This window comes from Coptis chinensis, chromosome 8, assembly GCF_015680905.1.
Source record: "Coptis chinensis isolate HL-2020 chromosome 8, ASM1568090v1, whole genome shotgun sequence".
Lineage (NCBI taxonomy): Eukaryota > Viridiplantae > Streptophyta > Magnoliopsida > Ranunculales > Ranunculaceae > Coptis > Coptis chinensis.
In genome coordinates, this window is record NC_141463.1 from 17,538,052 (window position 1) to 17,598,395 (window position 60,344).

General features: G+C 35.8%; 3 protein-coding genes, 1 long non-coding RNA gene and 1 pseudogene across 7 annotated transcripts; 3 read left to right on the plus strand and 2 right to left on the minus strand.

The window, feature by feature from the left end:
• Positions 1 to 21,070: 21,070 nt before the first annotated feature.
• Positions 21,071 to 27,369, plus strand: CPN60BETA4 (TCP-1/cpn60 chaperonin family protein). Of its 3 annotated transcripts, none has more exons than XM_086578189.1 (14): positions 21,071 to 21,319; positions 21,408 to 21,533; positions 22,120 to 22,257; positions 22,527 to 22,622; positions 22,945 to 23,187; positions 23,276 to 23,510; positions 23,866 to 24,035; positions 24,823 to 24,900; positions 24,982 to 25,053; positions 25,133 to 25,237; positions 25,600 to 25,692; positions 25,806 to 25,898; positions 26,470 to 26,593; positions 26,782 to 27,369. In XM_086578189.1, exons 1-14 carry the CDS (start codon positions 21,155 to 21,157, stop codon positions 26,802 to 26,804), a joined length of 1,761 nt encoding a protein of 586 aa, XP_086434315.1. In that variant the 5' UTR covers positions 21,071 to 21,154; the 3' UTR covers positions 26,805 to 27,369. The 3 variants fall into 3 exon arrangements, with proteins under 3 accessions (XP_086434315.1, XP_086434316.1, XP_086434317.1); XM_086578190.1 differs by having other exon boundaries at positions 24,826 to 24,900; XM_086578191.1 differs by lacking the exon at positions 22,527 to 22,622 and having other exon boundaries at positions 21,080 to 21,319.
• A 1,653-nt stretch (positions 27,370 to 29,022) lies between these two features.
• Positions 29,023 to 30,848, plus strand: LOC147480266 (uncharacterized). Its single transcript, XR_015204588.1, has 2 exons — positions 29,023 to 29,505; positions 30,560 to 30,848. It is a non-coding gene; the product is annotated as an uncharacterized LOC147480266 (long non-coding RNA).
• A 1,832-nt stretch (positions 30,849 to 32,680) lies between these two features.
• On the plus strand, positions 32,681 to 34,586 carry TAFII21 (TATA binding protein associated factor 21kDa subunit). The gene is made up of 3 exons (XM_086575775.1): positions 32,681 to 32,817; positions 33,002 to 33,276; positions 33,976 to 34,586. Exons 2-3 carry the CDS (start codon positions 33,010 to 33,012, stop codon positions 34,246 to 34,248), a joined length of 540 nt encoding a protein of 179 aa, XP_086431901.1. The 5' UTR covers positions 32,681 to 32,817; positions 33,002 to 33,009; the 3' UTR covers positions 34,249 to 34,586.
• Positions 34,587 to 35,206: 620 nt separating this feature from the next.
• On the minus strand, positions 35,207 to 48,140 carry SPPA (signal peptide peptidase). Its single transcript, XM_086575774.1, has 13 exons — positions 47,604 to 48,140; positions 46,858 to 47,041; positions 45,946 to 46,083; positions 43,911 to 44,081; positions 43,726 to 43,829; positions 42,377 to 42,444; positions 41,203 to 41,369; positions 40,160 to 40,229; positions 38,493 to 38,647; positions 38,255 to 38,360; positions 36,473 to 36,560; positions 36,175 to 36,318; positions 35,207 to 35,797 (listed from the first exon to the last, which is right to left on the minus strand). Exons 1-13 carry the CDS (start codon positions 48,018 to 48,020, stop codon positions 35,567 to 35,569), a joined length of 2,043 nt encoding a protein of 680 aa, XP_086431900.1. The 5' UTR covers positions 48,021 to 48,140; the 3' UTR covers positions 35,207 to 35,566.
• Positions 48,141 to 50,081: 1,941 nt separating this feature from the next.
• On the minus strand, positions 50,082 to 52,818 carry LOC147480269 (uncharacterized; annotated as a pseudogene). The gene is made up of 4 exons (XR_015205166.1): positions 52,474 to 52,818; positions 51,617 to 52,037; positions 51,413 to 51,547; positions 50,082 to 50,631 (listed from the first exon to the last, which is right to left on the minus strand). The product of XR_015205166.1 is annotated as an uncharacterized LOC147480269 (transcript).
• Between the last annotated feature and the right edge of the window lie 7,526 nt (positions 52,819 to 60,344).

A 60,344-nucleotide genomic window follows, 5' to 3' on the forward strand; every position in this document is an offset into this window, starting at 1 on the left:
TTAGGGATGCGTGTAGGGTTAGTGTTGGTAGGAATTTTGTAATGATGGGGAGTGGTTGTAGTAGTTCGTATATTGCAGTAATGGGTTGTGTGAATATGGCTCTGGTAATGATTGCATCTGGATAATAGATGATGTCACTAGATGGAACATTCCGTGTGAGGGTGCGCGAGCTGAGTTACTCTGGAGCGATCTCATAGGACGAACATCTTAGATCGGGTGTGCGAGCTAAAGATGTGAGTCGCTCTGAAGCGAGCTAAGCAGACCACTTGTATATGGTGAGCTGCTATGCAACAAGCTCGGAGGACGAGGACATGAGGTCGGTGCGGTATTTCTGTTTATGCTGGACACGTGTCTGATATTCCTGGATGAGAATATTACTCCCTCACACCCAACAAAGGACAAAGAGAACTTGTATGCAACATTTTAGGTCACAAGATCATTTATTAATCAAATCTTATATCCAATATTGTTGGTTTCTATTGAAAAGAATATATAAGTTGCAAACCAGTGTAGATCAGTTTTTTAGCATCAAAATTTATGCATGATATACCACAATATCCATGATATTATCTAATTGTTTTAGCTATATTGAAGTGTAAATTGTGCTGAATCTTTTCTGATTAGTACTTTGTTATATTATTTAGTATAATTATTTGTACACAGGTGTAAATGTTATATTTGGTTTTACCCTACAGATTCAAGAAAGGGAGGGAGATGATGTGTAAATATGGTATTGACTGAGTTCGTATGGACAAACTGCCTAATTATCAAGTTCTCTCTCCAGGGGAGGGAACTTTAATCAGGTCAGACGTAGTTCCTGTCCATTTTATATAGAAAACCTTTGCGGTCCTTCCTCTTCTTTAGCGTCAGGTCAGATCCTGGTCTTCAGGTCATGATGGCGAGTTATGGCAATTGATGAGGTGCGCGACCAAAGTTGTGGCCTTGAATGCATCAGTAAAAGCGTACATTACTAGCCGTTATGGAACGGGGTGAGCGAGCACTATGGAGGTCGCTCCAGGATGAGGTCGTCCATTCGACTCAAGTCACTTTGATGTGAGGTCATGGGGTAAGTGTATAAGGTCATTAGGTAAAGTGAGTTTGCTGGTTGTCTGTGAAGCAATTTGTCATGAGTTCGTCGGGGGAATGTAAAGGTGTCTTCTGATGATGTCAGCTCGTGATGGAGAGACAGTTTGGTTTGCTATGAAACGAGATGTTATGAGGGGGGGAGTGCTCTCTTGATGGGTTGTGCTGGACACATGTATAATATACATTAGTTGTGTATATTAGCCCCTCACATAGCCCCCTCTCATTAGTTTGTTCCTATTCATTGGGGCGAGCTTATGAGAGTTTAAGTTCACACGTGGGAAGCATATAAGGTAATGACTATACATCCTTTACTTGTGAGTGATTCGGACTCTGATTCGGACTTTGTCATGGGGAATGAGGTGGCTGAAGTTGTTTTGAATGAACCGAGAGGTGTGTTTCTTTCAACTCGGATGAGGACTAGTGGTAGCCTTGGGGACAGTCCGAATGCAGGAAATAATTTGACACTGCGTTCTATTAGCAAGCGTCCTGTGGGTGAAAATGATCGGGAACGTCTTCTACACCCAGAAGGCTCTTTCTTTGATTTGGAGGAGGTGATTATGGCAGTTTGACTGCCAAATTTGAAAAAGAAGGTTGGTGATGTTGCTGATAATGTGGGGACTGTAGGAACTTGTGATGGGAAGGTGGCGATAGATGGTCCATCTCTCTCTAAAACTATTGACCTTAGTGAGTTTGACTTGGATGTTTTTGAAGAAAAAATATGACGATTTGGCTGCAGAGAAGTTCAGATTGGCTTCGGAAAATAGCGATCTGGTACGTCAGCTCAATATGGAGCGAGCTAAGTTGGTAAAAGTTAAAGATTTTGCAAAAAGATGCAAGTCGGCAGCAAAGTTGACTAAAAATCTTTATGAGACTTCGTTTAGTGAGGCAGAAGGTGGTAAGTATGTACTTTCTGTGATCTTATAAGTATAGTTCTGTAGCTTGTAGTTTTGTGATGGAACGCGCCTAGCTTTAGATCTTCCTATGTATGAGTGAGCAATCTTTAGGGTCGGTGACTCTTAAGTAGACTAAGTGGCCATTCCATTGTTGGGTTGCTCCTAGCTTTAGATCGTCCTGCAAATGAGTGACCAATCTATAGGTTGGGTGGCGCTTCAATAGACTGAGTGGAAGTTCCAAACAGTAGTTTCTCCTGGACGAGGTCATCCACCCGACTTGAGTTACTTTGGAGTGAGCTCGTGGGGAGAGTACGTGATGAGCTGCTCCTGACTTCAGATCGTCCTGCGTATGAGTGACCGATCTATAGGTTGGGTGGCGCTTCAGTAGACTGAGTGGCCATTCCATCGTTAGGTTGCTCCTAGCTTCTGCTTTCCATTGGTATGATACCATGATCCTGAACTGGTCCTAGAAATATAGGTCCCCAGCTTGCGAGACTATTTACCCGGCTGGATTCACTTTGGAGTGAGCTTGTGAGGTAAGTTCATGTTGAGTTGCTCCTAGCTTCTGCTCTCCATTGGTATGATACCACGATAGATCGATCCTGAACTGGTCCTAGAAATATAGGTCCCCCCAGCTGGCGAGACTATTTACCCGGCTGGAGTCACTTTGGAGTGAGCTTGTGAGGTAAGTTCATGTTGAGTTGCTCCTAGCTTCCGCTCTCCATTGGTATGATACCATGATAGCTCGATCCTGAACTGGTCCTAGAAATATAGGTCCCCAGCTGGCGAGACTATTTACCCGGCTAGAGTCACTTTGGAGTGAGTTCGTGAGGTAAGTTCATGTTGAGTTGCTCCTTGCTTCCTCTCTCCACTGGTATGATACCATGATAGCTCGATCTTGAACTTGTCCTAGAAATATTGGTCCCCAACTGGCGAGACTATTTCCCAGGCTAGAGTCACTTTGGAGTGAGCTCATGAGGTAAGCACGTGTGGAATTGATCCTGAAAAAGAAATGCGACCTTGCACGTTACTGTTAATACAGACTAATGGTAGAAGATCCATCCGGATTGGTGGGGTGTTTCTATTGGTGCATTTGTTTATTGGCGAAGCCCCTAGTGTATGTTTTGCGCTGTGCGACTATGATTACGCGTTGATCTTGGTGTGGGCATATGACTGGTATCGATCTGCTCTGAGTATGTGAGATCGTGGGCTGTTTGTGGCCAGGACGTACTTGAGCGCACTGCTGGTTGATTAGTACGCTTGGTACTATGTGGTTTGGTGACGTCTCTCTTGAGTAAGAGTGAGTTTTGAGTTAGTTACTGTGTTTTTCGTATGGACGGAGTTTCTTGGGTGCATCATCCTGGTGTAATGTTCGTCTCCCTTGTTATGGGGGAGTCAAAGTGTGACTTCGTGGTTATCGTAGTTCGTTAGTCGTTCTTATGTGTGTGTGGAAGCGAACTGGTTTGACATTGTGAACTAGGTATTTTTCTATACTGAATTGTAAGTACGGAGCAAAACATGTTCCATGAAAGAGGGATAACTTTATTGATGAATAGAGAGGTAAGACATTGACGAAATAAAGAAAACATGTTGAATTGACCTTTGAGAAAGCATAGATACTCCTTTGCTCAAATGATGGTGGTACTTTACGGACTGTATATACCATGCTGGATTAGGTGATGTGCGTTGCCATACATCGTTGTTGTGGTAAGCGACCTAACTGTAGATTGGTGAATCTGGACGATATGGGTGAATCCATTTGTGAACTGGGAGTGTGGAATGGGGGGAGTCATGTTCTATTCTGGTCTTGACTGTTGGGACGCATGTTTGAGTAAAAACCCTAGTAGTTCGACCTTTCTTTTGTTTTTGTGGTTCACCACGATTGGCATACTGGTGGATGTAGTCCCTTTGTTCTGGACCTCTGCTAGATTGTTGCAGTTCGTTGTCAACGAATTCCTTCAAGAGACCTTTGTTGATCAGGTATTGTATGTAATTTCTCAAGCACTTACACTTTTTGGTGTGATGGGAGTAAACTTGGTGGAATTGACAGAACAGCTGACCGGTGATGTTTGGTATTGGTTTGATATCCGGTTTGAAAAATGGAGTGTTTCTGATGCGGTTGAAAATGTGGCTTAACGATCTGGAGAGTTTTACGGATTGAGTTGTGCCATGGGGGGTAACCAGTTCGATTTGTGGAATCGCTAGGTACTCATATAGGTAACCTTTATCGAGAAGGTCTTGAATGTGGTGTTTCAAGTGCTGACATTCATTGGTGTGGTGGTTGCAAAGTTGGTGATAATGGCAGAAGCGATTGCCTAGTTTCTTGGGGAGCTTGTCTGCTCTCAGGAGGAGGGGTTGAAAAAATGGAATGTGTTTGATTTCCTCAAGGATTTCTTCCATTGGTTTGGATAACGAGTAGAACTGTCAGCTCCCTCATCGTGTTCTTTTCTTCTGGTGGTTTGAAGTTGCTTCAGGCTTGGGTATTGCGTTCCTCGTGCTATATTTGTTGTCATGGCTGTGATGGTTCTCTGGTTCATATGGAACTGGAATGTGTACGGGCTCTTTTTGTGGTTGTCTTTGGTTCGGTCTTACGAAATAATCTTAATTTGGGAGTGGTTTGTCGGTGTTGAGGTCGTTGATGCCAGATGCAGGGCGCCCGGTTAGGAGTGAAATTCTCCTCAGGGTTTGGTTGTCTTCTTCTAAGTTTGAGATTGCTTGTTGCATTATACTCACAGCAGAGACAAGTTGCTTGACTGAATCCATGAGGATTTCCATGCTTCGTGGGCCTGAGAAAAATGACTTGATCGTGTTGTTTTCTCTAGGAAATCAATCCCCACAGACGGCGCCAATGTAATGGTTATATTTGGTTTTACCCTACAGATTCAAGAAATGAAGGGAGATGATGTGTAAATATGGTATTAACCGAGTTCGTATGGATGAACTACCTACGTATCAAGTTCTCTCTCCGAGGGAGGGGACTTTAATCAGGTCAGACGTAGTTCCTGTCCCCTTTATATAGAAAACCTTGGCGGTCCTTCCTCTTCTTTAGCGTCAGGTCAGATCCTGGTCTTCAGGTCATGATGACTAGTTATGGCGATTGATGAGGTGCGCGACTGAAGCTGCGGCCTTGAATGCATCAGTAAAAGCGTAAGTTACTAGTCATTATGGAACGGTGTGAGCGAGCACTATGGAGGTCGCTCTAGGACGAGGTCGTCCATTCGACTCGAGTCACTTTGAAGTGAGGTCGTGGGGTAAGTGTATAAGGTCATTAGGTGAAGTGAGTTTGCTGGTTCTTTGTGAAGCGATTTGTCATGAGTTCGTCGATGGAATGTAAAGTTGTCTTCTGATGGTGTCAGCTCGTGACGGAGAGACAGTTTGGTTTGCTATGAAGCGAGATGTTATGAGGGGGGGAGTGCTCTCTTGATGAGTTGTGCTGGACACGTGTATAATATACATTGGTTGTGTATATTAGCCCCTCATAATAGGCATATATCTTTGGTGCACTGATGGAACTAATATACCCAATAACATGTGTTTCCTTATTGTTTCTTCAAGCATTAATGAGATAGGTAGCTGAAAGAGTGTTGATAAATGTAAAACTATTAGTTTTACCGATGCATAAGCTACGAACTCAACGCGAGTAAAACTAAAGCTAAACTGGTGTGTTTGCTATATTATCAAAGTTTTCTACTCTCGATGTTATTGCAAGATAGTTGGAGTAGGAAGTTCGTTCCACTCCTAGTTCCTTAGAATTAACGTTTTAACTACGATTCTCAGTCTCTCAAAGTCAATGAGAGTAACACAGAAATTATACTACGATGGAAATTATACTAACAAGATATGACAATTTGACTACGGAATACTAAACTGATACTATGATAAGGAATTAGGGGGAATTGATTCCACCTTAACTCGACTTAATTTACTAACGAAGAACTATCGTAATCCATATCAATTTGGTCTTCCTAATCCCTAATTGTTCATGGCACTCTCTACCAACTAAAAACTAGTATGTGAAACAATCAACCCCATTCTCATGGTGAATTGATTGTTTTCTAGAATGGAATGGAAAATCACAACTATTCTACGCTAACAAAAATCAAGTTTCATCAAGGCTTCTTCAACCCCCTCTAATGGAGGGTTTAGCCTAGAATCATTATGCTATCATTTTTATATGAATTTAAGCAAGACATGATATAAAGATTATAGATTTACAATATTTATCTAATCAGGAATTCAAAACTAAATTAACAACTAAGAAATGATTAACAACTACTAACTGAATTTAGATCTAAATAATTTAATAACCCAAACTAAAATTATGAATAACTAACTACTTTTATTAATCTAATGAAGAAATATCAAATGATTCAATAACTAAATTAAAACAAAGTAATAAAACTAATTAAAAATCGATTCTAAAACTAGATCTAAGAATAATAAATAACTAACTTTATTGATCTAATGAATTTAACCATAACTAATTCAAAACTAAACTTAAAACAAGGTAATCTAACTAATTTAATGGAGTCTAACAATTATTTTGTTAATCGAGATCTATCTTTGCTTCCTACCCTAGCTACCATTGTTAAGAGCCAAGCTTCCTTTTGTTATATGGAGGAAACCATATCCAAAAATCGTGCATGGGCCTGGAGCCATGTTTTGGGCCGAAAAATCGGGCCCAAAACCCAATTTCTTCAGTCCAAAAAGGGCTCTTCAACTGGATTTGGCTTCAACATATTTTTTCATCCACTTCTGGTCCTCTGATTGGGTCACGCCTTGAACCACTAGAAAGCTCTTTCCAAGCCGGTCGTTTTGGCATAAGGTATGCCTAATTCCGAGGTCTGAGTCAAAAGATATGGCCTTCGGAAGTTCTGCTGACTTTTCTGTGTTGTTTCTGCCCGCGTTGACTTTGACTTTTTAGCTTTGACCGGGCCTTAAAAAGGCTTTTTCTCCTTGAATCGTGGTCTTTATTCACAGAACTCCTTAGCAACCAACCCTTGCTCCTTTATCTCGCAAAAGGGGCGCATTTCTGCACATAATTGATTTCAATGGCTGAAATACAAAAAAGCACGTAATCAGCATTAACTCTTATTTATTACTAGCATAATCGGTCTAAAAGTATTATTGTTAAGGGGTTAAAACTACAGTTTTGAACTCTTATGAAGTGTTATGAATAGTGACAATTTAATTATTGTTTAAAGAAAGACCACTTCTTACGGTAAGTAAGCTAACCCTATCAAATCCAAGTACATATTTTCTACCTAGAACTATGCAATGTGTGTTGGGATAGTTCATAGTTGAAAGGAGCTCGGATTCTCTATCTCTTGGTAACTAATATGTCTGCACACTTTTCTTTTTTTCTTTTGTTCTTTGGTTATTTTCAAAGATTGTTTACCAAGTCATCCAAGCGACACGGTATTATCATAGAGTCAGTGGTTCTTGCTTTCTTTTGTTGCCATTTTATTTTAAGATAGTAGCAATATATGTTTTACTTATTCCTATATCCTTCTTATTTTCAGTTATTTCAATTTTGTTTTGCGCAGCACCACATTACAAGGAAAATGATCTAACATCAGCTCATTGCACCTGTTTGAGGCAAAAATAACCTATCTACACGCGGGTAACTTCCTTTTAACTTACTATATAGTAGTAAATAATTTTATATTTTCATTTCTTTGCCTTCTACTACCTTCATGGAATTGAAAAGGGGGAAAGACCCATAGCATGTAACCTGCATGACTTGCAAGAATTACACGAAACTACTTTCTATTCCGCTCTCTGTTTTTCCAGATTTTGTTTTTGCTTGGTGAAAGTGATATTTATCTTGGCCTAAAATATCTTACTTTGCTTATGTATGTGTTGTCTCTTCCTTACGCTTTGTTCTATTGTTGTTTGGACAGACAGATAGAAAGTCCTCCATATAATAATTCAATTACCAGCTTAAGTAAGTGACTCATTTAGTCAAATAGTTACTCAATTTTTTTTGTAGGCTCTGACTTGCTTTTTCTTTGGCTGTGATGTTCTGTTCACGTTGAGATTGTTTGTCTTAGTCTTTTTTTTTGCCACAAACTCTAAAGATTCTTTTCTGGCATGAAAGAAATGTAACTTACGCCACCATGACTAATATGCTTTTCATCAGACTATCTGAATGCAAAGTTAGACGAATGTGTGACAATGCATATATTTTACCTTCCATTAATCTCATTGAAAAAGTGAGTGAATTTGGATACTCGCTTCATTGTAGTGGAAGAAATGACTTTGGCATTGATACATTTAATAAAAGTTGATTCATTCTTAACTAATATGAAAACTCATGTTGCTGTCACTGACATGGTTTACATGGTATTTGAGATACACATGGAATGGCTATACAAATCTATGGATTGGTAATGTCCCCTATATAGGGAAAAAAACGCAATATCGGAACGTTATGATGAAACCTTTTGGGATTGTTTTTGTTTCTCGCAATGGTTATTACAAGGCAATGGTTGAATTCCAAGTTGTATTCAACTGAGCCTTCGCAGTGTATTTTCTCAAGGTTTGGTTGAGTAAGCTCTTGGAGATTGCATTGTAGATTTGAAATTGATGTCAGGGGCAGCAGATTATCTAGGAGGGATTGTAATTTTTTTTTGAGTCATCCACTAGATTATAATTTGAATGTAATAGTGGAGGAAGACGCTTTTAGAAAATTGTACAACCGAGTTTAGTTCTAACTAGATTTTGGACCCGGGCATACGCCCGGGATCTATTAAATATTTTGTGTGCTGAAAAGGCTTTATAAAATGTCACACACAAATTTTCGAATCAGAATATATTTTTATTGAAAATAAACCGAAATACGTTAATGATCAGCAATTATGGTGTATAAGTACTTGGGAACTAAGGGATCAAATTGAGATAGCCTCGCTATTCACTTTGTGGTTTAGGATATTAATCCATAATTTTCAAATAGAATTATCTTAAACTCGGTCTAGCTTGTATAATAGTTTTCTTAGATTTATGGTGATTTAGTAGCAAATTTTCGAATCAGAATATATTTTTATTGAAAATAAACTAAAATACGTTAATGAGCAACGATTATGGTGCATAAGTACTTGGAAACTAAGGGATCAAATTGAGATAGCCTCTTCACTTTGTGGTTTAGGATATTAATCCGTAATTTTCAAATAGAATTATCTTAAACTTGATCTAGCTTATATAATAGTTTTCTTAGATTTATGGTGATTTAGCGGCAAATTTTTGAATCAGAATATATTTTTATTGAAAATAAATCAAAATACGTTAATGAGCAGCGATTATGGTGCATAAGTAGTTGGAAACTAAATGATCAAATTGAGATAGCCTCTTCACTTTGTGGTTTAGCATATTAATCTGTAATTTTCAAATTGAATTATCTTAAACTCGGTCTAGCTTGTATAATAGTTTTATTATATTTATGGTGATTTAGCGGTAAATCATCACTGCTCGGCTTACGTACTAATGTGTGCAAATCACTAAAACAAATTGATTGTTTCCATATCCTCAAAGAATATATTACTCCCACTTGAAAAGATTTATCACATGTACGTGTCCTACAAATGGGTGTCGTTATATTAAATAATTCTAAAAAATATTAGCAACTATGCATAGCTATGAGATATGAAAATTATATTAATTACTCATTTAAATTTCTTGCACCACTCTCTATAAAAATGAAGCATTAAACCTTGATAAAACTCATTGACTTCTTTTTATTGTTAGGTTTAACAATAGAAGTTTGATTGAAGTTTTGTGAGAATGCCCAATGTAGCGAAGATAATATTGATGCTACTTGAATAGCAAGGCATTCCCAATCACAATAAAAGAATTATGATAAACACTACTTAAAATGCAAAACTATATTTGTCGAGATATTTATTCTCCCTACATATAATACAAATATGTTTTAGGGTTATTAGTTCAATGCATTTGCATCAAGTTTCTGATTTTCCATTAATTATTCTTTGAGGTTAGTTCAATGCAATTGCATCCAATTTTCGATTTTATGTTAATTGTTCTTTTATGTTAGTTCAATGCATTTGCATCAAATTTCTGATTTCCCGTTAATTATTTTTTTAGGTTAGTTTAATACAGTTACATCAAATTTATAATTTCCCGTTAATTATTCATTTAGGTTAGTTCAGTGCAGTTTCATCCATTTTTCAATGTTTTGTTAATTAGTCTTTGAGATTAGTTCGTTGCATTTGGATCCAGATTTTGATTTCCCATTAATAACTCTTTAAGGTTAGTTCAATACATCTGCATCTAGTTTCTGATTATTTATGCTTTGAGGTTAGTTCGATGCAATTATATCCGGTTTCTGATTCCCCGTTAATTATTCTTTGAGATTATTTCAATGCATTTGCATTTAGTTTCCGATTTCCCACCAATTATTCTATGAGGTTAGTTCAATGCAGTTGCATTTGGTTTTTGATTTTCTGTTAATTATTTTTTGAGTTTAGTTCAATGCATTTGCATCCAGTTTTCGGTTTCCCATTAATTATTATCTGAGGTTTGTTTGATGTATTTGCATACCGTTTCCGATTTCCAGTTAAATATTTTTCAAGGATTTGCATCCAATTTCTAATTTCCCATTAGTTATTATGTTACGTTAGTTTAATGCAATTGCATCCAGTTTCTGATTTCTAGTTAATTACTTTTTGAGTTTAGTTTATTGCATTTGCATAAAGTTTTTGATTTCCCGTTAATTACTCTTTGAGCTCAGTTATGTATTTGAATCCAATTTCCGATTTCCTTTTAATTATCCAATGTGGTGTGTAATACCAACTTCTACTGATCCATCTGTAGTGTCCTTGCAAACATGACATAAAAAGTAAATTATGCTTGATTTACTATGTGGGATCATCGAAGATTATCCAGTTCTCGATTTCCCATTAATTATTCTTTAAATTATGCATGACTCACTATGTGGAATCTTCTAAGATTATCTACGAACGGGTGTTGTTATATTAATTATTCTGAAAAATATTTGCAAATATGTATAACTATTATATATTAATATTATATTGATCACTCAACCAAATTTCTTATAACGTGAAAACCTCACTCTCTATTAAAAAAAAAGAACTCACCTTTGATAAAACCCTTCAACTTCATTTTGTTGTTTAATAAAAGAAGTTTGATTGAAGTTTTGTGAGATTGCCTAATAAGGTGAAGTTCATATATATTGAAGCTACTTGAATTGCAAGGAGTTCCCAATCATACGGAAAGAGATAAGATAAACATCATTTTAAATGCAAAACTATATTTATCGAGACATTCCCACAGCATATAACCCAACTATGTTTTGAGGTTAATTCAATGCATTTGCATCTAGTTTCTGATTTTCCGCTATTTATATTTTGAGGTTAGTTCAATGCAGTTGCATCCAATTTCCAATTCCCATTATTTATTTTTTGAGATCAATTTAATGCAGTTGCATCCAATTTCTGATTTCTCGTTAATTATTCTTTTAGGATAATTCAATACATTTGCATCCAATTTCCAATTTCCTGTTAATTGTTCTTTGAGGTCAGTTCAATGCATTTGCATCCAGTTTCTGATTTCCCATTAATTATTCTGTGCGATTAGTTTAATGCATTTGCATCCAGTTTCCAATTTCCAATTTCTCGTTTATTATTTGATAAAGTTGCATTTGCATCTAGTTTCTGATTTCCCGTTAATTATTGTTTGAGGTTAGTTCAATGAATTTGCATCCAGTTTCCGATTTCCCGTTAATTATTTCTTGAGGTTCAATGAATTTGCATCCAATTTCTAATTTCCCATTAATTATTTCTTGAGGTTAGTTAAATGCATTTGCATCCAATTTATTTTTTGAGATTAGTTCAGTACAGTTGCATCCGGTTTCAGATTTTTGTTTTCCTGTTAATTATTTTTTAAGATTAATTCCACGCATTTGCATCATGTTTCCAATTTATAATTAATTTTTATTTGAGGTTAGTTCAATGCAGTTGCATCCAGTTTCCGATATTCCGTTAATTTAATCTTTGAGGGTTAGCTCAATGCATTTGCATCTAGTTTTCGATTTTCCGACAATTATTTTTTTATGTTAGTTTGATGTATTTGCATCCAAGTTTTGATTTTTCATTAATTATTCTTTGAGGTTAGTTTAATGCAGTTGTATCCATATTCCAATTTTCTATTAATTACTTTTTAAGATTAGTTTAATGCTTGCATTTGCATCCAGTTTCCGATTTCCCATTAAATATTATTTGAGGTTAGTTCGATGCATTTGCATCCAGTTTTCGGTTCCCCATTAATTGTTTTTTGACGTTAGTTTAATTCAGTATTATATATTTTTTAAAATATTTGTCATTATTGCTTTGCCGTTATTTTTTTTTTTTCACTTTCTATTATATATTTTGTGATGTTTTTTTTGTATAATTGTTTTTAACTATGTTTTGAGGCCGTGTTAAGGATATATTCGAAATAAGTCAGTGTTTTATCATAGACACTAAATTGTATGATTTGTAATAGGGAATTAGTTTCTACAAATCACCTATTTTTTATTAGCAATTTTTTTTTTATTTGATCAAATATATAATAATTGGAACACTGAAAGTGTTTGATTCGTAATAGGGAATTACCTTTTACAAATCACCTATTTTTTAGCAATTTGTTTTATTTGATCAAATATATAAGAATTAGAAATACACTCAAACTCTCCAAATATAAGAATTAGAAATACACTCAAACTCTTCAAAGATGTTCCATGTACGTGGGATTGTAGGCTATTAGAAAAGACTATCTTTCATATTAGAGTGTCACGTAGGAGAGAAAAAAAAAACTAACTCTCATATTAGAGTGCCACATAGGAGAGAGAAAATCCTCCATTAGAGGTCTCTGCTTTGGTATATATACTAGATTTTGGACCCGGGCATACGCCCAGGATCTATTAAACATTTTGTGTGGTAAAAAGGCTTTACAAAATATCTCACACAAATTTTCAAATCAGAATATATTTTTATTGAAAATAAACCAAAATACGTTAATGAGCAGCGATTATGGTGCATAAGTACTCGAAAACTAAAGGATCAAATTGAGATAGCCTCTTCACTTTATGGTTTAGGATATTAATCCGTAATTTTCAAATGGAATTATCTTAAACTCGATCTAGCTTGTATAATAGTTTTCTTATATTTATGGTGATTTAGTCGTAAATCATCACTACTCAGCTTATGTACTAATGTGTACAAATTACTAAAATATCTATCAAATCACTAAAACAAATTGATTGTTTCCATATCCTCAAAGAATACACTACTCCCACTTGAAAAGATTTATCACATGAACGTGTTCTACGATGAATTGATGAATACAAAAAAAAAATCTCTTTCAAGAAAATGCGTTCACCTACTTAGAATACTCCCCCAAGTATTTTCTCTTTTTCTTGGTGATTGTTTGTATGCATGGAAAATATACTTATTCAATTCCAACATGAATAACAAAAAAGATCATGTCGTTCTATGTCTTTCGTCAATGTGAACATGTCAATGTGTTAACGTAAGATTGGGTGGGTAAAATGAGTAATGGCCATTAATTTTCAGATTTGAACAATCTAATAATCAAATGGATGGAAGAAGAGTGTGCCTTTCAAATAACATTCCCTTTCCAAACTTGAAGCTTCTAACACACACCTTGAACTTACAATAAAATGCTCAAATATTCCATCTTATTCCACTTTTTTCCTTATTTCTTATAGTAGATTTATCTATTCTCAATGTTTCTGCAAGCACATTGTAAAACAAAGTTCGGATGAAGAAATAGTACCACAAAGTTCTTCCAATATTGCACTAATGTTGAAAGGGTTAAGTTTGATGGTATCAATAAAGTACCACAAAAATAAGTATACCAATAATTCACACAAACACTTTTCACTCTTTTGGACCAAAGAATTATCATCTATCAATTATCAATATAACACTCGTAAAAAAAAATTAAGCTTCGATATATTTTACTCTAAAATTATTAAAATTCCTAAACCAAAAAATGTTTAGGTGGCTTTATTTGCAACCAAAGTTTGTTGCATATCGAATAAAAGTTGTTGAGCTATTGCAAGTTCAACTATAGTTCCATTGCTTTGAAATGCTCATCACAATGCAAATTCAATAATAGCTTTCATATGTAATGCCAAAAGTAGTCATATAGGACAGCATATTATTATACAACTTGGCAAGATCCTACTCCATGATGATATGGACATTCTATAAGCATCTACACCCATTTATGAAGTTAGAGAGGTGAAACATACTTGGCAGGATCCTACTCCATGATATGGACATTCTATAAGCATCCTGACCCATATCTTTTAGCACTATCACATCTTCCTGCACTCAGAATGAGCACAAATTTTGAAAATTTATTTTTAGCACTATCCCATCTTCTTGTACTAAGGAAAAAAAGAACAAAATTTAGGAAACCAAAGATAGCCGCCTCAATCAGTTAATTTAATCCTCGCTCCTGAATAAAGGGATTTCACTCAGCGTATCTTGTATTTGTTATAAGAGTCAGTTCCAATTTCTGTTCCAGGAGCTGAAATATAATGTAAGAAGGTTGTATATACTCAGTTCAAAGAAAGCCAATGTATTGTTTATAAATGAAATTAGTTAAGTACATATATTTAAGGTTTTGCTTACCATTTGGGCCCTAAAAGAAACCGTCTCAAGTGCTAAATACAATTTTGCTTTTGAGTTCATTTGTGTTTCCTGATGATATCCGAATACAAAATTTAGATTGTTATAGTCAGCTCTTATTGTGATGGAAAAAACTCTATGGATTCACATGTAAACGTACTCTATTGCTCTATATACATTGAATAGAAAAAACAATATCACATGCATTACATCTACCTGTCTTCCAAATATGACTATTGGTGATCGTCCGATCCTTTCATAGTGTTCTTAAACCAATAGAAGCATAATTCTCTACATTAATGAGAAAGAACTTGGGAGAGTTTGCACCTTGGCATTTGATCTCGTGTTGACTTTGGCATTTTTTGAATCGAGTGTTCGAGTGTATGTATGTGAGAGTTTGTATTTGGATGATTATTAGATATATCATTAGATTGTCTAAAGAAACAATGCCATACAAAGAAGCATAAATCAAATGTGCAAATAAAAGCACCCCTTCATAATAAGCCGGTGTTCTTTTTACAAGTCTAGACTTTCATTATGTATTATCATATTGTAGCTTGCATGTGTTTGAAAATCAAAATGAGATCCAAGAAAAAAAATGAAAAGGAAGAAAAGTGCATATGTTAAAAATATGAGAGTGCGTGGTGGGTATTCGGGCACTTACTCAGGAAGTATATTGGTCTACTTCTTAAGAATTAAGTTAATAACCAACAACAAATACAAATTCCAGGTATATGAAAGGGTTATGCGAATAACATTTTGAGTGTTCTAATTCGGTATATCTCACATAATCCTTTTACACTTATTTTATTATCATATGGAAGCTGATTTTACACTCTATAATAAGTTATATACTGAAGAATATGTAGTGTTTTTGAGGTCGCGTTAAGGATATATTCGAAATAAGTTGGTGCTTTATCATAGACACTAAAAGTGTGATTTGTATAGGGAATTAGCTTCTACAAATCACCTATTTTTTTAGTAATTTTTTTTATTTGATGAAATATATAAAAATTGGAACACTAAAAGTGTTTGATTCGTAATAGGAAATTACCTTCTACAAATCATCTATTTTTTAGCAATTTTTTATATTTGATCAAATATATAAAAATTAGAAATACACTCAAACTTTCCAAATATAAGAATTAGAAATACACTCAAACTCTCCAAAGAGGTTCCATGTACGTGGGATTGTAAGCTATTAGAAAAGACTATATTTCATATTAGAGTGCCACATAGAAGAGAGAAAATGTTATTTCTCATATTAGAGTGCCACATAGAAAAGCGGAAAATCTCTTTTAGAGGTCTCTGCTTTAGTATATAGACAAGGTTTTTGACCCAGCCATATGGCCGGGCTCTTTTGGAAATTTTCCTTGGGAGTGTTTTCTTAAATTTAGTGGTCAAAGTCGTAAACTTAAAAGTTGTAAGCTTCACATTAAGTTCCTCATTCTCGATTGCGCACTTAAATATCATATTTAACAAAAGCTTGATGTCAAAATTGATAACATTCAAGTTAATTTTTAACTAATTTATCTCACCATTAGAAAAACTTCATAAAACTTATAAGCTCTAATTTTCTTGATGTATCATTGTTTTTAAATCGGCTACAAAATTTCGATGATAGTCCTTGATTCATCATAAAACAAACACTTTCTTATAAGACACTAAAATTGTAGGTATAGATAGATGGGTTGATGATTAGTTATGCATGCATATACAGTGCATGTAAGTTCCACTAAAGACTTTGTAGCTGAATTTTCGCATAGGAATACAAGACAAACCAAGTTTTTGCTCAGCATTACACTAGTCTCATTAATGAAAATCATCGACACAATTTCTTTTGCAGTCTTTAAGTTTGCGGATCATAATTTATAGCATCAATATCGACTCCACCATTCCATGAAGCTCAAGTTCCATTAATGATTTTGTTACCATTCAATCTGTTGGGCATCGCATAGCCAAATACCTATACAAAACACCTGCAACAAACTATATCATTCGATGTGGACGTGAAACAACAACAAATCTGTACTGTCTCAAAATCTGGTAGTGTCATTGGTTCTAGCCTAGACTTCATCTAGTGCTTTTGGTTATGTTTGCACTTATCCTTTCATAGTTTTATCAACATTCAGGGTATGTGAAACAACACTTTTGATTCACTGAATTGCTTCAAGAATTGGTTTAATAAGGAAATTAAAGAGATAAAGGGCTTCAATAGTTGAATTCGTATTAATTACTTACAATTCAAGTAGAGAGTATTATCGGTGATTGAATCCTGTATATATCCAAGTTGGTGGTAGCATGTGACTGACAGAACAATTAACTACAATAACAACAAATCCACTAACTACGATAAATGATAAATGATAGCTTCATTGGTTGTAGTTATATCCAACATCCTAAATTTGATCGATATAGTCAGTGTTATACCATTTTCCAAATTTTGTATCAACTACTATATTGTGTAGGTTGGTTATGCAAAATACCAATGTTAGCAATGACATAAAATCGCAGGCTACGTAAACCGAATAAGGTGAACTTCTAACCACTTGGCCCTTGGCACGCACCTTGAGAATAACTCTTCATCAGAGTCTAAACTCTCCAAATTTCATTTAGCGGGATATCAGGAGGGATGTGGAATAGAGATTTCTTCATTATACTGTGTCGTGATCACACAGGGAAAATGGGTGGATTAGACATGAAAAAATACTTAACCACCACAAAACAACTTAAAAAAACTACCCTACCCTAAGTTTGCATAACAAAGTTAATAGTTTTAAATCTATACCTTCAATTAAACACTAATAATGAATAAACAAATATATATAAGGTAATATACTCAGCTACAGTATGAGATTACAGGTCTTATTATTACACTCACTGGGAATGAAGGACCAAAGGAAGCGAATCCCAATTAGGTTATTGCATTGGATAGTACTGGCAGTAACACATTGTCTCAATCATGTAATAGGTGCAACTATATGACCAACATAAGTGTGTTTCGCAACTTGACTCAAATTATTAACTTGGTTAGGTAACATAAGTGTTTGTGCACTTAGCCCCTACCTGATCCAGGAGAAAAAATAAAATAAAAATCCTTATTTGATGCTACTTGCAAACCCATTACATTTGCAAACCTCACATGCGCCACAGGTAATACAAAACCTTCTCTCTAATCCCCCTAATCATAATTCTTCTAACTTAAACAAAAGGCCTTCCCAAGTGGTTTCAACTTCAGCATCACCAAAATAACTTTAACAAATAAAGAGAGAAAATAGCCCAAAGATTCCCTGCATACTTCATTATTATTTCAATTCTTTATGGTTGTATTGTTCCCCATCTCTCTATTCCTTTATTATTTCTTCACCACCTTAAGTCTTGATTTCTTGCCCAACCCAAAAAAAAAAAAAAAAAGCTAAAAAAAATGGTGAAAAGAGTACCCACAAAAACCCAACATCAACCCAGCCACCACCCCAAACCTTAAACGGCACAACTAACATAACAACAACAACCCATCTTTCCCAGCTACAAAAGCTCAGCTATATCGTGCGTCACGCCACCTTACCGCCCACAATTAAAACCACAAATAGTATTGGACTTCGAAACTTCACTCCAAAAAACTCTCAAAATTACACAATTCAATATCACTACACCAAAAGGCTCATCATCTCCAATTCTTAATTCTAAGAAGTTGGTTTTTACATAGAATCTGCTATTGTTGCGTCCATGTATTCTAAGGGTGTTGATGTTGGGGAGTTTACACTGTGTACTTCTAAATAGCGTTGTCAAAAATTTGATCATTTCTTTACATTTATAATGTATATCTATTGTTTATCATGCTGCTTTACCCACCTGCACCCTCTATGGAGAACCTACTCATGGGTCCGTAGAAACCCTGTTATAAGGGAATTGTTATCTTCAACCCGAGCTCATAAATAGCTTTTTTCACAGTCTCAATGCAACCTTAACTGAAATGTTAGGACCAAGTTTTAGGCATCAAGCCAACCCGATCGAAATAAATTCCTAAAAAAGATAATATGGAGCTTCTTATTCTTTGAAATGAGGAAAAGTATTCTTCATTGAGCACATGCCTAAAAGTGAAAATTCTTGAATGAAATGCAATCTCATATTACTATATTTGAATAACCCAATGGTGAATTTCCAACTTTTTGGTAAATAGAAGTTATTCAATTCTTGATGGTATCAACAAATGGAAGTAGTGAAGAATGTGTTAAACTGAGGTATATTAACAATTTGGCGCAACTTGACTTCTAAGAAGTACTTTATGACAAAAGTATGTCAGAAGTGAAGGAGAGGCTATTGGTGATACATGTGTTGGCTAATTTTCGATATACATTGAAATAAGTACTTTCATCTAGAAATTCTTACCAACTAAAATTTTAAATCCACACTGACATTTGTTAAATTCTAGTAAAGGAAATTAGGATAGCAAAAACCGCGTAGGAATAAATCTTAACAATTTATATATAAATAGAAATAACAAACGACATAATAAGATATTTAAATTAACGTACAAACATAGTAAAGCGAAAATAAACATGATCTTACCTTTGTTCCAAACTTCTCTAATTCTCGGTGGTTCGCTCTAATATACAAACAACAAAAGAAATTATTTATTGATTCTCAATGCATCTCACCCCAGCCCGTTGAGGTATTATTTCGATCGCCCGGAGAGAGATGGTCTTCACAAAGAACAAAGTGACCCAGAGATTCTCTCAGTGTCTTTTTGAGAAAGGGTGGTAAAGAAATGTCGAAGGGATTAATTGAGTTTTATTCGAGATTTGAGAGAGGGTATGTGAAGCCTTTTAATTGAGTTTATATTAAAATGCAACCTATTATTCATTGGACAGTTAAAATCATTGCAGAATGATGCTTAAATGGCAACGGTCCATCCGTAAGCAATTCAACAATTGAACCCAACAAAAAAAAAAAACTCCTTGCATGAACAAAGACCCTACTAATAGTTCACACAAAATAATACATAGTTTCTCGCAGACAATTTGGCACAACTTGACTTCTAAGAAGTACTTTACGACAAAAGTGTCAGAAGCAAATCTAAAGAGAAAAGCAAGCAGAATTGAGTTCCCAAGTTAATTGAGTTCAACTGTGTATCTCAATGTCTTCTTAGAATAAATTGTTCAACAATCAAGTATAGCTATCAGACTTTAGTAAGTAGATTAGAAGTTTGCGGTCACATCAGTATACATTATCAAGTGCTAATTAAAGGATGGTACTAAATGGCTCGAACACATGAAAAATGCACAACGCACATCATATTTACCTGTCATAATATAACTCAATCCTGCAGGTTTGGATGTATCAGCCTCTTCAGCAATCTGATCCGATCAAGAGTTTTTTGTCTTGGACGGGCCATGCCCAACAGTCCAACCTAAGAAAAAAAACAATTCCAAAGCCAGAAAAAAATCACATTACGCTCATTCAGTTGCATATGCAACAAAAATCGTCTCAATAGTTTCAACAATCATATTGATTGATCAATAAATAAAACTATAATAAAAACTCATCAAACTTGTAGCTTGACAACACTTGTTTTATGTGAATCAAATTGACCAGTTGTGTGTCAGTATAAAATAGGCCCGTTGAGGTATAGCTCATTAGAGTTGTTCTATTTCGCTGGGAGAGAGATCGTCTTCATAATAAATAGAGTAACCTGGAGATTCTATCGGTGTTCCTGAGAAGTTTTAGTCTTTTAGAAGAAGTGTGAAGGGTTTAATTAAGTTTTATTTGAGAGAGGGCCGCCCGAAAGAAACAAACCGGCCCATCCACGTGGCTTCACTCTCTCTTGGGCCCAAAAGAAACAAACTCATCCACATGGTTTTACTCTCTATTGGGAGAGTGCCACCTAGGAGAGAGACTGTCCACGTAGGATGTACTCTACTTTAATATAGAGAGATGTGATAGTAGATACAGGTGAGGGTCTGCCTAACCCTAAGTAAGCCTAACCCTAAGCTTACTTTGGGGGAAAAAACAGTGGATATGAATTGCATGTTGAGTGGTCATTAGTTTGAGTGGATTGATGCCTTGTAAGCCCAGGATAATCACATATATATAGTCACTACGTACAGCGAGTTATTCTTCCAATGTCATACGTTTAAGCAAAGAACACTTTTATATACCATTAACTATAAAGGTATTAGGCTATTAGTACTTCTATCTAAAATTGTGAATTTGATACTAGAGATTGGCATCATACATTACATATTGTTGTTGGCAAATTGTAGAAAAGGATACGACAAAAAGGCTTCTCTATCTAAAGTTGTAATCTGCCGACACAGTCATCAGATATATTCCGATATGTCAGGAGTTCAATGTCGAGATTTTAAACTTTGAGTGGGGTAATAAAATCAGTACCGCTTAAAACTTCATTTTTCTCTTATCCAACTCAAAACTTCAAGTCAAAGAAAAAACCACCTTAGAAATCTACACGATAGTCTAACTTAGAAACAGCACTAAGTAAGTATGCCTTGTACATGTTTTCCAACACGAACATCTATGTCTGCATGTTCTAATCTTACACTCACCACTTTAACTAGAAGAAAACATTTATTATCTACTTTGAACACTAAAGCTGTGGCTAAAGAGCTTCACTTCAACCATGATGGTTCAGCTATAAGGAAGCTACAGGTTATAATAATAAGTGATGGGTGTACATTGTTTTTATCATTTTGTGGATATATGAGTTTTTATAAACTGTACGTTGAAATGCATGCAGGCTGGTGTAGATATGGTGGCAGAGTTGGTTGGAGTGACTCTGGGTCCAAAGGGAAGGAATGTGGTTTTGCAGAACAAGTATGGTCCTCCAAAGATTGTTAATGATGGTGAAACTGTCCTTAAGGAGGTAAACCAGAGATGCCCATGTTCCATTTATTTAATTTTTGTCAATTGTTTACTGTTATTTTGTTATCAGTTTTGTTCATTTAAGATTTTAATTTATTACCTCTAATGGATATCGTTTGGTATTAATGCATTTCATTTGTTATTCAAATTTGTATGAAATGAAAAGTTCATTTTAATGTTCTCATTTGTAATAGGACTAACGTATTGATTTTCGGTCGATAATGATACTTAAGTATGTTTCTTTACTAGTGGAGGCTATTCCTCAAAACCCTATATTTGGTTTATTTCGAAATTGTTTTGCTTCTTATAAGATGGAACATTTTTCACCTCAAAGAAATTGGAGTACTCTTTTATTTTTTTGAACTTGGTGGTAGGAGTTGGAATCTGCAATACCTCCATTTCTTTTATTTCGAAATTGGAGGTACTCCTGTCATTAGGGATCTTTTATAATTTGTGGTATTGGGTGGCTGTTTTAGGAAAAGCATTAAGAAAAGAAAAAGGATAGATCTTTTGATGTGTCCTTTTATGTTTTAATGGATTAATCATTTCTTCACCTAATATGTAATTCTTAATTTTTACATGTTTAGATTGAATTGGAGGATCCCCTTGAGAATGTTGGTGTAAAACTGGTGAGGCAAGCTGGTGCAAAAACTAATGATCTTGCCGGTGATGGTTCTACTACTTCTATTATCCTGGCTCAAGGTTTAATCTCTGAGGGCTTGAAGGTACGTACTGAAAGTTTATTAACCTCCCTGGCACCCTTCTTTAATAAACACAAAACTGCTTTTATCTTCTTTTCTTGTTTTAAATTTTGAGGCGTACTTTGTGCGCATTTCACATTTTTACCCTTTGTAAAGCTTGCATAATTTAGAAAAAGTGAAGAATTGCCACTCAACTGAAAACATTATCAGTTTAAGTAATAATGTATTCAAAATGCACGTAGTCTTCTGCTCGCTATTTTGTTTACATATTAAGTGTATTTTATTTTTCTTAGGTCATTGCAGCAGGCATGAACCCTGTTCAAATTTCACGTGGAATAGGGAAGACTGCAGAGGCCCTTGTTTCTGAACTGAAAACAATGTCCAGAGCGGTACTTTCCAGAGTGAAGCATCTTTATCTTCATGGCTCCACTTTGATCATGGAGTCGGTGTAGTTAGACAGATGCCTACCTTCAGCAAGGGAATTTAATATCATAGTCCAATTAATGCCAGCCAGAGGATGAAGTACTGGCATCGGAACATGTATCCCTCGTTCCAATAATCAACATGTTATTCCCAAATTTATTCAGTTTAGAAAAATAAGAACATAAAAGAGATGACAACAATTACAAAGTATCATTTAGCTCTATAATTTTTCATGCTAGCTTTATATATTATAGCTTTATAATTCTTCAACCTTTTTGTGTGCTGAAGGTTGAAGATCATGAGCTTGCTGATGTTGCTGCCGTTAGTGCGGGGAACGACTATGTAGTAGGAAACATGATTGCAGATGCTCTTTGTCAAGTAGGTAGGGAAGGTGTGGTCACAATAGAGAAAGGGAAATCTACAGAGAATAGCATGCAGGTTGTAGAAGGAATGCAGTTTGATCGTGGATACTTGTCCCATTATTTCATTACTGATAGAAAAAAGATGTTAGTTGAGTACCACAGCTGCAAGGTATAATTCCAACTACTGTGTTTATAGATATGGCGACTTTGGTCCTATGGAGTAATTACCAGTCACACGATTGTTTTTCTGTTTGCAGATACTTTTGGTTGACAAAAAGGTAATCCACCCGAAAGATTTCTTCAGAATACTGGATAATGCGGTGAAGGAGAAGTATCCAGTTGTGATCATTGCAGAAGACATAGAGAAGGATGCTCTCACTCCACTAATTAGGAACAAACTCAGGGGAGCGCTGAAGGCAGTTGCTATAAAAGCTCCAGCATTTGGAGAGAGAAAGAGCCATTACTTAGATGACATTGCTATCTTGACAGGAGGTAATGGAATTGTTGGTCAGAGAAAGATATCATAGTGTCTTCAGAAGTTGAATGAGAAATACATCACTCACCAATTTCCGTACTATAAAAAAAATTCCATTAATTATGATTTGGCAAATGCAACGGAGCTAATCTTATAAGGGGTATCACCATGCTACCCCTCTAAATTACAAAACGTTTATGGTTGTATACTTGTATGACTTGTTAAACTTTAAAATAAAAACAGAAAATTTAGTCTCGAAATCCCTTGTTTTGATGAGGTCTAGCTCAGGGCTTTCCCTTGAGGAGTGTGTCCTTAGTGTTCCTCTTATAATGTAGGAAAGTCCTGTAATTGAATTCTGTGCTTGTATTTCAGCTACGGTAGTCAGAGATGAGATGGGCTTAAACCTAGAAAAGGTCGGAAAGGAGGTGTTAGGCACTGCGACAAAAGTGGTGATAACGAAGTATTCAACATTGATAGTTACAGATGGCAGCACCCAACAAGCTGTAAACAAAAGGGTTGCTCAGATACGAAATCTTGTTGAGGTATGCTGTTACAGATCTTTCTCCTGGACAATGTTATAACCTAGCATGCAGTTAAGATAGTTATATAGTCTTAGCAAGGAATTTATATAGTTAGAGAAATCAAAGAAGAAGAAAAAGATGGAAAAAAGAAGAAGAAGAAGAAATTATATGCGAGGTCACTTCATATATGAGGGCACAAACAATTATTCCGGGGTATCTTGTGTTTTGAAGTCATATGTAGTAGATTCTCTCAGTGGTCTGTTTGATACATAATGTGAACGTAGACTGTAGTTTGCTACTTTGCTGTCTTTTGTGTGTGAGATCATACTTTAGTTCCTTATGTTTTGTGAGCTCCGCCGAATTGTATCTGGGATGCGCATTTCAAGGAATTAAAGAAAACATGAGAACCTCTTATACCCTTAACACTTACCCCACAAGTTTCAATTAGTGTTGACATGGTAACATGCCACCCTCAAGCACCTATAGAACCCCGATGCCAATCCTTGCACAAATTTTCTTAAGAGATTTTCACTGGAGATACTTGATTTCATTGAAATCAGTTCAAATTATTACGTAGACATGCGTTCTGAGAAACATCTGTTGGAGGTAGTGTTCAATTCAGATCTTTGTGTTATGCATTCCTAACTAGCCAAAGTGACCTACTTAATTCTAGGGTCATACTTTTAGAATTTTGTTGCAATATTTCTGAGCTTTAATATACAGGACATTTTCTCTGACGTTTGGAATTAATGAGTGTATGACTAGTCTTGTAATGTGTAGTTATAATGCTGATGGGACTTATATGCAGAAGTCAGACGAAAACTTCCAAAAGAAAATTCTGAATGAAAGAGTTGCTAGGCTGAGTGGTGGAATTGCTATTCTTCAGGTATTTTATGATGAAAGGATATCTGCTTGTAAGGCATACGATGCCCTTCAGTGCTTTATTATATTGTCAACTGACTGGCAGGTTGGAGCACAAACAGAAGTTGAATTGAAGGATAAGCAACTGAGGATTGAAGATGCTCTGAATGCGACTAAGGTCGTATGTCGCTCTTCTCAATTCATTTTGTTAAATGGCATTGCTAATACATAGATTTGATACATATTTTCTTTTTCAGGCAGCTATTGAGGAAGGTGTTGTGGTTGGTGGCGGCTGTAGTCTGTTGAGGCTATCTCTGAAGGTGGATAGTATCAAGGAATGTTTGGAGAATGAAGAGCAGAAGGCAAATCTCCCTTTTCTCTTCCATTTTTTGTATCAGTCTCTTCTGCACTATACCACGAGACAAGAATATCTGAGTGCATGAATTTTCTATCAATCCTAAATTCCTAACCAATATTCTCTTCTTCTAATGCCAATACCGAAGTTTGGTTAGAGGCATAATATACATTTTTCCTCTTCTTAATGGATCAGCGTGCTGAGTTAAAAACTATCCCTAAACAGAACTGTTTCCATACTTCCTTCCATATAGAGAATGCTCCTTTGGTTGCTTCCCCCGTTTTCCCTTGGTTTTTAAGCCATTATATCACTCATATTGGTAATTATTATTTTTAGATTTATTATATTTCTACTCTTCACTAACTGCAGATTGGTGCTGATATCTTTAAAAGGGCTTTGACATACCCTTCAAGACTTATAGCTAAAAATGCAGGTGTAAATGGAAGTGTTGTCATAGAGAAGGTAGCTTCCACGAGGACATGTATCTTGTAACTTTACAGTTCCGAAACTAAAAATAGTTATCCTTTTCGTCATGGTTTAGTTGACCATTGGAACGTCTGGTTTCCATTTTTCAGGTTCTGTCTAATGACGACGTGAATTATGGATATAATGCTGCAAAAGACTGTTACGAGGATTTAATGGCTGCTGGAATAATGGATCCATCGAAGGTAACATCGTGGAATAAGTTGATGATGTATAACTATTGTATATTGAGTTATTGACTATTGTATATTGTTACTATTATAGATAAAGACTGGAAGGTATACAGGATAACGATATTTGTGACTGAGGAAATGCTACATCGACATCTCCATCCAGTCATGTGATAAATGTTCAGACTACAGAGATATTAGTATTACACGCATATCTTCAAAACTCATTAGTTTTTGAAATAGATAGTGAAATGGAATACATGGAAGATGTATAAAGTAGCATATTAATGATCACTAACATGCATAAGGTAATCTGGTCTCTTGAAATAGTGAAAACATTCTTGATAGTGTATACTTTCATCAGAGTCAAGTTGGTCCAAATAACTTAGGCCTCTACCCTCACCACACGGTCTACACATTAGGACAATGCAATGGAGTTGTGCAGATATATAAACATTAGGTCTTACGTTTCTATCTACAAAGAAAATAACTGGTCACCTGACGTGTGTTAACACCAGAGGTTCAGTTTCTGTTAAGCTGAAATTCAAATTGTCTATGTACTCATGCTTCTTTTAATTTGGTTTAGGTGGTCAGATGTTGTGTAGAGCATGCTGCTTCAGTTGCAAAGACTTTTCTCATGTCTGATTTGGTAGTTGTTGATGTTAAGGACAGTGAGCCTACTCCTATGAGAAAGTCAATGCAAAGTTCGGGTATTCACTGTCACTTGAATATGCATTTGCATTCTCTCATTTCATTGAACACAAGGATCACGATTGATATTTGCATTTTTTTTTATAGTAGTAACAAAGAACAGGAAAAGCAGCATGCCCACACACACACACTCATGAAGAACACTTATTTTCTATCAGTTGTTAAAAATCAAATGACTTTGATATAGGTGTTGGGCCTATTGGTTTCTAGTTACCTGGAATGAGTTAGATGGTTCAAACTCTCATTTCATCACCGCTTCCAAGCTCAAAAGACTTTCACATGCAGCAAAAGAGGACATCGAGTGTGTTATTGGGATAGTTACAGATCGCTTACATCTCATTAGACGGATGGTCCTATTATGTAAAAAGGAATTTCATTCTTCTAATATGTGCAGTAACTTCAATGAAAATTAGTGGAGAGAGTAAGCTGCTTGATAAGGTGTGAGGCAAAGCTTTGGGTCCCAATTTTGAGTAGGTAAGCAGAGGAAAGCTGCAAAGCAAGCTCAGTTTTGCAATATAGTAGGAATACTTCTTGTATTAAGGCAAAATGTACAGTTGATGTATCATTGTAATTGTTTCTGCTTTTTATTCTGCACTCAGTTGCTATCCTATCAGCTGACATTGTGTATGTATGTCCATGTGTGAACAGTAATGGCAATCAAAGTGTCCTGATGTTAGATTAGTAATGTCTTGCTTTTATGTAGCTTCTATTGTTTCAGCACGAACTTCAAAATTTTAAGACTATGAATCTCATACATTGTTTTCTTGTTTCTCTATTGTATGGTTACTGCTAACTGATAGAACCAGACTACCGGTTATCCAGAAGTTTGTAAATTTTCTACCGTTATGTTTCTTCAACTGTTGTTGCTAGATATTCGTTTAAGACTAGCTAATCTGCCCGTCCTATGGCCGGGCTTAGTATCTTCATTTTTTTTCTCCATTTAGTATAAATGAAAAATAAACCCAAAAACCATAGGTAAAAGCCTTTTTTCCTTAGTAGATATGAAAATTAAATATTGTAACAACCATCAAGTGTAATCATTCAATTTAAACGGAAATGGGAAAGAGATATGTGAACTTTGTTGAAAAATGTGATTAACATAATTTTGGGAAAGAGATAATGTGAACTTTGTTGAAAAAATAGTAGAATCATGCGTGAGTTTTGTTTTTTTTTTCTCGAAATATTTGAAAAGACCAAAAAGTATTTTAAGAAATTACAAAGTACACCAATACTAAAGTTATTTTGGTAATTACTGAATTAATTATTTAGAAGGCGAGTAATTATTTTCTAAATAGGGACTTTTTAAAAAAATATGCTTAAGAATTCTGTCGTTGATCCATTAATTCCATATCCATATCTATTAACTAATTCATATCCATATCCATATCCAATAACGGTAATTTGATTTTTAATGCCTACATATTAGACTTTAGCTAGATGCTAATTCCTTATTAGCATACTCTGATTAAACTGTTGGGTTTTTCTTCTTCTTCTCATTGAGCTCCAAAGCATAGTGCCTTAAGTGACGGCATGCATCATTCTCATATTCAATTACTATAGCTCCCAGAGACCCTTCCGTTGTTGAGATTGTCGACCAACCACTGGAGAGTCTTGAATAGCTGACCACCTCCATGCTGCACAACCAATATCATGATCCATTAACTAATCCATATCCATATCTATTAACTAATCCATATCTATTAACCAATCCATTGTTTTTTAGATTTTTTTTTTTCATCCTATGCGTACATTTGAAATAATGAAATAATGCGTAGCTTTGTTTTTGTTTTAACAAATTCAATGTTAAATTTGGTAAATTCAGGGTTAGTTTGGTAAGAAGGCTAATTATATATTCTAAATAGGGACTTTTTTTAAAAATATGCTGACGTGGCTTACTGTGAGCATATTGGGAGAAACGGATATTAATGTAGGTAGGATACCATGCATGCTGGTTTCATTTACCAACTTGTCCGGTGGTCTTCTAAATAGAATGCTAAAACTAAGGCTAGTATAGCAAATTCAATAGCACAGAAAATGCCGGGACTGGGTTGATTTCAGAATACTGAAATCCTTCTTTGAGTTCTTTCTACCTTAATAAAATTCACAAAAAGAGCACCCATCATGATTTTCAGAACTGTACGTTACAGTCCTTGGTCCAAGGAGATAAGATAACTGGTAGCAATTCATAATATAGGTTGCAGTCACTTACAACGAGGAGATAAAGTAATAATTTACAAGACCTTGAATTGAGGACAAATCTGTTTGGGAGGAAAAAGAGTGTGGACGCAACTTGCATTTTACCGGAGTTACTAGTCGGGCTGGGCTTGGCATGGTGAGACCTACACAGTACTAAATCATGGAATGTTGGAGCTCAAAATCATCAGAACTGCAAATTTTTGATAAAATTTCATCCAATTGATGAGATTTAACGAGACACGATCAGACCCCTGGAAGTTAACAGATAGATAGATTGAAGTTAACAGGCCCATATCATTTTCTTATGGGCCCAATAAAAAAAAAAGCACAAGCCCATGAAGAAAATAACAGTAACTGTCAAGTTAGTTAAACTGAGAGAGAGAGAGAAGACAAAAGACATGACAGTGTCACAATGCATTCGTGGACATTTGTTACAAAGCCAAGACAAAGATTCCCACCTCTCTTCTTTATATATTTGTAGCTCGAATCTCAATTCCCACTTCTCAAAGACATGTGAAGAGAAGAAGAAGAAGAAGAGAAAAGAGATGTTGGGTCTTTTTCTTTCCAGTGTATGATAGACATGTTGGTCGCTGGGATTTCTTTGGTGATTGGGTTGGGTTTTTTTGCATTTGTTGCTTCAATTCTATGTTCTGCTGCTTTCTTGTTCAATGCCAAGGATGGTTCTTGAACAACTGTAACAGAATTCACACAGAAGGTATATGATCACTTTAATTCAAAATTGGTTTTGTTGAATTCGACAAATAAATTGAATATTGTCAAATTATTTCTTTGATATTTTAGTATTGTCAATTTTGATGGCTTGAATTCTTGTTTTAATATATGAGCTTGTAATTGGTGATTTGTTGTATAGGGTACCTAGAAGTTAATGTTGTTGCAAACTAATGAATTTGGGAACTTTAGGACTTGTTCTTTTTAGTCCAGAATGGATTATAAAACGTTTTTCTGTAGCCAATTGGATGGAGAATAGGTAAATGTTACCGCTAGTATATAGCATAGTAGTTTCCCCTTAAATCATTTTCTAGCTTTTGGATACTAGCTGGGGACAAATGGACTGTCAGAATGATTATGTGTCATCTGAATATATGATATGAGGTTGATGTAGGGAAATGAAAGTTTTCGTTGAATCATTCAGTAATTAATAAATTCCAATAAACTAGAAAATATATTTATACATACTTGGTTAATTTCCTCATTTTCCCATAGAAGTTTAGAAATTATGTGTTTTTGTTTGGTTGAGACCGAAGGCCTTAATTAAGTGCACAACTAGAAATTAAGTAAAATGAGTTTCTTTTTTCCCATATCAAAACTTGATAATGTAGGTGCATTAGTAACAACAGATTTGTTCAACTTCATAAGCCGCAGACAAAGAAAATTAGTGGCCTGGTTAGCTTTTGTGTTTACATTCTAATTTTGAAGAAAAGAGTATAAACTGTGAAGATTAAAACTAGTGGCCTCATTGGCTTACTTATTGGCAACTAATCACGCCTTCTGCAGATCTAAAAATCTGTTTCCATTGGCACTCGAGTAGACTAGCTAGTAATTACGCCATAAGAAAAAAGAATACTGAGATTGATCTAAGCCGATAGCTGTTGTAATAGTTACGCTACTTTTGTCAGTAGTAGAGAATTAGTTAATTAAGCGTTTCAAAGCTCACAAACAGGTTCTTCACTCTTTTTCGTGCTTTTCTACTGTCTTAAGTCTTTGTCACTCTAATATTGTTGACATTCTTGTTTGTTTCTGTTTCACAGGAAAGGTTTGCAGCAGTAATATCATCTTACACATGAGCGCTCTTTTTGAATTAGTATTTGAGGTTAATCGGTTTCGCTGAAGAGCATGGGCAGGCTTCTCTTGGTACTTCAATCAAGTCTCCAAGTATGATACCTGGTTGCGGAAACTACGTCCGAATTTTGATCCAGTTATAGTATGACAATGGGTTGTTCTACTGTCATCTACTCATCTAAAATGTAGCTCAATTTTGTTAATTTTTATCCATGTATCCAAGTTTTTGTAAAACTGAATGAAATTGAAGTTCCAACATTGAGGATTTTTGCGACAGAAAGTAAACGACTAAACACCATCATAACACATATCTAAATAACAAGACTTCTACGAGTGAAATAATCACAGTTCCATTAGGAGAAGTGAACCTTTTCTTTTACATAGATTCTCGACAAAATTTCTAGAGCCAAATGTGCTTAAGTTTTGCCTTGGTGGAGTCACAATGGTGTTTGTGTTCCCTATTTTCTTCCACCTAAACCCTGTCCAGCGAACTTATTTCCGTGCTTCTGTACTGGGCTTAGGATTGGTTGCTGTGGCAAGAAATTAGCCACATCCTATACTACAACTTGAAAAACAGTCCAGATCTCGGTTAGGGAAATATTCAAGTTCACTGATTTTGGATTTTGGTTCTCTACACAAACTTGAACTGAATAATTCTGTTTTAGGCTAAGTCCAATGGTGCGGCAAAACACCAAATATCACGGAAATTCTGATCCAATGGTGCGTCAAAACGCTAACCCACCAATGCTATCGGTTAAAGTTTACCTATTTATAGCGCCAGTTTTAACGAGATAGCGTCAAGTCTACACATCAGTATGAGTGGCGGGTAAAGAAAATCTAAGCTACACGCCACACTGTGTGGCGGCTAGATTTTTTTTTTTTTCAATTTTTTCCCACACGCCTTTGACAATGGCAGGTAGAGAGTCAAAAAAAAAATCCTGTAGGCATAGTTACTAGTGGCTGTGAGAAAAACCATCACATGTGGAAATGCTAACCCGCTAACTCTATATACTATACTATTGAGGCGCATGATGATAGCATATAATATAATAACATGCTGCATGATGGCTACACTGAGAGGCCATTTGTTTTTGTCTCTTATAAGACCTTGAGGTCTTATAACCTCTTATAAGATGTGGCCCAGTGATTTTGGACATTTTTTTTGTTTGTTTTTTGCCTCTTATAAGGGGCGGGGCATTATATTAGAAATGTCTTATAAGAGGCTTAAATTCTATAAGTACCAAAATTGGATTTACTTCAATTCTTTAAGTCTTATAATTTGAAAAATGACTCAAACACCCTCGTCCATATACCCCTAGCCTCATTTCTCTCTTCTTCCTTTTTCATTATCTTCTTCTCCAAATAACTCAATTCTCCTAGCCAACCACCACCACCACCATTGCCACCACTACCACCACCATCATCACTACTACTACTACCACCACCACCATCATCACATCCACCACCACTACCACCGTACTATTAAGACTATCACCACCACCACCACCATGCTATTAAAACCAATACCACTTCCACCACCACCACCACCACTACCACCGTACTATTAAGAATATCACCACCACCACCGTGCTATTAAGACATCCACCACTTCTACTACCACCACTACTACCGTGCTATTAAGACCAATATCATTACCTCCACTACCACCACTGTGTTATTAAGACCACTACCACCACCGCCGCCAATTAAGATAGTTTTCTAAAATCGATATTCTAATTATCAAAATTGATTTGAAACCGAAAATTAAAATATACTTTTGTTTCAAATTAATCTATTCAAGTTAAATGTGATGTAAAGTAGGGTTATATTTGTCAAATAACCATCTATAGGATGTCATGTATTTGTTTTTTCTATTTTTACAAGTATTTATAAGAGAAACTTAAAATGAAAAACAAACCACTTTATAAGACCATCTTATAAGAGCCTCTTATAACACATGGTCTTATAATACCCTCTTATAACTTAACCTAAAAAAACAAATAGCAAACGCAAACTAGCAGCTCTAATTTGGTGCATCTTGGAAATGTCGGAAATACAAACAGCTAGGCCCACGTGTTGATATAAGCCCATAGAAAAGCCCGATACCCTCGTATATAAGCCCAGAAAAGAGCCCAAACCCAAATAATTACTACGCGTCCAGCGTCCTAATAACAAAACAAAACCATTTGATGATAGCAAAAGCAAGTGGCAAGCATCATCAGCTCTGGTAATTAATTTTGAACTCCCTTTTTCTTCATTACTGTTTTTATACTGGTGTCCTTAAATCTCTATAAAATTTTCTTTATAGAGACAGGATTAAGAACGTGTGAACGTTTTCCACTAATGTGTTTGATGAAATGTCAATAAGAAAAATGCCCATGACTCATTTCATTAACATTTTGAGTTTACAGCTTAGAAAATGGCGGAAAGGGAGGAAGGGGAAGAGAATTGCCCAAGGGATGCAAAGATAGTCAAGTCATTACTCAAATCAATGGGAGTAGAAGAATATGAACCGCGTGTTATTCACCAGTTCTTGGAACTTTGGTATCGTTATGTTGTTGATGTGTTGAGCGATTCACAAGTGTACTCGGAACATGCTGGAAAGAATGCTATTGATTGTGATGATGTTAAGCTTGCCATTCAGACGAAAGTTAACTCAAGCTTTTCACAACCACCTCCTCGAGAGGTAATATGCTTTTGTTTTTTTATATGTTTCATGCAATGTTTATGATGCTATTATGTTTGGGTTTGAAGTACTGAAATATAACTACTATAATGCTCAGTTTGAACTAGGCCCAATTGTGTTTCCCTGGGATCACTATGAACATGCATAAATTTGGTACACGTCACTTTCGCAACATCATTTTTTATTGGTTTAGCTCTAGAAATCTCGTAGAAGATATGGTTGAATGCATAGTTCAAGTGGTGATTTCAACTGAATGTCACATGATGCTGTATGTTATATCATAATCTGTTTTGTTTCTCTATCTTGTGTAATAAGACACTTTTTAAGGATGTGCTTTGAGGATGAAATTTGATCATGCACATATTTCGGGTTATGACTTACGTTCTTGTTCTGGAGATATGTCTACCATTATAACATCTGTATCTTTATGTCGTCCAATAGGGAAAGTATTATTTTAGTAAGACAACGATGTAACTGGGTTGTATGAGGGGGTGTAGTGTGACTCCCTGTATCACACCAATCATAATACAATTATAAGAAAAAATATGGGTGCTGTTTAATGTAGTGTGCTGCATAAGCCTTTTCTTTTCACTTTCAATGGTATTCTCTCTTGAGAGACCTTTATTTTCTCTGAAGCTTAAAAACAATACCTAAGGTGAACTGAACGATTCCCGAATAACATGCCTAGTTGTTCATCAGATTCTACTTGAGCTGGCAAGAAACAGGAACAAGGTTCCACTACCAAAGTCAATCGCACCTGGAATCCCACTCCCACCAGAAGAGGACACATTGATTAGCCCGAACTACCAACTTGCCATTCCAAAAAAGCAACCACACCACACAGCTGAAGAAACAGAGGACGATGAAGAAGGAGCCAGTCTAAACCCTCCCCAACAACAAAGGACTGATCAGCAGCATCAAGAAACTTCACCAAAGGTTTCATTTTCGCTTGCGGGTAAAAGAGGGGGCTAATCGGAACCTCAAGTCAGGCAGCAACTAGCGTTAGTGGAGGGAGGACAGGGAAGAAACTCTTGATTTCCTGTCATTATATTGGCTTTATAGTTGGAAAAGTTCTATATAAACTTCCTGGTCATTACAAGTCTTGATTGTTGTTATACATTATTAGGTTGAAGTGTAATCTTGCAATGACATTGCAGCAAGATGAAATGCATCTGGAATGAGTGTCGTTACAACATGCTAGTCGGTTTTTTATGTGCCATAAAAGTAACATTAGCATTGCGCAATCTTAACTTTGTTCCACCAAGAACTACGGGGAAATAACATATAGAATCCATATGTATATTTTCACTCGTCTGTTTTTCTGAGTTTCTATAGTCTTGGTTGTTTGTACAACATCTCTTCAAGAGTTTGTTTCTGTTCTGATTTCGCCCCCACCCAGACGATATCATAGGATTCTGTTCAGCTGGTAGGAAAGAAGGGTGCAGTTCTGTCGAGGGGGGAAAGTGGATCCTGAATTGGATACTACTAATAAGGCATGTCTCGGCTATTTCTTCTTTCCTCATTTTGCATGCAAGTAGGGATTTCATTGGTCAAGTCGAAAAATGTTATGAGGAGTGGAGATAAAGAATTCTCCTTTCCAAAAGAAAAAACAGAGTTGTACTTCATTCCTGTCTATGTGTGACCTGCTTTATCAATAATAAAAGAAAGAGGCATCTGTAAACTGTGGTGTTTCGTATTTGTAACGGAGATAGTTAAGAAAAAGTCAACATAATATTGTTCAATGTACTGTAAGTGCTTAGCTGCAGGAGTAGGGAGACGTTTAAGGAGAGAGCTCCAGCGGTTGTCACCCAAACGTTTCGTTTGCATTCATAAGAAGCCGAAGGTAAAAGGTGATACTGTGGCTCAGAAGCTTACGAAATTTTGCTCCAAAAAATTAAAAATGGCGGCACCACTCAAAGATAACGGAAGCTAGAAGCGTAAGGAATACTGTACTTTCCTGGTGTGTCGCGAACATTTACATCTATACGAGATTTGGACCCTATCTTTTGAATTGGCCAATTTGATACAGTAACATTTTACAATTGTTGTTGGACGGGAATCTCTAATGTACCATTGCTCGAACAGGCTTTTTACAAGATACAATGTAAACTCACAGAACTGAAGTAAACGTTGAAAATCTAAGTGTCATCCTATTTCTTCTTCTTTTTCTTTCTGAATGCTGTAGGTTCCATCTTCCATTAATGTATATCACTTGAGCCTTTCTGCAACAACGAGGTCTCATGGTCTCCTTTCAAATTAGGAGATATTAATTATGGTTGGTTACTTTAGACTAGATAGAACTTAGGTAATCTTTTATCAAGGTAAATATGGGATTGGCAAAAGAAGCTCCTTCCAATCTTTCAAACATGATTCCATCCATTCTTGCCTGCACTCCTTCTGAAAGTGTTAATTCCTGCAAAAGTCCCTTCACAGTCTGGTCCAATCCAAGTAAGGAAGTGCCAACACCGCTTAAGATCTCAGGCAATGTAGGTGAAGGTCTTGACATCTCAACTAGTGTAACCTGGATCCAAACAGACAAATTCCAGAAAATCAACAAATATAAGTATGAATAATCAATAAAAGAAATAAGCATTATATGCGACTATAGTTGCATTAATTAACCAACACGTGCATAATGCAGAAGCACCTAAAAGCACAAGGTGCATCAATGACATCAAGTTTAATCATTTTAGTGTTCCCTAGTTAAGATAGTTATACCAGTAGATCAGTACGATATTAGGATCATGTATGAAGTTTAAACAGATGTCCCAGATCACAAAAAAATTTGGATCTACACCGGTGTTTTCAACTTGCAGAGATGAAAAATACTAATATCAGCGGCATTTAGAGGACAAAAAAATATAAGAATATTATGATGAGGAAATAGCTGCAATGAACCTGTTTGTCATGTGGTATATTTGCCTTCTGTTTTGCAATAGCAACAGCTCGAGACATCCCACCTAGAGCATCAACCAGGCCTCTGGAAGCCGCATCCTTACCAGTCCATACTCTACCTTGAGCAACCTCTTCCATTTGGTCTACCTAAACATTGGAAATATAGGAACTTGTGAATTACAATGGACATATGCAGTACTAGATATACAACACTAACCTCAAAGAAAACAAGAAATAATAATAATAAAATAATTCTTATAACTACTATAATAACAGCAACAACAATAATAAAGAAGCATACCGTCATTGATCTTGAAGAAGCTGCTTTGTCTCGAAACTGTTTATATGAATTTTGTGCTGACTTGGCAAAGAGCTCTGCTTCATTAGGCCTGAACATAAAATTCAATTGACCTGTGTCAGCATTTAGTTTTGGGTTTTTTTGACGTTGGTCCTACTATTACTATAGTAATTAGACTTTGGTCCATAAATGCTGAAATATTAGTTTTTGGTCCTACTTCTACTACTTGACCGTCAGTCTCAGTTGACTGTGGTCAAACTGCTTGCTTTTTGTATATGACTAGAATACCCCTAAACAAGTTCTATTCGTTGATATTTAACAGTTAGAATCTCGAGGGAGTAGTAAGAACATAAAACTCATTTTTTTTGTTTATTGGCAAGCCTGTTTTAAATGATATCAGTAACTCTTTGATGCTGACGAGGTTCGAGCCCCAGACCTCTGGTATCATCACCCAAAGGTTTTACCGACTTTACTAGTCGGCACCTGCAACGGAAAACTCATTAGTGTTTGGTTCGCCACGTGTATTCATGTGAAATGTTGATGTGTTGGTCCGTGATTAGATCACTAATCACTGTGATCTAACTCAACTTTGGCCCAATAACTTAAACAAACCCATTTTATTTTATATCTTCTCTTCAACCCATTTCATCACATTGTAAAAGGCAAACAAACACCAAAAAAGAACAAAGTACACTCTTCCAATTCTCCAACTAAAAACAAAACGAAAAGAATTTCAACCCTTCCATACAAAAAAAAATGATGAACTCCCAATTTCAAATCAAACCCCAACCAATCTTTTTCTACTAATGGTGAAATTACCAACTCCCAATTTCAAATCGAACTGGAAAATATCATTAACCATCTTCTCTTGAGTCGTAGTTGTTGCTGATACCTCCTTCTGGGTTCCATGTTCATGTCGATGGGGTTAGCGGAGAACCTGATATCATCCCCAAGCAAAGGTGGATGCCGGCTAATGAGTGGGAAAGTTGATTCATACCGTTCAGCGAGGGGTTATAGCTCCTTACGTTGGGAGTGGTGTGATGGCTTACACTAACAGGGAAGAACTTGTTTGGGGTGCCGAAAACCCCATCTCATTAAACCATGGCCGTCTTAGTCTAATTAAAATAGTATATGGGGTTTTAATTTATGTGAAATGTGGTTATATTTCTCGAGTTTTCAGTTAATGGGATCTGATTTTTTGGGTTTGATATATTGATTTTGAGGTTTTGATGCTATGCGTTTGAGGAGCATAGTCTGATGTTGGTGGGGTGCCGAAGGTGGTGGTGGGATAGTGATGAATTTTGTAGTGTTAATTTGCTCTTTAGTTTTACCCTTGGTGGTGGGGTGTCAAAGGTGATTTTGATGCTATGCGTTTGAGGAGCATGGTCTGGTGTTCTTGTTTGTTTTCTGTTTGGATGATTTTTTGGGCCGTTGATTTCTTTGTGAGATTTTGACACGTGGCAAGTCAATTCAGTTGGTTTCCAACGGTAACAAACAAGGAAACAAGAGAGCCATGCTCAGGGGCATTCTGGCCATATCGAAAGAGCAAGCAACATTACCACAGTCAACTGAGTTGACTGACGGTCAAGTAGCAAAAGTAGGACCAAAAACTAATATTTCAACATTCATAGACCAAAGTCTAATTACCATATAGTAATAGTGGGACCAATGTCTAAAAAACCCTTTAGTTTTCCCCATTCTACCTACCAATTTAATTTATTTTTCTTTTTCCGTAGATATATAACGCTGTCTCTTAGGATGGTATTGGAACTGCTAAATTCTAACCTGAAAGGGCGTTGTTCAGCTGCAAAGAGCTCAGCGTATCTACCCCTGGATATGATCTCCTTATTGAATCCAATCCTTTCATATAATTTTTGTAAATTTAACTTTCCTACAAATAAGAAACACTGATGTGTCACCATCTTTAAACACAGAAAATAACTTGGTCCGCAGGAGCAAAGCCTTTGTTGATGTCTCCAGTTACATTAGAACTGAATATAATTGGGAGAAGTTAAAAGGTTACCTGTGACAACTCCAATTGACCCTGTTAAAGTAAGGCTCTCCGCAACAATACATCCCGCTGCCATTGCCATGTAATACCCTCCACTTGCTGCCACATCAGACATAGACGCAATGACAGGTTTGGTGGCAGCCAGAAGCTTAATCTCCCTCCACATCCTGAGGCAAATAAAAAAATTCAAGATTAAGTTTCTTGTAAGAGTATTCCACTATTATTTTCTCTTGCTTTTTTCGTTTTTGACACCTAGAAATAGCAGTAAAACAATGAGTAACCTGCCCACATGGATCATCAAACAAAGATAGTTTACAAAATCTGGTCGACTAATTGTCTATAAAATAGAGTTCCACCAATAAATGAAGTCATTCGTGTTAAAATTTCTTACTTCTTCCCTCTTTTGATACTACTTTTTCCAACACTGGTACGTAACAAGAGTTTCTTCTCAGGGTTGTTTTATCTAATGATTGATACCATTCGCTATTTGTCAAGAACGAGTGCGAGCTAAACCTTTAACTTTTAGTTCTATTTATCAGCTAGTGATACACGATACTTCAAAGTGCAGACATTTTCATATCCACAAAATACAAATATCAGAAAGACAGTAGATACTGGATGGACATTGCTACATATGTAATCCCCTTTATTTTTTAATCTCTCAGTAGTCCCCGTCTTTGTTTATTAGAGATGCTCAGATGCTTAAATACTAAATAACAACAAAAGTTGATATAGAATCTTATAAATGGAAATCTCAAGAGAATGGAGGCATATATGGATCAAATCTGATTCCGTAGCAGCAGTGCATTCATTAGGGAGTTCTCAAGTATCATGGTGTCTAAAGTGAAGGGGGGAAAAGCGTATGGTGGAGCTAAAATACAGCTTTATCTCCAATACTTCAAGAGAAGCTAACTGTCGGATGACCAAGCTGCAAAACATGCCATAAATCCAAACTCTAATGAGCTTTATATGTACAATGGTAAGCCTCCTTGGCTTAGCAAATGGGAGAGGTCTCCAGAGCAAATTTACTATAGATATGAATAGTGTCGTATGCCAGCTTTGCATATATACCAATAATACCCCCATGTACCTTGTAACTTCCCGCCTCTATGTTTCCTCAATACAAATTTTGCTCGTTTAGGAAAAAAAGAATAACAGATGTAGAATCTTAGAGACACAATGATGCTTAGCAAAAGAAAGCTTTGTCAAAATAATATATAGAATACTTGTATACGTACATATGTCCTAGATTCAGGAACAGAGTTGAGTCCTCTTTCCTATAGGAGTGTCTGCGCGTGACCATAGTTTGGTATCCTAGGTTTTTCTCTGGTTTAAGCTACAACGCATTGTGAAGGACTTTACTGTGATCATTATGCGTTGACTTTGCTAGGAGAGACAGACCTGTTTTGTTTTTTCTTGTCAATACCTGTATGTATCTTCTTTAGGGTGGATTTCTCATCTTATCTCTTCCACTGTATTTCTTCTTAATGTAGTGAATATGTGCTACAAATGAGTTAGAAGATAACTTAGACAAATTCTAGAAAATGATTTAAACATGTTAGACTAAAGCCAAACTAAGCGAGCCACAGTCTTCTTTCTTTGTTGAACTTTTCCTCACTTGTAAAAAAAAGACTATGAACTTCATCAACTTAAAAAGGTAAGTCTAGAGGATCACTTACAAATCAGAAGCAAGAGCATCACCTCCAGGGCTATCAATTCGTAAGATTACAGCTTTGTATCTCTTTGACTCTGAAAAGAGAAGTTAATTAAAACACTTAACTAAAAGATTTGTTCTTGAGGATCCGCAATACATTACTGAAATTTCACAAAACTAGGATCGTCACCCTGGAGTACAAAGACATTTAAGTTGCTCAAAGTCTAATGACAATGAGAAATAAAAGCAAGTACCATTAGAAACGAGAATGACCCAATGAGATTTTCATAACGATGATAATCCATAAGTTTCTTCATGAACATAAAACTGACTTAAATCAATTAAGACAACCCTTGGGGCTAGCTATGCACACGTTAATCATTTTAAATACAAAACGTGTATATAAACCCATCCCCCTTTCTGCTCTGGAAAAATCCTCATGCAACAGCCTAACATCGTAAGAAAACCTTATCCATATTCTCCCATATCATTATATGTTGCAGTTGTGAAAACCTTTTAATCACACACATTTCTTCTGAATTGGGAGGGTATATCTCGTAAACATGTGCTGAAGGGACTGCAAGGACTTGGCTCAACTATTTTTATATACAGGTTGATATAAGGAAATCAAAAAGTGAAGCTCAGGAGAAAGCAGGTACAGACAGCACTTCAAAATGTTGACTTTTTGGTTTTATAAAGCTTGCCTACCTAGTATCTTTGATGTAAGTATTATTATCCCAGTGTCGCGTGTAATGAAACTTCATATACTACGATTTATAATCAGATTCAGTATCTCAAAATATCACAGATCACAACTAATCATTGATACTCCTAGATCACCATTTTCCTAGCCCTTAGTGACAAAAAAACAAGGCACTTTGAGAATTTAAGGAAAACAATTAGTACAGTAGAAATGGGGATACAGGAAGTACAAACATTAAAGACCAGGTAATATCTTGTTCCTTTCATATCTTTATGGAGTATACCAGCAATCTTATAAACGGTGGACACAGTTTGTATACTCAGTTATTTCTTAATGAATGTAATATATGTTGCTTAGTAGCTTACCTCTTAAGGAACGAATCTTCTCAATGAATTGCTCACCAATGATACCCGATCCAGATAAACTAAGTGGACTACGGACACGACTAATACTTCCAGATGCTCTGATAACAGCTATTTTATCTTTACCTCCTGTCAAGCCAAGCGTCCAGTTTCTCACTCTAGAGTATTTCCTGTAGTTAGCATGACAGAAATCAGAAGCTCTAAAACTTGCCTCTACTCTCTAAGTACGAGCTATTGCAAAAGATAGAACTTGTACATGCAATAGCACTCACGTAAACATTAAAAAAAAAAAAGTTACTTTAACTACGAATCAAAGAAAATAATTATCACAACTCTGAGAAACTACAATCCCATGGGCTAGGGTGTACAAGAGATATTTGCTAGGAAAGTTTGGATTTCAAATCATCATGAAGCATATTATAATATCACCAAATCAACTACATGACTATCTTTTCACAAGATGTCCAAGATAGGAATAAGGAAACAAACTATATATCTCAAGACAATGGATATGAAAAGGCAAAGGCATTTCCTTTAATAGTTTAAAACTTTTAAATAAATGGTAAAAGAATGTTCATGTTCCATCACAGTTTAACTTCTTGTACTGTAAAGAGAGTTCCGTAAGCTTTCCCTCATGCTTGCACATGTCTCTCACAACACAATTACATCAATTTTGAGAAAACAAAAAAGAAGAAACAAAAAAGCAGCACAAATGATGTCCTGAGGAGATGATTACAATAAAATATAGATCAAAGACAAGAATATGTTTCATAACAGTATTATATGAATAATATTAACTGTACGAATACAAAGTGAAATTGTCATTATAATCAATTTTCAGTTGTGCGTACCCAGAACACAGTGGGATAATAATGGCCTCCACTACCAGCCAGGGATATCATCTCAAGATACATAATATTGACTGACTAATAAACAGATGTCGGTTCACTATAACAAAAAGTTTTTCACAAAGATGCCAGGATATATCTTTCTTGCAAAAATTGCTCATTCGTTAAAAACAAAGAAAAGCTAATGACAACTATGATATCCACAAATTCAGTATAGCCTTTCAAAGAAATAAAGTAGTTTGCTGAATATATTGAAATTTTCATAGTGTCTCCTTAATGACGTCTAGAGATAGGTTGCCAACATTTAGTATACTAATTTCAAGTCTTACTTGTAGTCAACCATCAAAAGTTTTTTCTCTTTCTTTTGTTTTAGTCTCTCTTTTAGCATATCAATCACCTGCATTTTAACCTTACATTAGCAAACACCCATATGGTTCAATAAAGTCAACAAAGGAATGCTACATGAGAGTATGAGATATTTGGCAGAGAAAAATTACTTAAAACTGTATCCATAGAGATTAAGAATGCGCATTTAATGGTGATATTGCACACTTGTGAAAGCAATAACTAATATGGAACTCACAATACCTGATGTTCCAAAAATACTCTGCTCAAAAGTGTCATGTTTGGTTTGAGATTAACTATATAAAGGACATGTCAAAGTCAAGTTAACTGGGTATCATACTTGGTAATTGCTGTTAAATTGAGTGAGTACAGTAGCATGAGTCTACTGATTACAAAGGCTTGAAAAAAAAAAAAAAAGATTGGAGAACTGAAAAATGAAGCTTTAAGCTGAAGAATAGTGATGTTGAACATGTTGACAATAGTCACAGGTAAGTGACTATAGAGCACGTAAACTTGTAGCAATAGAGTAGATCACACTTAGAGCCCTATGGTTAAGGAGTTCATGGTAAAACTGGGAACAATATGTTTTTAATTTGAAATCACCTATTTATAAGTGTTATTGGATGAAGTTGGACCAATCTGATCAAATTGAATTTTGTGGACTTGTTTGGTAGTCATAGAATAGTATAAATTGATTTAGTTAATGGGTAGATTTATAATACCTTTTAAGATCGGTAGGATAAGTTTCTTACCAAAATCACTCCAGACTATAACCCAGATCAAACTCAGTGGAAAAGGCCAGATATGTGATTTTGCTAGCTTCCAGGTCCAGATCGATCCAGGATTCTTTGAAGAATTCTTGAAATATCAAATCAATCCAGGCAAAGCCCAAATTGATCCTAGCTTATTAAGTTTGCACTAAACTAAAATTTTAAACTGTGATATGTTTTCACCTTTTTGGTGTGCGGCAGACCCCCGTGTATATGGTTAGGTGTGTGCCTGACGTGCGTGTAACCTGCGATCCCAGCATCCCACTGAGGGGGAGATGGGGAACGCTGTTGGATATGTTTTACCCCAGTGTGTGTGGTTAGTCTTGTGCCTACCGTGGGTGTGAATCAAGATCCCTTTGACATATATTGTTGGTGCACAGTGCACCTGTCCGCAAATTGAGGCTTTAGGGAAATTAATCATCTACATGATATAAGAGCATTTCCTTCCTAGGAGATCAAGGGTTCCAGTATGCACATGGGTTTTTAAGAAAATACAAATACATCCAGCCTCAGTTTGCAAGAGTGTTGACTGTTGAGTAAATAACTTCAACAGGATTTTGTACCTCATCATCATACTGTATGTTTGTTATCCAACCTTCTTCCTTCAGTCTTTCTACTTGGTAGACTCCTTCATTGATGAAGTTTTCAACTTCTTCTCTTTTCTTTCCTGGAATGGGAAAGAAAGATGCTCGCTAAATTCAGGACAAGTCAATTGGAATGGAAAGGAAAGACAGTCTATCTAACTGACCTTGAGCAGAAGAGATATTGTCCAGCCAATTTCCATAGATGTTATCAAGCAATGCAGTGAGCATCTCACAATTCTCTGGAGACATATTTTTGCGAGTAAGTTGATCTCCGGCACTTTTATACTTGCCTATTCTTTCTACTTGTGGTTCAATTCCTACTTTCTCAAAAATACCTGCACAACATTTTGGCTTAAGCTATAAGTTGCAAATCGAAAGAATAAAGTTATGAAATAAGTAGCACTACTTATCAGCCTTATTATGTAACTTAAGAATTTTATGCCAGCATCTTTGTTCTTTTGTCTGCATTACTATAAAATTCAGAAAATGGTCAAGGCTCTGCTGGTGTAACCTTAGGCTTGTGCAGTGTGTAAAATCGTCTCAAAGTCATGTTCTTTGCCAGAAATAAGGTTGAAAGTAAAAAAAAGACCAATGGTGCTGACTGCAGCAACATGCTTGAGAAATAAATAATGTTTTCGATGATTTTCTTCCATTTAAGTTCTCTGTATTCATGAGTAGAATATTTCTTAATCACATTCTCTCTTTCTAAAAGATTAGTTATGTACATCCATATATCACTCACTCGGGTGAATGCAATCCCCATTACCCCTTGGAACCTAACCAGTAGGCACACATCTCCGGGGGCAAACCTAGGGGTGACTTCGGATCGGATCGGATTAACCTCCTTCGGAATTTTTCCAAAAAAATTTCGGAACCTAATATGCTAGCCAAATCCGATCCAATTTTTTTTCGGATTCAAAATATATTTCCAATTTCGGAACTTTCGGAAATTTCGGAATACTTGGTAAATTTTCAAAGATCTCTTTACTTTCAATTATTTTTGGAATATCATACGCCAATGTTCATTGTAGGGAGAGAAAACCATGTCCACAACACCAATGTACCAACAACAATACGCACTTGTTTACTGAGAAAACCCATTTTCATTCAAACAAATGATCTAAGAAAAAACGAGAAAAAGAACCTGCAGCCACCAATAGCAAGCATTGCATTCTGTTGAGGTCTGGGTATTTGTAATGTTTCAATCTTTTTTCGTGTGTGGAAATTGAAGCGTGAAGTGTCTGCATGAATAATGGATTCTGGTCTTAGACTCTAGCTTTACATAATATTCTATCTATTAGAATTTGGCTTTTGGATTGGTCTGGAAGTCATTGTATGACTCAATGACATTTTTTTTTCATATCATTGTTGTTATGGCAGACGGTGTAATGACAGTAGAGTGGTCCAATTCAAGTGGGGAAGTAGCGGCTAGGTTATGTTTTTGGAAGTAAAAAACTAGAAAATGAATGAACGGTCGAGATCTAATCAAGTGGATAGTGAGAGAAGTATATATTTTCGGAATAAATTGGCAATAATATCGGAAATTTCGAATTTTTTTGATCGGATCGGATTTTAGAATTATATCCAAATCCGATCCAATTTTTTCGAATTTTTCGAAATCGGAAAATCGGCCCATGAAAAACTACACCCAAAGCCAGACCAATTTCGGGTCGGATTTCGGAAAAATCGGAAATTCGGCAAAAAGAGACACCCCTAGGCAAACCACAGTCTGACCATGTGCTAGGCCCCAAATATTATTGTTTGGGTCGGCCTACTCCCTAACAGTAGGAGAGACAAAGAACAAAGCATCCAACCTTAGCAATGCACAAATACAAGGAGACTACCAGAGCTACATTATCGAAGAATCACATCACAAACAAACAAAACAAATATGAATCCAGAAAGAAAACGAGATTTTATTAAATTGGCAAATACTGATCAAGTGAGCAGGTAACAAACTACTTAAGCGTGTAATAAACTGGCACAAATTAACTAAAAAGGTGAGCTACAAAGAAATATCTACAAGTAGAAAAGATGTTCTCGGGCATGCATCCACCCATGTATATGCAAGCTACAAACAAGACAAAAAATACTCTATCCTAGCAAACATGCCTAACCCAAGGATTCCTAAGCAACATTGTTTGTTTTCAATTTGGGGAGCTATCTAAAGAGAACTAGGGACAAAAAAAAAGACCTTACCACCAAGAAACGATGCTTGTACTGTCAAACCATACAAAGAGAAATAAGCAACGGGAGGGGCAAATAACTCTGAACACGCTACGCCAAGGTAATATTCCTTCTCACCACAAGCGGGAACAAATGCAACAATGAATTTACCTCAAAAAGAAGCAGTTAGTCGGGAAAAATTAGAACAGAATGTGAGACATGAATGGCCAACAAGAGGGGACCGCGAATAACATTTGTGCAGCCTTTCTCTAAATGAAGCCAAGAATCAAAGATGGTAGATTCTTTTATATAAATCATAAGTAATAATGAATTTTTTTGAGAAAGACATATAAAGTTCAGACGTATTTTGATATGTAAAATGGTAAGATATTCAGAACTTAATTTTGATCCCCTCCTAAAAAACACTAAATACTTTGAAACTTTGTGCCTTTTTTCCCTTTCACTTGAGGTGCATCACCATGCCATGTATAAGTTATTTTAAAGACAGTCAGCAGAGCAAGATTAAAAGATAGGAGGAGTTTCAGTAGACCTATTTTCAGAAAAATGAAGTGGATGAAAATGTTAAATCCCAAGCTACTTACTTCCCTAAGTTCCCTTGGACATTGAATTTTATAACCACACGCATGATAGTATGTATATTTCCATTTGTATATGCCAATAGACACTTTTTCGTACTAATCTCAACTTAATTACAGAAACTGACTAAACAAAAATGGTACTGCAGAATATGAAACGTTCAACATCGATAGCTAGGGCAAGGTCAGCCCTTACACTGTGCCCAGTTGTCAGAAACGAAAAAGGTAGAACGAACTTGAAACAATATCAAAGTTCTTGCAAAATTACATTCTATAACACATTAAACTAGTGAAAAATATTAAACTAGTGCAAGTAAAAGAACTTCTAATTAAGAAATTACTGTGCTACCTGACTTCTTAAAGTTCAGTATATGCCTTCTTATCTCTTCAACTTTCCCCCACCCACAGCTCAAGGGTTCTATCTGAAGATATACACCAGCAATACGAGGATCATACGCTGCTTTTATAAAGTTTTCACAAATTTGAGGTAGGGATAGCCCAGAAGAAAAACGGCTCTTTAGCTGATCCGATATCTATAACAATTAAAACACAGGTACGTCATTTCCCACTAAAAAAATAAAGGTATCCAACATGAACTATGTATCCTTTTTGAAGTATACAATTATCATTTGTATCATTTTATATTTCTGTTGCATGCTACTTATCAGCGATCCTACTATGCCACAACTCAATATCTACTTGAATTTATAAAAACTAGACACTCTTGTGCAATGAGAAGCCAAAAACCTTTCCTCACAAGTTAATCGACAAAACACTACCCTTTTTAACGCGTTCCCAAGAAAGACGAAGCAAACAACATTCTAAGCTTAACCACAAACTTTTTCCAACCAGTAAATGCCTTAATACTCAAATTCACCATTTGGGTATTCCTTCTTAACTCCTTCTAAACTCCCATTACTACCTACATCCTTCATATTACTTTCTAAACTAGATACATTTTCACCCATATGGCAGGGCATCTGATAATTGTGATCAAATTTATCATGTACAGTTTTACATATTTCTAGTCCTAATAAATTGCTAATTATTTAGCAACCATATATATAATATAATCTAAAAGTGAGAAAAGCGAACCTGGCCACGCAACTTGATCGTCAAAACACTACCCTTTTTCACACGTTCCCAAGGCCAAGCAAACAACATTTTACATTTCACCACAAAGTTTTGCCACCCAGTAAATTCCTTAAACTCAAATTCACCACTCGGGTATTCCTCCTTCTTAACACCTCCTTTTAAACTCCCATTATTATCACCAACATCCTTCACTTCACTTTCCAAACCAGAAACACTCTCACCAATCTTCTCAGCTCGTACAGATAAGTTTCTTCTTCCATGGGCCGTTGAAGTGGTGGGAAAAACTTGACGAAACCTTGATGGTTTGAAAATTTGAGAGTGGGGAAATGATGAAGTGAGTTGAATATGAAATGGGGTTGGTGGTTTTCGTAGAATTAATGATAGAGTTCGTTGGGGAGTAAAGACTAGTTTCGACATTTTTGTGTTCTTGGTTAGAAAGAGTGAGAGGTTTCCTTATATATTTGTTTTCAACTTGTCTAGTGAAGAACAAGGTAGCCTTTCTTCCACCTCATCATTTATTTCTCAAGTGTCAGTTTATTGTCAAAATTGATATTTTTAATTTTCGATATATATTGAGTTGCTGAAATTTAGTAGATTGCAACATCTTACTATATTAGAAATAAGGGGAATCGTGTTTTGGTGTAACATTTGTATTCGTTACAGGGGCAAAATGGTAATTATCTGATTTTCAAAGACTTAAAAAAAACAAAACTGATGGCATAACGGTAAATATTTGAATGTTTAAGTCTTAAAGATAATAGTGTCCACACTTTTTTTTTTTTTTTTTTTTTTTTTTTCTTTTCTGTAGACGAGGGGTGTGCATGGGTACCCAATTACCCAAATCCGAACCGGAACCGGAACCGTTTATAGCAGTTTTAGGTCCTAAAATGTTAGACCTATTTAAAGTGGGTCTTCAAGAACCGAACCGATAAAGAACCGAAACCGTTAGAACCGAATAGTAAAAAATTGATGGGTACCCAAACCGAAACCGGAACCGATTAGTATGATTTTGATATATAGAATTTAGTATTATATTACACTAAATAAAGGCAAACCCAAATATTATTATTATATATAGTCATTCTTTGTTAGGTATAAAATTATACTAAATACATATAATATTTTGCATAATAGTGAATGTGTGTTATTAAATGCATCTTTTATAATATTACATTAAATATGTGTATTATAAATATTAATAATAATGTTTACGTGTCTCACGCCTACACGATAGTCGTATACTATGAATTAACTAATGCACTGTATATATTAACTAATACATGAACGTGTACATGCTTGATATATTACATGTGTATATATATATTGGATAACGAATACCTACAATGCTAACTAACAATTGTGGTACATGTGGTATTTATTCTATATATGATGCATTACGTATAGTATAATATACACATGTTCGACTTAAAATATATACATACGTATAATGTATGAGAATGTATTTAAAGTTTTTAGATAACTTTCAAATACTATTATTGAATTTATGACCATTATTTCTTATGAGAGGACAAAAATATCAATGACAAGTGTTATAGTCGCCGTAAACCAATTTTTATATCGGTTATATAACTAAAAATAATAATTTTAACAATAAAAATGTATAACCCGAGAAGGAACCGAAACCGGAACCGACTTAATTAATGGGTATGAGTCCGGGTTTTCAAAAAAAAAAACCCCAAAGAACCGAACCCGATAGGAACCGCTAACAATAGACCCAGAACCGAAACCGATAAGAACCTACCCATGAACACCCCTACTATAAACCCTACTAGAATAAAATAATTAAAAAATATAAAAAGATAGAGAGACTGTTTTTTTTTTCTCTCCAGCTGTGGGCCTTACGTATTCTAAATATATTTTTTGCTCACGTGCATAGCATGTGCTGTTTGCTAGTTTTAATGAAAGGTTTGGGCAGCTTGCTACAATGGTATGTGTGCAAAGTGGCAACTAACACTATCTCCAAAGTGTTCTTTATATGAGCACACGTTCTTTATATGAGCAGCCACTAAGAGCATTCCCCAAAGTAGAGGTGACTTTGAATCTCGATGTTTGATTCCGTCTGAATGTAAAAATCGAAAAAATGTGCCGGACGGAACGAAATATACTGTCCAAAGTTAAAAAAAAAAAAAAAAATCGAAAAAAATGAAAAAACACGCGAGACGGAATGAAATATTCCGTCCGGGAAAATAAAACCGAAATTTAAAAAAAAAAACACACGAGAGGCAGAATAAAACATTCCGTCCGAAACTCACAACTCAGTGAAAATCTCATTAGCAAGTGCTACCCTCGTTGTGACTTACTTACAAGTGTATTGGGCAAGGGTTTTTTAGTATTCAAAGGTGAAAACTCTTAATTTCCCCTCACAGTGACTTGCATTGGGAATGCTCTAACTAGCAAATAGTAGCACCTATTAGATTTGGTATCCCTCATAGAGTCAGACTTGCCAATGGACACCTGTTTGACAACACAGTCATCAATTTATTTCTGCAAAAACGCGTGAACTGGCTGAAACAGAAAGCAATGCTGTATGGGTCTAGGGGGAAATCTAAAAGACTTTTACAAAAACATATTATTCCCATAATGAAGCGCGCCACACTCCTGCCAGTTTCAGTTTTCATGCTGATATCCTCACTGAACAAAATCACAAATTACAATAAATCGATGTTTCTGAAGGTACTCTAATAACCAGATTAATTAATTCCGGAGGTTATTCAGAATTTCAGATGCGCATCTTGACAGTACTGAGAACCCTCGGTAAATATGAATTTGCCTTTTAATGCAAGTAGCACTCAACGTAAGCTTGACCTGAGAAGAAGAGAGCTGACAATGTTCCCTTTACTGAGGGATCCTGACTCGTTGTAACATTTTCTTAATCTTCTCCATAGACAATTATCTACTGGTCTGTTTCTTCAGTGCATTCATTTTGCCCCTCAGGTAATAAAGCTTGGCCCTCCTCACTTTCTTCTTTTCAAGAATAATCTTCAACTCCTTAATGTTTGGAGAGTTTCTGCATCACCCCAGAAAAAAAAAGTTTATAGGTAGAGATCAAGTGCGCCAACAGCAAATGGATGCGAATCATGTGATAACAGCAACAATATAGAATTGTTGCAACTTAATATATTCATAGCCAAATCCATCACAACTAATGGTAGCACTGCAAACAACTATAATTATGGGCTCATAGTCTGGCAGAATATTGCAAAAAATTAGCAATGAATGTAAGTCAACAGGTAATTGAGTAGTCTGTGTTATTATGACAAAAGTCTACAAGCACATAAAGAAAGGGGCTTGGCAAAAAACTTCCAAACAAAAGGAGATTTAATCTTAGACGTCTACGTATTAGGAGGGTGGAAAGCATTAACAGTGAACCTGTTTTACCGACTCTGGAAGAGATTAACAATCTCGAGGGAGCCGATGGCCGAGGAAATTGGGTGCAACTATAGGTGTCAAAGGTGAAACTGTGTGGGAGTGAAGAAGACTGCAAGATCATATGGTTGTTGCCAGGTTGGAAAAACAGTAAACAATCTCCAAAATATAGGTCTTAAGACTTTAGTTTTCTCTAAAACACCAGTGTTTTCTCCCAAAAGTAGGTTTTTGGACTTGGCCCTAAGACCAAGCGCCAGATGATTAGGACACGAGGATTTGGTCCTTATCGTTTGGCTTGATTTGGTCTTAAACTCTTAATGCAAGAAGATCTAGAGAGGGAATCTAACTCCTAACACACGTAATTCTCAAAACAGAGGTATAAAAGAGAACACATGAGTTGGTAGATCTATAAGTTCACTTACAATGGGAAGACAGATTCAACCCCAACACCTGCCACGAGCCTGCTTAATCTGAAGGTTGAATTTAGACCAGAATTTGCGCCTTGCAATAACGATTCCTTTCAAAGTTGGAACACCTCGCTTGTTCTCAGGAACTTCCTGTTGATATCAGGATCAGACCAGGCAAAAACATACAATCATTTACTCCAAAAAGTAAAGATCTCATACCACTTTAAGTTGGATGATATATCCAGGCTTTATATCTTGCAATCTCTCTTTGTTCCTTCACTTCCTGCACTGCTTCCTTGTCTAGTATCTGCAGATGTGTTATTGCAATAAGAGTATATGAACGATAAATGAAAACCATATGTTTTATAAAATTACTCGGTCCAAGTCCAAAAAGCAGGATGAAGCATAGTTGCATTATGTTATCGAGCCTCTTAAATTTGACTCGTGGAGCTACATTAGGTAGAGAAGCAGAAACATCCTGTTGAGAATGGCCAATAGTTGCAATGCACCTCGTTAGTAGAGTAGGCCTGACCATCCCCATCTTAGATAGATCTAGCCCAGGTTTGTGGAAGAGTGGTAACGAAGATGCACCATAATAATGAGATGTTGAAGCTTCTGTGTGGAAGCCAGTCTTGGTATGCTGAAATAAGGTAAATAAATATTAGGCACTGTCTTGCTACTTTAATAATCTAATTATATGAAACAACACAAACAGCACAATTGCACAACCCTCCTAGTATCACTTATGGAGGTGAAAGAAGATTGAGGAACGCGGAGTCCTTGAGCGAAACGAAGGCGCACAACTTGCATTTCTTTTCCAGGCGATGTTGGTTAAGGACTTAAGGGTGGTGTAAAAACCTAGAAGAATGGGTTTTGGGTTGCGGTTAACTGTTTATTTCATTCAACCCACCCCTTTTATTCATTAACCCAGAATTTGAGTAAATGGAAAATCATAAAGATCACATTTGTAAGTCCCAGTCTCTGCGACAGTTGCGTACTAATGCGAATTGCAAGAATTTCAGCTTGCAAAGTTGATCCTCTGCGCATAGGAAAAGCAAATCCAAGCAAGAACTTACCAGTGACATCATGCAAAACTCCTCCAGCACCGGTATGTCCTTGATTACCCAGAGACGAACCATCCACATTGAACTTTAAGTAGTCAAAAGGTGGGGACATCCAATAAAGAGGAATTGTTCTTTTATCAGCCCGAATGGAGTTGGAAGCTATGTTAAGATGGAGTAGATGTAGTTCCTGTGCAAACTTTTGACTCAGTCGAATGACAGTCAGAGGATTAGGCCTGCCATGTACTGTTTAGCTTGAAACTGGAATTTATTGCGTTCAAGCCACAACTACCACATTGTGGTGGCAAAAAGTATCAATAGGTAAGTGGAATCAATGTCTTGAGCAAGGATTTCAAGAACATCTACCATCCAAGAATGGAAATTGACCTGCGATGCTTGGTTAACAGTAGAACAGAAATTAAGACCAAACCATACCCCACGAGCAAAAGAACAATCGACAAAAAGATGCATAGCTGATTCATCTTTATCAGTGCAAACATAACAATATGGAATGAATGATTTTGCCACTAGTAAACCAGCTGTGGGAATTACACCTTGTGCGCCTTGCCATAGAAAAAATCGAATCTTGTAAGGCACCTTTAATTACCAAATCCGCTTATACAAAGTTGCTGGAATGTCCTCTATCGGTTGAATAAATTCCATCACTTTAGTGTAGGCACTCTTGACAGTGTAAGTTCCATGCTTATCAGATGCCCAATATTAATGAGGAGAGCAACTCAAAGGCATAGATAAAATACAATCAACATAAGAAGGGAGCCAATATGTTAGAACAAGATCATGTCTCCATTGCCGATGTACTGGGTCTATAAAATCAGAGACTTTATCGAGTACGCATCCATCTGGATGTGGTAGTAATTAAAGGAAGAGGTGCAGAAGTATATGGAATCCAAGAGTCAAGCCAGGCCCTTACAGAAATGTAATTGCCAATATGCCAGTGTAGACCAAAAGCTAGAAGATGCTTCAATTTGCATAGTGACTTCCAAACCAGAGATGCACTTCTAGGACATTTGGATCTCATGAAGTTATCATTTGGGAAATACTTAGCCTTCGTATACTTATCCCATAAAGAAGTAGGGTTTAATAAAGACCAGGCCTGTTTGCCCAATAAAGCAACATTTTGCACCTCTAGATCTTTGATTCCTAATCCTCCTTTCTTCAATGGTTTACAAACCAACTCCCAAGCAAAATAATGTAATTTGTGTTGACCCTTTTCATGTCCCCAGAAAAACGATTTACGATATTGATCTAAGGTCTCAATCAACTTGATCGGTAATCTGAGACATGACATAATATAAGTAGGTAGTATAGAAAAGACTAAATTAACAAGAACCAACCTACCTCCTTTTGATAAAATGCAAGATTTCCAGCCAACTAATCTTTGTTGAAATCTTTGAATGAAAGGAGAGTACTGATCCATGGGTGCTCGACCAAGTAGAGAAGGAACTCCTAGATAATTTGGGAAGTCAGTCGTGCAAGGAACTTTATAAATAGCATGAAGCACAGAGGAGAAACTTGTAGGCAGATGCTTGCTATGAATTAGCTGGGATTTTGCTGTATTGATACTTTGGCCAGAAGTCGCACAATAAATCTCAATAGCCTTTTGGATTGTATGTGCTTCAAGTATGTCCACTTTGGCAAAAATGAGTAAGTCATTCGCATACATAAGATGGGTTAAAGGCGAACAATTATTAGCTAACTTTAGCCCTTTGAGCTGATTGGTGGCTTGGAGATGATGGAACTGTAAAGATAGTACTTCGCACACAGAATAAACAAATATGGCGATAAAGGATCACCCTGTCGTACTCCACAAGAAGCTTTGAAAAATCCTGAAGGAGTGCCATTTACCAAAACCAAGTATGTTGGGCTAGTGATACAGAACATGATTTTTTGAATCCACTGATCAGCAAAACCAAATTTCTTTAGTACTGCTTTAATGAAAGACCATTCAAGTTTATCATAGGCTTTTCTCATGTCGAACTTAAGAGCATAGAAGTGATGCTTCTTATTTCTCTTTCCTCGAATTTGGTGAAAAGCTTCATGAGCTAGTAAAACATTACCATGTATCAATCTTCCAGGAAGAAATGCACTCTGATTTGGGCTAGCTAATAATGGAGGTCAGAATGGATCTCATTCGATTCACCATAATTTTGGAAATGATCTAGTAAGTGACATTTGTCAAACTATTTGGTCGAAAGTGTTCAACTTTTGTAGGTCGACCAATTTTAGGAATAAGGACCAGAAATGTGTGATTAATTTCTTTGCCGAAAGTACCATGGTGAATTTTTTTTTTACCATCTGTATGACTTATGTACCCACTTCGCTCCAAAATCTTTTATAGAAAATGGTCTGGAAACCATCTAGACTTAGGGATTTATAAGAGCCAATACCCTTCAATACTACCAAAATCTCCTCATTAGTAATAGGCCAAAGTAAATCTTCATTTTCATATGGTGAAACTCTCTCATGAATTAATTCTAACAAATCATGATCAATAATAGGTTGAGACATAGTTAGAATGCCCTGAAAATATTGCTCAAAATGATGAAAAATTTATCTTGGCTAGTTAAAATGGTTCCATAATCATCAAAAATTCTATGGATATGGGTTATATGTCGTCTTTTATTAACTACAGAAGTATGAAAATATATGGTATTTAATTCATGAAAGAGCAGCTTATCAACTCTAGCTTTCTGACCCCAATGCATATATACCCTCCTTAATAAAAGATTATACCTTTGTAGCAATTCCTTTTCTTGTTCCTCGATAGCTTCATATGTATTTGAAGAACCAATATACCGATGTGTGGACCGACTGAATTTGCTGAAGTTGACCTTTAATGTCTGCTAGTTGGTGATGAATGTTCCCAAAATGAGTACGATTCCAACGAGATAAGTTCTTCCGGCACAATGCAAAATGTCGAGAAAGCACAAATGTGGCTGAACCGTGATAACCTGAATTCATGGAGTCGTGGATAACATATTGGCATGTTAGATCTGTAAGCCACATCACTTCAAAGCGAAAAGGTCTGTAACATCTTATTTGTTCTAGTGCACAATCTAACAATAGTATCTTATGATCAGAATCAACTGTAGGAATATGGTGTAGTTGTGCATTCAGAAAAAGAACCTGCCAATGAGAGTTACATAATGCTCGATCAAGTCTTTTGTGTACTCTTTCGAGACCTAGCTTGTTGCTGATTGCACCATGTAAAAGAGGAGCCAATGAAACCCAAATCCAGCAAACGACATTGATGAATCAGCTCATTAAAAGCTTGAATCTTATATAAAGATAAAGGTGGGCCACCTCTTTTTTCATCAAAACTTACTATATCATTAAAGTATCCTATACAAATCCATGGTTTATCAACATCAGGTTGTAAAGCTGGCAGCAATTTCCACTGCATTTTATGAATGGAAGGTGTAGGAGACCCATATATATATAGCAGTCAAGTACCATAAACGATCATGTTGGTCGTTTATCTCCATGTGTATAGCCCAAGTATCATACCAGATTATATTAACATTCCAATCTTCCATCCATAGTAACTATAGACCTCCTGATAATCCCCTTGAACCCACCACAAAGGACTTATAGCCACGACTTACTGTTAATTATACTGTTAAACTTATTTACATCAGCCTTTGTTTCGGACAAGAACACAAAAAATGGCCTCTCGTGCTGTATATGATCAAGTAAACATCTAACTCCATCGTCGAAGTCGAGGCCAACTCCTCAACAATTCCATGCCAAAATCTTCATTGATTACCGGTTAGTAGCATAAAAAATAGTGCTGATTAGAGAAAGGACCATCTAAGTGCACTGATGAAAGACAAAACAAAAACAACTCCTAATCAGAAGATATTGTTGTAGAAAGTCAACTGCAGATACTCCAATAAACCTCAATCACAAAATAAACCATCAATCATACGCACTCTATCTATTCCAAACAATACACCACAATACAACCTGAATTTGTAAACCAAATGAGACTTCTCCACCTACAAGAGACTTCGATACGTTTTGGTGCAAAGAGATACCGAGATTAGACCAGAGTATCAACCACTCACCAAAAACCCAATTCAAAAACACTTGCGGAGACATATATAATGAAATCTGGGAAACAAATTCCAAATTGGTAACATGATGAAGTTTGAGTGGAATGTAAACAAAGGAAATATGGTCCCAAAAGCTCAAATTTTGAAAGGAAGAGGATAAAACCGATGAATTAGTGAATCTTCTACCAACAAAACATCTCCAAAATCAAATTATAAAAATAGAAGGTCGATTGTGCATGCAACTATAGAAACTAGAAATTTGAAGGAAGTTAGTCAAGAAATGCAAGATCTTTAAGTGATAATAAGTGAAACATTTGAGTTCAATAAGAGAGAATCTTTGTTTATTCAGTACTCATCCTTTCATTTGTCTAAAGATAGTTGTTGATTAGCTTAAACAGGTTGGCAAAGGTTATCTTGATATAGTTTAGGGGTAGTCCAACACAAAATATGATTTTTAGGTCAATCACAAATTTGTAATAATTTTTTTTTTTTGGAGTCCACCCAACACTCGTTTAACTCTAAATTGCAATATAGTGGGTATTTAGTTTCCTCTAATATCTTATTTCATGAACAAACAAATTTTAATGGAAAAAATTATGAAAAACACAAAACTTGGTGGAACTCATTAATCTCATTTGATACTTAACAAATTTTAATGGAAAAAATTATGAAAAACACAAAACTTGGTGGAACTCATTAATCTCATTTGATACTTTTTAAACATACATGCATAAAACTAAAAGAAAGCTAAGTCTATTTTATACTAAGAATACATGTATTTTACTTAATCAACGAGATATGCATTTTTCATGGAACACCATTTGCATGATTAGGATATATATATACATTTGCATGTTTAGGATATATATATTACATTCTGCAGTAAAATTGATGTGACTGAAACAGTAAAACAGAATATATATGTATTTATATAATTATATGGCACTGCACCTCTAAAGCACGGACGCAGACGCGGCATGGACACGCGTCTGAAGCGGTCAACTAAACTGAACACAAGTTAAGATACAGTCAGAACACGGTCAATATGATCAGGACGCAAATTTTGAATTAAAAAAATATAAAATAATGCAAAAAAACTCAACTTGTCCGGTTTTTATATATTTTGTTAAGACTTATGACATGTTTTTAAAGTTTGATTAAGAAATATTAAACTTAATTTGGTGATTATTTATCTTGAATAGTTTTGAATTTATGAATGTTGATACATTTAATTTAATTAGTTTTTAATGTTCAATTTGTATAAAAAAAAATTATTAATATTAACTAATGTCTGCATCATTTGTCGCGTCTATGTCCTACTTTTTTGAGATATAACCGAGTCGTCGCGTCAGTGTTCGCATCTGCATCCGTGCAACATAGTATGACACAAAGAAACAAGGAAAGCTTGTTACTGTTAAATGTTTAACCTTGTAGCTAAGCGACTCATACATTACAGGCTCTACTCATCTCTGCAGTATCCAACGATGCCAAAAAATTATCTTGTCCACAAAGGCATGACACGACTCACCTGCCAAGAGCTACATTCTTAAAGCCACATCATTTGTACAGTTACTTCAGTTAGTTGTCTATTTGTCTTGTTACTCTATATATCTATTTTATTATTATTATATATATTTTTGCAGCCGAGTGACGATGAAAAACGTGCATGCATTCGAAGTTATTTGGCTATTTCAAGCATAAATCGTGAAAAATGCAAAATAGATTGTAGTGGTGACATGGCAAAATGGGATTGCAGAGTGACGTGGCATGGCAAATTGGGGTGTAGTCATGACGTGGCAAAGTAGGGGTGAAGTCCAAACATGAAAAATGGGAGTGTAATCGTGGTATTGAAAGTTATGTCTATTTCAAGCAGCAATTTTGATGAGGCGAATTTTAGCAATGTAAATTTAACTTGTTTTTTCTTTAATCCTCTAGGATATTTTCTCATGTTATGTTTGAGAGGGGATTTTTTTTTTTAGAAAATGTAAATTCTCCCACCTTTTCAAAACATTTGTATGATCTCGCCGATAGGAAAAGTTTCTTAGAGGGAAAATAAAATTTGTTTTCAAAGACATATCTAACTTGGTGGTCGAACGCTACAAAGGAAAATCTTTAACACGTTCAACAAAACACAACAACAATACATTTTCCTACGTAAATTTTCAATGAGAAAACGAATATTGTCTTGAGAATATTTTTGTAGCAATTAAATTCTAGCTAACAGCTTGAGACTTTGGTTTCATCATAAGGATGTAAATATTATCCATGGGAACGGAGATCTATGGAGACTCGACCCTATTGGGGCGGGTTCTAAATGGGGATTGAGGTCTCCTATCCAATCCCTCCCCAATTAAATATGTATTGTATATAATTTGTATATATTATGTATATTTATCAAAATGTTGCAAGATAATAAATTAAACTCAATACCTCATTTTTAAAACCAAGACCATTTATCAATTAAGCTAATGCAAAATCTATAAATGGTCTTTAATATAAAGAAGAAAAATAGTTTAGTTAGGTGATTATAAATATATAATTTTATTTTGATAAGTTGGTTAATTGGGAGGGGGGGAGGAGGGATGGGACGGGTATAGAGAGTGAAATTGAAGTCGGGGATGAAAATGTCAAACCCACCCCATTTACATCCTTATTTCCTCGGACCTAATGGGCCACACACAAACTCTACCTTTGATGTGACCATTGACCCGACCCAGTTACAACGGTTGAAGACTTATAAGGATTATATATAACATTGATTACGAACTAAAGGCAAAACCCAGTAATAATTTTGTTATAAGTCCACATTGATTTTTAATTTCTCTATAAATCGCAAACTGGGCGACATTATAATTTTTTGGGTTATATTGACATACCCCCCACCAGTAGTTGCAATTAGGATTACCCCCCCATAATAATTGAAATTAGGATTTCCCCCCCAACTTGACAGTCAATAGGAGTCAACCAACAGTTTCCGTCAGTTGACTGGTCAAGGATCATGAATTGTCCAAAATACCCTTTTTCTGTGGAAATTACGAAATTAGTCATTGATACTGTTTAAAGCCCACGACTCAAAGCCATTGACACTGTTTAGTCATCGACTCAAAGCCATTGACACTGTTTAGTCATCGACGTAATTGTCTAAAATCTATCTTGCCTTTTATCGCTTTGAAGTGAGTAGTCCGCTTCAGATTACCCATACAACTATCACTCCCCTCTTAACAGGGCGGGCAGGGGAAAGTTCGAAGTAGACCACCAACTTCCAAACATTTTCTTTTGATGTTCAGTATCTCTTAGACTCCACTATTTTGTGGAGAGTCTGCTGAGAAATAAGAAAAACTAGAAGTGCGAAAGAAAATGAATGGACAAGAGGGAACAATGGAATGGTTGCAGCAGCCTCAAAGGGGACAAACATTTCTCTTTTTAGTGATTGATGTTTTTTCACTCTTGTTTGTGACTTTGGAGTTTGAATTGATGAAGAATCACTTGAAAAAGATAAAGTGAACAAAAAGGGAGTTTACTTTAAATGGGGTTTTGTACTCCAACGACTATGCTTTCTTTGGTCTATGCTTTTTCTATAAGCCTTCCTTCCATGGACTCATATTACTCCGACCTCATGAGAAGGGGACCATTGACTTGTTAAAGTATCATTTTAAATACACTTCACCTAGACCTCGCAGAATATAAATTGCGTGCGTGTGATAGGAACAGGACCATGAAAATCTAAATATTTCAATCGGCCAAACATCACGAAATTGTTCTGTGAAGGGCGGATATTGGGTAACTGGGTATTGAGGTAGTTTGTTCATG

Bases quoted from the DNA above. Each gene is read 5' to 3' on its own strand.
- TAFII21 (XM_086575775.1), top strand. From the start codon at position 33,010: ATGGCGGAAAGGGAGGAAGGGGAAGAGAATTGCCCAAGGGATGCAAAG. The intron at 33,277-33,975 runs GTAATATGCTTT...GTTGTTCATCAG, and splicing joins CACAACCACCTCCTCGAGAG to ATTCTACTTGAGCTGGCAAG.
- CPN60BETA4 (XM_086578189.1), top strand. From the start codon at position 21,155: ATGCCTTGTACATGTTTTCCAACACGAACATCTATGTCTGCATGTTCT. The intron at 24,036-24,822 runs GTATGCTGTTAC...ACTTATATGCAG, and splicing joins AGATACGAAATCTTGTTGAG to AAGTCAGACGAAAACTTCCA. The intron at 25,238-25,599 runs GCAAATCTCCCT...CACTAACTGCAG, and splicing joins TGGAGAATGAAGAGCAGAAG to ATTGGTGCTGATATCTTTAA.
- SPPA (XM_086575774.1), bottom strand. From the start codon at position 48,020: ATGTCGAAACTAGTCTTTACTCCCCAACGAACTCTATCATTAATTCTA. The intron at 41,370-42,376 runs GTAAGACTTGAA...TGCTAACTACAG, and splicing joins CTTTTGATGGTTGACTACAA to GAAATACTCTAGAGTGAGAA. The intron at 35,798-36,174 runs GTTCATTGCAGC...GTTTGGATCCAG, and splicing joins ATATACCACATGACAAACAG to GTTACACTAGTTGAGATGTC.